Source organism: Larus michahellis, chromosome 1 (genome assembly GCF_964199755.1).
Source record: "Larus michahellis chromosome 1, bLarMic1.1, whole genome shotgun sequence".
In the NCBI taxonomy this organism is placed as follows: domain Eukaryota; kingdom Metazoa; phylum Chordata; class Aves; order Charadriiformes; family Laridae; genus Larus; species Larus michahellis.
This window is the reverse complement of record NC_133896.1, coordinates 42,064,369-42,135,796: the sequence shown is the minus strand read 5'-3', so window position 1 is coordinate 42,135,796 and position 71,428 is coordinate 42,064,369. Positions and strand designations below refer to the sequence as shown.

The 71,428-nt window shown below is 41.6% G+C and overlaps 2 protein-coding genes across 7 annotated transcripts; both read left to right on the top strand.

Annotated features, from left to right (window-relative positions):
- Positions 1-19,635: 19,635 nt before the first annotated feature.
- On the top strand, positions 19,636-52,153 carry NAP1L1 (nucleosome assembly protein 1 like 1). Of its 6 annotated transcripts, none has more exons than XM_074573574.1 (15): positions 19,636-19,754; positions 34,591-34,625; positions 35,316-35,404; positions 38,477-38,579; positions 41,752-41,893; positions 42,330-42,410; positions 42,658-42,786; positions 43,277-43,348; positions 44,000-44,139; positions 47,237-47,382; positions 47,463-47,482; positions 48,107-48,229; positions 49,210-49,242; positions 49,621-49,671; positions 51,418-52,153. In XM_074573574.1, exons 1-15 carry the CDS (start codon positions 19,731-19,733, stop codon positions 51,451-51,453), a joined length of 1,224 nt encoding a protein of 407 aa, XP_074429675.1. In that variant the 5' UTR covers positions 19,636-19,730; the 3' UTR covers positions 51,454-52,153. The 6 variants fall into 6 exon arrangements, with proteins under 6 accessions (XP_074429675.1, XP_074429696.1, XP_074429700.1 ...); XM_074573595.1 differs by lacking the exon at positions 19,636-19,754 and adding an exon at positions 19,973-20,252 and having other exon boundaries at positions 42,661-42,786; XM_074573599.1 differs by lacking the exon at positions 19,636-19,754 and adding an exon at positions 20,011-20,252.
- An 8,491-nt stretch (positions 52,154-60,644) lies between these two features.
- Positions 60,645-64,249, top strand: PHLDA1 (pleckstrin homology like domain family A member 1). Its single transcript, XM_074573565.1, has 2 exons — positions 60,645-61,691; positions 62,019-64,249. Exon 1 carries the CDS (start codon positions 61,222-61,224, stop codon positions 61,684-61,686), a length of 465 nt encoding a protein of 154 aa, XP_074429666.1. The 5' UTR covers positions 60,645-61,221; the 3' UTR covers positions 61,687-61,691; positions 62,019-64,249.
- Positions 64,250-71,428: the final 7,179 nt, after the last annotated feature.

Sequence of the window (71,428 nt, the reverse complement as noted above, 5' to 3'; positions counted from 1 at the left end):
TGTAAATAGGGCTGGTGAGGAGGAGAGCTAAATGCAAAGCTGGTATCTTTGCTTCCCATCAAAATGCTAAAATTAAATCCTTTTTAGTAAGAACTTCCATTCAAGAGTAATTTCAACTATGAGAGACAAGTACATTGTAACTATCAAAATAATTTATCTTTTTTTTTTTATCAGGGGAGAAAATAAACTGGAAAATAAATTCTAGGATAATATAAAGCCATTTAATTAATATATAGCATTCCATATAAGTTTTTGGGGTTTCTTTTCTTGTGCTTGGGATTCTTGCAGCCAAAGGTCTGGCAAGTTGTAAATAAACAGATCAAGGTACTGCATTTTTTCTCCTCTTCAAGAGTGTATATAGAAACAACAAACTAAAAGGGAACAGGGACAGAATGATCTATGCAGTTGCTGCAAGGACTGCCTGCTCAAAGTTGGAATTATGGGGGTTTTATGCGTCATCTGACCTTGGTCATTGAATGAATGAAATGAAGCAAAAAGGCAAGATACAGTTTTCTTGCTTAAAATAATTCATAATTTATAGCGACAGCATGCAATGTGTGATAGCATACTAGCAGAAGAAGAGGCATATGATGCCTGCACATGGTGAAAGGAGATGGGCTCTTACCTGGTTGCCCTCATTCTGTTGGAGCTTCCACTGAGTCTGAGCCTTGTCTGGATAAGGACCGCAGAACCAGGCTTGCATCTGCTTTGGAGTCCTCAGCTGAGATGAAGCGATTCACCTTCGTACTTCTCTCTGCCAGAGAGGGGTTTTCCAAATGATCACACAGGATCAGACCTTTGTTAGGTCTACTGAGAAACCTCAGCCATTACAATCTACATGAAGAAAAGGTGGAAGAAAGGAAACTTCATTATTCTCATTATAGAAAGAAGGAACAAAAGACCAGAAGATGCAGAGCATGCAGAATTAAAGCTCAACCTGTTGAGTCGCAGCCCATTGCTGAAGTATCTGCCCAGTCTTTCTCTCTGAAAAAGCTCCCAACTTTAGGATCCCACTTCTAAACTCTGCCAAAACCTTTGTGGGGCATCTGTGTGTGTGAACATGTGTATGCCATTGAGCAGAGAGAAGAGGAAGGGAGAAAAAGAAGAGTATGAGACAGGGAAGGAATACAGAATAAAATACTGATACCTGTCACTGTTATCAATAGTAGAGTTACAGTATCAGCACCGTGCATTACCTTTTTTCTTGTGATAAGGCAATTGAAGGAGGATATATAAACAAAAGCTGTTGAGCACTGAGCTCAAGGATGTTGGTTTCTTGTAGACTCATCGTAGCTGCAAGCACTTACTGAAGGATGTCTCAAAACTGGGCCATTGATGAGCTCTGTCTTCTACCTGGACTCTTCTGTTACCTGATAAGAGAGAGGTGATGCTTTCTGTGGTCTTGCTTATGTGCCCATGTGTCTGGTTTACAGAGCTGGCAGGAACTGTGTTACTTCTCTATTCTCCACCTCGACTTAGTTAAAATCCACCGGCAGTTTACAGTGTAGAGGGGGAGGAATGGCACAGGCAAGAGACAGACTGGTAGGCAGCCAGACAAAAAGCGTGAGCTCATAATTACGATTTCCTTCAGAGAAGCAGCTAAGATTGTCTGGATTATTTCCCTAACGTCTGAGATCCTGCATATGAAGATTTAACATAATTCACATGAATATTGCATCTAAGAAATTGCATAGCATATTTTCACACAGCCCATTTCTTCTCTCCTTAGAATCTCTCACCTGAAAATAGTGGTGCTAAATGGTACTAAGAAGGAAAAACCTTACCCAGACAAGTTGCTTGACCACTAAAAATCCATTCTACCCTCATGCCAGCTGTCAAAAGTTCAGTGTGATCTGAAACTCACATGAATCAAGGAAAACCATACTTTTCCTCCCTTCCTTCCTTGTTTCCTTACTCTCTCCCTTCCTTCCTCTCTCCCTTTCTGTCTTTCTTCCCCTCTCTTTCTCCTTCCTTCCATTCACCCATCTTCCTTCCTTCCTTCCTTCCTTTTTTTCTTTCTTCCTTCCTTTCTTTCTTCCTTCCTTTCTTCCTTCCTTCCTTCCTTCCTTCCTTTCTTTCTTTCTTTCTTTCTTTCTTTCTTTCTTTCTTTCTTTCTTTCTTTCTTTCTTTCTTTCTTTCTTTCTTTCTTTCTTTCTTTCTTTCTTTCTTTCTTTCTTTCTTTCTTTCTTTCTTTCCTTCCTTCCTTCCTTCCTTCCTTCCTTCCTTCTTTCTCTCTCTCTTTCTTTCCTTCTTTCTCTCTCTCTTTCTTTCTTTCTCTCTCTCTCTCTCTCTTTCAATTAATACATTAGAAACTATGAGGTTGAAAGGAATTAAAGGCTAAAATCTCTATTGCTTAGGGTTATTTGTTGCTTCTCCAGAAAATTATTACTAAACCAACTCACCTTGCTAAAGTTTTCTCTTATAAGGAAGGATCACTTGTACAGGCCACTTGCAATGTGGATCCCAGCACTGGAAGTGCTTTCCCATGTGGATACACAGCTGTAGAAAAAAGGAACACAAACAAAACCTGGAAGTCCAGGAAATTTCGCGGTACTTAACGTTCAGAAAACATAGTTGTGACCAATCATGCAATAGAGTTTCATTCAACTCCATTGACTGGGAATAAAAGAGAATTGAAGAAACATGAGTGAATAGCAAATGCAATGTCCTGTGAGAGTTAAGAGGAAGGACCTGCTCGGTGTGATGATATCCTGACTTTAAGGACTAAGCACCCATTTTATTTCAGCTGCTCCTGATTTTTTTCTTCCATAGCTCTATTGCAAATCCTTATTCTTTGATTGTTTTTTTTTTTCTTTAGCTCTCCTAAGCTGCCACAAGTTCAACAGTATTCCTAAAGGGATTTTGACTCCCTTATCCCTCCCATGAAAGGATGCTCCTCTGAGCAGAAGTAGGTATCATGTTTCCTTCCTACCACCCTTGTTCCTGTCATCGGCTATTTAATTCAAATCCGAGTTATTTAAGGGATTAAGGAGCTTGACTTTCTAAACCCTACTTAAATCAAATTAAATTAAAAACATTCTGAAGCGTATCTAAATTCAAAATGGGGGCAACTCATCTTCTCCTGCTCCCAAAAGGCAAAAAGCAAGTTACGTTTTTGCCTTGAGCTCAATCCTTTCACTGTCTCCCTGATGTCCCTGGGAGGGGATTCACTCCAGACTGACCCTCAGATTTCTCTGAGGCTTTGGACTGAGAGATTTTTCAGGCCACGAACATCCCCCTCCCAAAGAGCCGCGTAGCTCTGGGGAGCAGGGGGAGAGTTTTGGGATGTGAGTATCGCCCTTGAGGACCTCTGCTGTTGAGTTGGGAATGCAGATAAAACATTTCCACCCTGAGCATCCCTCCTGCACAAGATAAAATAAAGACCTTGAGTGTCTTCCCTCTCTGAGAGTACCTGCTGTAGCAAAGCCTCAAGGAGCTTCATATAAAATGTGTTTTTGTCTTAGCAACATTGCACTTAGTTTACTTTTGCAGATTAACGATGACTTTTTCAGGGCCTCTGATCAGTGGCCAGTTGTAATTTCTAAGCAGCCCAATTTGAAGCTGCTAGTGAGAGCAGCTGCGCTTTAGCTTATCGCAACGTTTTGATCAGTTGTAAGTCAGGTCGACTGGCCCACCAAAACTATAAACCGCAGGGCTCTTCGAGGGCGATTATGATTGCATGGAGAGGTTTACTTAGCAAGAGGAAAGGGAGTGTCCCCCTTCCTCCTCTTTATTTAGAATCTGTGGAAATTATTAATTCTGATAGGTTGGGGGCAGGTGTAAAAAGCAGGGTTTTTTTTAATTTTTTTGATTATTTTTTTTTCAAATTCTCACATTTATTTGCCCAGCTCTAGTTCTGCTTCATTCAGATAACACCCGCCTCCAACATCACTGCACAAATATTAGTTCTCCCCTAATCTTTGAATTGAAAATGTGACACATCTTACCCAACAACCAGAACGGATACCTCTTGGACAGACTTCTGTTCTTCTTCTAGAGGCTTCTCCGAGTTTTTAGGAGATTTTTGTCCTAGCTCCTCACACTGTTGTTAGTACTGTTATTGCTAAGCAAAAACAAACAACAGCAATAATAATAGTAATAATAATGATAATTGGTAATATTGATGTCTGACATCTTTCAGTCTAGAAAACTAGATTACAGTTTTCTCTTTTTATTTTCACTCATTTTCTATTCTGACTGCTCTTCTATTTTCTTCTCATTCGCCAGTCTAATATCCCACTCACCTTCCTTTCCTAGCACTTTCTTGCCTCATTCCACTTTGACCTTGTAACTCACACACTGGCCATTTAGTTGCTATTCCTGATCTTTGCATCTCACACCAGAAAGAACAACTCTTCTGTTCCTCTGGAACCCACCAGAGACCAATGCTCATCTCACATGCAACCATGAGTAAAAATATTGATGATAACAAAGCTGGAGTTAGTATCTTCTTGGATCTGTTGGCTTAGAGGGTACATTACCTTCCAGCAGACTTTCCCAGCTGGATAATGTGTACATTTCAACATAAAAATCAGTCACGTACTTCTAATTCTCTGTTGCACAGAGCTATTGCCCTGTGGAAGATGCAGAAAGAGCACCGACTTAGGTAGAAGTATGGAAAACAAAAAGGAAAGGCAAAAATTCTTTATGCTAAAATGCTATAAAGCATTTCAGTGCACACAGAACTACGTATTGTTCCTAGGTTTACTAGAGCTTTGGTGGGACTTTGGGAAGAAAATGTTGAACCAGATGGCAAAGATTTATTTTAAAGTATCTTGAAAAGAATAATCTGTTGCTTTCAGAATAAAATAGACTTAATTCAATATTTTGTTGAACTGATAGTGTCTGAAGTTTGACCTCTGAAGTTTCCTTCTCATCCAGCTGTGACTCTTACAGAATGTGTGAAACACTCATGAGAAAAATACGATAAAATCTGATAGCACTTCCCTATTGTTTTGTTAAGGTTTGGGGTTATTTGTCTTTATCTGCCACTCTTTTTTAGCTCCCATTGCAGAAGAATAAGAAATGTCTTCCTTATCCCATGAATTCTTATATTCTCATGAAGATGGGATCTTTTTATTTTCATTGTGTGAGGCCAGCATTGGCAAAACTGATATTGACGCTGGGTCAGCCCAGGATGCAGTCTGTGCTAGGTGTTCCTCAGTCTCCTCTCTTTCACTTTCTATGAATTAGCATGAAGAAAGAGGACCTGTTTATCTCACTCCCTCAAGGCAAACCCTCCTTATGAATTTCAGCTATAGGAAGGCCATGTTAGATCCAAAAAGACTTTCTCAACAGAAATCAATGAAATATGTATATTGCCAATAAAAAGAAAGATTTTGGAGAATTCACACTTTCCAGTGAGCAGCTGTTTCATTGGAAAATTCCTGACCAGCCACAGCATATGGAAAGACAAGGTCATCATGACTCTGTGTTGTCATCTCCTGTTCCTTGGAGGATTAATATGGATCAGTAATAACTGCAGCAGCCAGAGCCATTAATAATTGAAAAGGTGCTAATGAGAGCATTGATAAAGTCAGCAGAGTCAGAAATTTCTTACCCACAATAATTTTGTCTCTTTTTGGTCCTTTTTACACCATGGGCTAAGCGAAAAATTCAGTTTTTTCTGCTTGTGAGGCCTGACCATCCTTTAATAAACAGAATTATGTTTGATGATACTATGACTGCAAGTAGGTGCCTGGCCATTAAAATCCTGCCCGAGTTTCCCCAGTTTTCCTGCAACCCGTGCTTCTCCTTTGAAGTTCCATGAAGTTCATTAACTTAGGGACCTGAAACCATCTTTATTCTGTACATGACTTTATCCACGAAATATGCAGGTCATCAAAGAGAGGCGACTACATGTTCCCTGTACATGGCTTTCTTCTTCCTTCAGGCTGAGCAATCCTACCTGGTTAGGCCCTTTATAACGCTTGCATGGCCTCTAGTAAGATCTACCACAAACAGAGAAAAATCTTACTCTCTAGGCTCATCTGCTATCTTCATCTTTGATGTAAAGTCAGCTTGAGCTGTAATCCAGGAAATTCTTGCTAGATGCTCAGGCAGATGCCCTTTATGGTCTTCCTCTGCTGAGGGCTCTGGGCTGGGTGCTGTCTTAACGAAATGACTATGCTGCATAGGGGAGCTCCTACCTCTCAGAATGGCTCTGCCAGGAACAGACAAACCTGCACCGAGCGATCTGCTGTTGGTTAAGGGCAGGATACGGAATGATATAGCAAAAGAAGAGCAAGAACAAGTAGGTAGTTTCATTTTTACAGCTGCCTCATCAATTCCCTTTAGAAAACCCTACCAACATTACATTCTTCCTACCCAAAATGTCTTTGGGGCTTTACTGGAGGTACCTTATATTAGAGTTTGCCTTGTTGTTTATTTTTCACCACCGTACATTTCATTTATGGCACCTGCAAAATGCCACCTGCGCTTGACAGGGATTATTCTGAATGCAAAGTACAGATTAAATGCAAGGCCTGGAGCCTTGAAAAATGTTCAAAAAGCCATAATCATGACGTTAAGAAAGGGATACACAGCATGCAAACCTAAGATTTTCCCCTAAAATTACACAGTGGCCATCAGTAGCCACTGGTTGTGATGAGGAACTTCTGAAACACACCAGGCTCCCATGGAAAGGAGGAGGGAACAGAACAAGAAGCAGTGTCAAGCTCCAGTTCGCAGGGCTGCAGGCAGAAATTTCTGTTTCCAACAGGAAGAAACCAATCTGTCAAGATAAGAAATAACAGAGAGTAATATATAATGTCTCTTGGTAGACAGGAACGTTGGAGCACAGTAGTAAGTGCTATCTCTTACCCATGAAGGCAAATGCATCAAAACAGCCAATGTGGGAGAGAACTGGGAGGGACGATAAGTGTGGCTGATGACATGCTGTTACTTAGTAAGGTGCGGTGCGTTCCTGCTCCAAGTGACCCACTTAATGGTTGTATACTCACAGAAAATATAACTGATGCAGAGGAGGCAGATAAAGTACACATGCTCATACTAAGGGAGAAAAGAACTTCAATTATAGTGTTCCAGGGCAATAATCCCATTAAACAAAGGCTGCGTACAGATGTGCCACCGATGGATGCACACTAACAGAATGAAAAAAAACAAAGGATGAAGAATCAAAGCAGGGAGCGCATCTGAAAGATGCCAAGCTGTTCAGTCTGGGATCTATGCAGGAATGCTTCTAAGGACCAGAGCAATGATGTGAAACTCTATCCTTTGCTGATCCATGCCCTGCTTCCTGCCTGCCCCGAACCTCTGATAAAGCAAAGGTAAAGCTCCCTTTTAAAATTATTGGTCTCCTGTCACCTGCGCCACATGATTCCCTGGAGTGTGCAGTCACCTGTGCCAACACTTCAGCCAGTGTCCCTCCAATCCCAAAGCAACAAGTGAACACTTTACAGTCTAATAGCCAGCTTTATTGTTTTAATTGCCAAGTAATGCACCAAGAAGTTTAGGCTCCCAATCACCTATCACTGCCTGTGCTTCAATTTTTTTTTTTTCCAGAACACTCTGAAGGCAAAAAAAAAGAAAAAATATAAACAGTGATAAGTAATCTACTGAGAGTAAAGAACGTATTTATACACATAGACATTGCAAGAAGCTAATTAGCTGCAGCCAGTGAATTAAAGTTCAGGAGGCCACACACATTTTTATTTCCTGAGAAGCTGATCTCCCATCTTAGTTATGTCTAAGATGCCTTTTATTAAGGTACCAATGTTCAAATAGGAAATAGTTTTTGTTTTAATGACTTGTAAAACTTTACATCTTTCCTTACAGAACCCTCAGGTCCCTGCAGTAAGTGTTTTCCCAGCCACAACCCAGCAGATGTTTTCAGTTCATTGGTAGAGATAAGAAAACAAAAATATGGGTAACACTAATGAAGCAGTCTGATCTTACATAACAATTATCAATCACAGTTATTGATTACAGGAACTGAAGGCTAAAACTGCATTTGGAACCAGGTATAAAGTGACACACCAGACCGAAGAGCAAGGCAAGACCACGACTGGAGGCCAAGTTCCAAGCGGCAACACGTCAATATTACCCATTTTGGCTCTGGAAAAGTAGCCAGCAGGGCAGGGGTCAGACTGGTTATTTTGGAGCAGGAACGTGGGGAAAAGGAACAGAAGTGTGGCTGCTGCGCTTAGCGGCTAATGAGATCCTACGAGACTGAAAAGCATCCAGGTGGCTGGCTGCCTCCTGGGGCTTGGGAGGAATAGCTGTAGATTTAGATATTTTTGGAGTAAGCAATAGCAGACTCAATTTAATGAAGCAGGATTCCTCCAGTTCACTGAATGTCAAGAGCATATATTTGCAAAGCAGTATTTCATCAACTCATATTTTACCATTTAGAAAAAAAGTAGAGCTTTGGGCATGCTAGACATTCATAAATATTTGGAGCAGTACTTGCCTATGAATTTATATCCCATTTACAAAGGACTTAATTATTGTGTCACTATCAGTCTAATACAAATAATTCCACTTTAACGTTATAAAGTGCTCTGTAACTTGTACAGTATACTGTGATGTTCTAATGCAGATAGTAATGTCTGAAAATCTAATATGGAACAATGTAAAAAAAAGGTTTTACTGTTATGTAGCATGATAAAATGCAGTAGTTTATAGTAGTAAATGTTTATATTAGTATTTTATAGTACCTAATAAATTGATATATGAAATGCACTGCTTGGATAGCTACAGATAATTTAAAAATAATATGTTAGCTTAAGTGTAACACTGGTTAAGTAGAGAAATCACAAGAACTCTGTGGTACACTTTACTTTGCAAACAGGTTAATAGATTGAAAACTAACGAAACTTCTCTAGAACTTTATGAATTCTGAAATTTACTAAAGACTTGTCATAAAATTCATGTATGTAATCCTGAATTTATAGATGACACCTCATTTTTACAGAATTAATTTCATTATGTCTGTCCCTTCCTAAACTGAAGGTAGGAATAATTTTTAACTACATCTGTATTGCCAGTGATGGCTGGTGGTTATAAATTATTTACGTTGAAATCAAATTATTTTTTATTGTGCATTAGCAGTGAATTCATGACTGGCTGATCAGCTATTAAGAAGTAATCAGGGAATCGGTACTTGGGACACAATGGGAACGTTTCTTTCAGAATCCCCTTAGGGATTTTGCAGAAAGCCACTTTTCACCACTTCTGAGTTCCTTGTTATTTTATCCACTATTAATTATTCCTCTGATTTGAAAAAAAAATATTCCAAAGTGATGTTTTTTTCAAGAAGTTGTTTATGTAACACACACACATTTGGATTAACAAATCTGCTTTCTGTCTTTTCTCCCTTCACACATCAGATTACTTCTTCATCTGTATAGCACCTTGTTTGGATGAATCCTCCATGCTTAAATGCTGCTATATAGCCAGGTATTTCTAGCTCCCTGCAGATTTGAGCTCCCAAGGACACATACTCACTTTAGCAGCTGTAGGCTATCATCTAGACCTTTCACAGATCTTGACCATCTTTCTTGTCGCTCTGGCATTTGCAATAATACTGGGGATTGTGGCTTCCTGACACAGCAAATTCATGAGAAAAGGTATCCTGAGGACAAGGACCACATCTGCCCCAAAACAGCAGAGCCGTGCTAATGGAAAGGAGAAACATATCTGATAAGATTTGTACGTCTGCCCACACCTGGAATTTTGCAGCCGCCACCAAGTTTCAGCAAGTAATTCCAGAGCATCTGAGGAAGGAAGGACCCAGGTGGCCATTGAGGGCAGCCAGGCGACCCTGGGAGGAGATGTCACCCTTACAGCCCCACATCCCATCCAAACAACCAGACCCTATGTTTGCCGTGTGCATTTCAGATCCAGACACCACTGTGGAAAACAGAAAGGCAAAACAGCACTAAGGATGCAAAATAAATATACTGGGCAATTTGTGTTCCAGGTGCTCTGGGGCCCCACCAGCTTTGGCAGGTACAAGCTGCTCCAACTATTTCTGCTGTTTGCCTTCCTTTTCTTCACTTTAGGTGTTCAAAATAGCGCTAGAGAATTTAGGTTGATTCAGTAAAGGCACACACTTCCATTTAAGCTCATCCTCTGGGCCTTGCATTGTCAGTAGTGAGAAAGAGGCATTTCTAGGGCACAAGTCATCCCACCTCCAAGCAGACAATTAAAACACCCCAGGTTAATGACCCTGTATAAGAGCTTATCTTTCTTCACTATTAAGGCAACCCAGGAAAGTGAGATATTGAAGCTGAGAACATCTGAAGTCAGGTGAAATTAATTCCACCCCTTATTTTTGAAGGTTTCAGTTACTTCACGTAGCAAATCCCACAGCTCTCACCAAACTTACTCTCCTTTGCTCTTCTCCCATCCTTTGCAATTTCCCTTTATTTTTCTGTCTCATTGCTGCCCTTCATCCTTTTTCAGCTAATGTAGCACTACCACAGAGTTCTTAAGAATGACAAGTCTGCTTATTGCAGTGGGAGACAGAGAAAGATGAAAAGTAAAAGCATCAAAATAAAGCAACAAAACAAAATGACAAGCAAAAACTCCAAAGCAGTTTCATCAGCACCCTCAGCTTTTAAATACTGTTATATTTCATAAGAAAACTCCTTAAATTAGGCTACAGATATGATTTAAAATGCATAGAGATTATAAGCCTAAATGATGCAGAAGCAGTCTGCTCTTCTGCAGAACACTAAAATGCTATATTTATAACCAGGACACAGCGTGGCTTTATAGAAAAAGACCTAATAAATAGCAGAGACTATAGCCAACTTTCAGTTCCCCAAGTATGAAGACTTTCTTTCCCCATGCAAATCTGTCATGCAAATCATGGAGAACAACTTTGACCTGCCTTCTACATGAATACTTCGGAATGAATCAGACAGACCATGTGAGTGCTGTGTATGTTAGACATGCTGTGCTACTGTTCCAGTGGTTTTAAATTAATAGCATTACGCTGCATTTTTCATTATGAAAAATTTAGCTGAGGATTTTTTTTCACAGCTTTTCAGTCTCACATCCCTGAACATCAAATGTCAGCAAGGCTTTTACGTAAATATCACAGAATCACATAATAGTTGAGGCAGAAAGGGACCTCTGGAGATCATGTAGTCCAAACCCTGCTCAGAGCAGGAACAGCTAGAGTCAGTTGCTGAGTGCCATGTCCAATTGGGGTTTGAATATCTCCAAGGATATCTCCACAATCCTTCTAGGTAACCTGTGCCAGTGTCTCATTAACCTCATAGTGAAGCATTTTTTTCATATGTTTAAACGGAATTTCCCGTATTTCAATTTGTGCCCATTGCCCCTTGTTTTTTTCTCTCGGCACTGCTGAGGAGAGTTTGGTTCTGTCGCCTTTACTACCCCACAGAAGATGTTCATAAACATTGATAAGATTCCCTCGAGTCTTCTCTTCTCGAGACTAAACAGTCCTGGCTTTCTCAGCCTCTCCTCATACAAGAGATGTGCCAGAACCATCTTCATGGCTCTTTTCCAGACCTGATATGTATGTCCATATCTCTCTTTTACTGGGGAGCCCAGGACTGGACCCAGCACTCCAGATACATCTCCCCAGGGCAGAGCAGAGGGAAAGGATCTCCTCCCTCGATTTAATGCCATCCAGGAGTCTGTTGACCTTCTTTGCAGCAAGGGCACATTGCTGTTTCATGTTCCACTTGGTGTTCATCGGGACCCCCCGGTCCTCTTCTGCAAAGCTGCTTTCCAGCCTATCATTCCCCAGCTTGTCCTGGTGCCTGGGGGTTGTTCCTCCTCACAGGCAGGACTTTACATCTCCTGTTGTTGAATTTCATGAGGTTCCTGTCAGCCCATTTCTCCACCTTCTGGAGGTCTCTCTGAGCAGCAGTGCAACCATCTGGTACATCAGCCAGTCCTCCCAGTTTTGTATCCAGTTTTGCAAACTTGCCGAGCGTGCATGCTGTCCTACCACCCGGGTCATTAATGAAGATGTCAAACACTATTGGCCCCAGTGCTGATCCCTGGGGTACACCACGAGTGGCTGGCCTCCAGCTGGACTTTGTACTGCCGGTCACAACTCTCTGGGGCCAGTCACACAGATTTCAGTCCACCTCACTGCCCATTTATTTAGTCATCAGTTTGTCTATGAGGATGTTATGGGAGACAGTGTTGAAAGCGTGCTTTCAACATATGTAAAAGTAAACATCCACTGCTGCTTCTTCATCCTCCAAGCCAGTCATTTCATCGTAGAAGGCTATGTGAGCTATCCCACTATGTCTCTGCCACCCCAATGAGATAATAGCAATGGCACATGGAGCTCAGATTCCTCCTTTTTGTTTCCTGTGCTGCATGCGTTAGTGTACAGGCATTTCAGAGAGGCCACAGCTGTGCAGATTTCCCAGGAAAAGTGTGAGAGCTTCCCTCATAATGTTGTTCTCTTGGCATTTCCTTATTTGAGTGCATATGGTTGAGGTCTCCTTCAGTCCTATACTGCTGGTTTCAAGGTCTCTCTTGTCCACCCTGCATCTTCTGCTTGCCAGCCTGGTCTGCCACTTCCTGACTTGACTCTGGGTTGTCATTTCCCTCTCCCATCACTCCCAGTTTCAATCTCTCTTTACCAGGTTGGCCAGCCTCTTGGCAAAGATGTCTGTGTCCTGCTTAGTAAGGTGGGACGGAGTCTCTTCCCAACAGTCTTTGATCCTCACAAAGGACCCATGGTCATAACAACCAAATCCCTGTCATTGACACCAGCTGTGCAACCAGATGTTGATCCAAAGGATCCATCCACTGCTTGTCAATCCTTTCCCCCTCACCAACAGGATCAAGGGCAAAACCATTTGGGCCCTTATGCCCTTGCCTGGAGTCATGTAGTCATGCTCAATACACTCCAGGTCTCCCCTGGTAGCAGCATTGGTGTCCAGCTGGAAGAGCAGCAGGGGTTAACAGCCTGAGGGCTGGACGTGCCACATCAGCCTCTCCACAACATCCCAGATCCGAGCCCCCAGCAAGCAGCAAATCTCCTTAGACAGCAGTTCAGTCTGTCCTGGTTTGAGCGACAGGATTAATTTCTCTTTCAGTAATTTTACTTTTTAGTAAGGTCTCTTCTAATGCTTGGGAAAACTGCATTTTCAGAAGACTCTAGTATCTGAATTTGGGAAAATATTTACTTTATAGCCAGCTATGGTATGCGGGTTTCAAGGTCTCAGTGTTTTTGAGCTATCCATGTGCGGGGATGAGATGGAGCAATACCTGGGCACTTGACCCAAGCCAGCCAACAGGACTATTTCACACCATGAATGTCACATTCAATATAAATTAGAAAGTTTGCTGAAGAGTCTCTCCTCTTCTACGATAGCTGTGATACTGAGAACTTCTTGGCCTGGTGCTGGACCCCTGAGCCCTTCCTTTCTCCTGAAGCCGCAGTGCTGGCAGTGTCCAACATTTGCTGTCCCCTGCTGGGAGTGCACAGCTTCCTGCTGGTATAGCTGTCTGAGTGTAATCCTTGTATATTTTATACTGATATTGGGATCAGTATTGGTTCTTCAGTGTTATTAATGTTAATTATTTAGTATTATTCTATCAAATCTGGTTTTTTTTTCAATCCTTGGGTTTCCTTGTTCACAAGCGGGAAGGAGTCATCGGGTGACAGAACAATTGTCTGAACAACAATAAATTGTTGTGGCTTCTTCAAACCATAACAATGTTGGTAGATGGGGGCCTTCACGCCCAAGGATTGCAGCAATATTAATATCCAGCACGATCTTCTGATCAAAGGTTTGCTTTGGTTATTGCAGCAAACAGGATTTGAGCATCTTAGAATCCCATCAGTACAAACTCTTCCAGACACCCTCGGGGACAGAACGGGTGTCACAGTCCCTGACAGACTGTCCTGAGAAACTACATCTGGGAACACGCAGAGATAACGCAAGATGCTGCAGCCGTTGACTCAAACTCAAAGATCTTCAGTTGAATATCCTTCCCTTTCCTCTTTCACCCTCTCAGCTCTAGCCAAAGCTATAGAGAAAGCGGTACAGGAGTAAAGAGAGAAAATGATCATTACAGAAAAGTTTTAAATATACACCTTTTCTTACAAATTTACTTAACAGCTTGTTCATATCCCTATTTTGACATTCTTTAGACAGCTTTTGCTATGCAGCTGATCAGTCTTTGAATGCCAGCCGCTTGAAGCACTGTGTTTCGAACTATAATTTTAAGACACCAAGGTATATAAAACCTTAATTTTTTTGCTCGCTGAAGTTAGATAGCTGCAATTCTCTCCACCCGCATTCTGTACCGCTATGTGATGCCAAGGTACCTGCCTTCAGGCAAAAGTGTTGTCCATGTTGCTGAAAAAACCAAAGTTTTCGAAAAATGTATTGAGAAGAGCAAGAAGTCTATATCCATGTCTGTGCTTTTTGAAGGTTCACCATCTTCAGAGAAATCAGGCTGCAAGGGAGGAAGGAACTAGCTCTCCTGTGCCAGGTCATACTCTCGCTAGAGCTGCTGAGAACTTTTTTTTAAAGGGCAAGATCAGAGATAAAATTGGTAATTGCCAATTCACTGAAGATTAAATTGCTTGTCCGAAAGGGTTAGTCTTAGCAAATGTTTCAACTCAAAAAAAGTGCATGGGATGAAAAGTTGTCTAAATTTTTCGGGGTTTCATAATAAAATGCAAGATATGAGTTTTCTCATGATTTTAAATCGCAAAATTAGAATGAACGCTAGTAAAGACACAGCGAAGTGCTAAAAAATAAAACCAAAACAACTGCAGATGATCCAAATGGAATGTTTGGATTTGCTCCATCTGTGATTTTTTGGGGAGAAAAGAGGAGGGAGGGATTACAGTCCATGAGAACAAGTTATTGTCTTTTCCTCCCTATTTGGGATGCTGTGTTTTCATATGGCTCAGAACCATTTCCTGCCCAGTCCTGGGGCTGGATATATATCCTGTCCCTGGCAGGGGTGCTACTGTGAGCATTTTTAGCAGTAACAGGGAGTTCTGGCAGTGGCTAGTACACCCTGCTACGGTGAAAAAAAAACCCAAACCAAATCAAACTGAACTCCAAACCATTAAACCTGTGAAGGTCAAAGAACCAGAGTAGTTTAAGGGAGTGAGCTTCCTCCTCGCGTGTATAAGGTAACTACGAGAAAGCTGGGCAGCCTTTAGGCAATGTATTACTTGCATCCTTATGAGACCACAGCAAAATCCTTGGCTATAACTACCAAGTTTCATGGCATTTTATTTTATCATGTAAAGTGACTAATAATACTAGAAACAAGGACACCTCTGCATATAGTTTTACTGTCGTGTTAGATACATTAGGGCCAACCACAGGCACTACAAGAGATATAGCTTTTTCTGTTTAATGTCTTTTCCTCTTATGACTTAACTGATTTATATGCATTATAAAAAGATTTGTTCTAATATAGTAATTTAATAATTTATCAGTTTCCACATACAGCTTCTTTAAAAAGTCTATTCTACAGTGATATTTCAGTTAGCACAGCTGTTTTTTTTCCGATAGAATTATTTCCCAGTAAGTGCAATATTAAAACAACCAAAAACCTGCAGTGAGTTCTAACCCCCAGCAATGACCCTAAAAAACACCAAGTGCACTGTACTTGAGATTCTCACTTCTGTACTACCTCTAAAGCACTTGTACATCCATTCAGCACATCTGTATAATTTACATTTTATCACTCCACGCTGTATCCCTATTTTCTTCATATCTCCCCTAGGTTGTTTCTTTGGGTTTGGGTTTGTTTTTTTTTTCTTTTGTCCTGTTACTTTTGCTTTATACCTTCTCTATCTATGAACAATCTCTATAATGTAAGACAAGAGTCACGATTTAGTCCCTGGAGAGTCAAAAAAATAGAAAAATTAAAGATGTTGAAGGTTTATTATGTGAAAAAGTGTATAATCACATTTCAGCATTTCACTTTTTCCAAACCATGTTGTTTTTCTTTGCCTGTTATTACAGTATCCCAAAGGTTACACACATTGTATTTCTTTAGTTTGCTGGTACCCCTGTCTGCAGATGTGTTCCCTGAGGGAAAATTTGCTCTCATTTCACAAAAGCAGAAGCAAGTGAAAAACAGAAATCTGTGAGAGGCGTTCATTCAGCTCTACATGGGAATTTGCATGATTTGCCATGTGATAGTTCATCAGAACTTTCTATGCTGTCTGTGGCACTGTTTATAAACTATGACTTGCTTTCTAGGAGGATGTTCTTTCCTTTAGAAAACAAGTAGTTCCTCAAAAAGTAAACAATACGTGGAAGAAATAACAACAGCTCTGCAGTGTATCATTCATTGGCTAGCCACGTAATTTGGAATAATCACTCAGTACGAGTTGAAAGAATTGCTTTTTGCCACAAGAAAGCAATTCAGTCTTTTAAAAGGAATACTCTGGATTCACTGTTTTCATTATGTGCTGGTAACCCAGTACTTCCGCACAGGATTTCATCACGGTTTGAAACTGTACTGAGAAAAAGACATCTCTTTGTGGCACTTGGGGAACCTTGGGCTTTTTTACTCTGTAAATAGTTCAGTGAGGGTGTTCTTATTTTCGGTGACTGGTGATAACTTCCATGGTGATTGTAACTCTGCCAGCTTACACAGACAGAAGCAGACAAGGAGCACTCATATCATTCCTCATTGTAACTCAGTGCTCACCAGAGGAGCACTGCCAGCAGATTTCAGGAGAGGGTAACCTTGGGCAATTAGTACTCTGGAAAACAGTCAGGGGTGAGCTGACCTGAAATTAGCTATGAACAGAAAAGAACGTGTGGTCATTGCTTTTCATACATCACAGGTTTGCAGTGCTGAGCAGGACCCGAGCCCTGTAAAACTGAGCATTTGGTAGGTGCCAAGCGTGCCTAGTGCTCTGAAGGGGTGCTTAGGTGTTCCTGTAAGCAGATCCAGGTCCATACTGAGGACTTTTTGCATTTTTCTGTTAGCACAAAAGGGACCGAAAGCAGCTTAAATGTTCAATGAATCGCCTGCCACAGAGGAGTCCTTGATCCAAAGTAAGCACACCAAGCTCCACGACCTACACATTTTCCTGAGCTAAAGCACTGTCACTTTAGCTTAGCTGTAGCCTGAACGCAGCTCAAGCCCGCAGGGTGCATGCTGTGCTTAGGAAGATTGAGCCTGCGTGTGAGTGCCAAACTCATTTGTTGCAACAGGCGTTACAGAAATACTGGTTTAGCTTTCTGCAACAGCTTCAGTGCTTGACCTTCTTCAACCCCCTCCACGTACAAACCCAGGCCCGTGCTCCGGCCCTGAGTGTCCTCACGGCCTCTGCCTGGAGATAGCCCCTGCCTGAACCTCCCTCCGCCAACACGCACGTCAGTGATGCAAGCTGTGGGGGGAAGGAATCAAAAGTGATAGCTGCTAAGCCCTACACATTCAAGGGAGAGGTCATTTTCCCCGATATTTAACAGTTCCATGAGTAAGATACTCAACGAGCACGTGAGTGACCCGGTTCAAACTCATCTTCTCTGATTTGGAGCAGCAATTTGACCTCAAGTCACTGTCTCCAGGAGCCTTGCCCTAGCTTCTGTGCCACAGGGCAGTTCTCCCAGTGTCTCTTACCAAAGCTCTTCCAGCTTGGAGAAAACACCGCATCTCCGCACATTCGGTGACATCTACGCATTTCTTACATTTAAAGGCTTTTAAAAAAGCTTCAAAATGTAATATTTTGAAAAATAATACATGTTTATGAGGAAAATGTACCTGTGCCAGTATCTAATGTGTTCTCAGGTGATTTGATTCCCATTATTCAAAAAATGGTGTTAGTTTGACTTCCTGTGCAATACCAAGGCAGTACTCCAACTCTCCGGCCAGACTGAAACTAAAAGTTGCAGAGCATGCTATAAAGCATGGGAAACACACAGGAAGATAAAAATTCAAAGCAAAGAAAAATAAACGGGCCATTAAAGCTCAAATATAGGTTTAATTTCAACTCATGTCTAACTGTAAAGTTTCTTACTGTCTTGACTGCACAAGTGCTGGGGTAAGTTGAACCATTTTGACGGCAAAACAACCCAAACTAGAGCACTTGCATGTGCATACCATTCAGGTATTTTAAGGAAGAGGCTTGCCATGTGGTGCCATGTAGAAGCAGGACTGGTGTCCGTATGTCCTCCCTCTTGTCCCTCCCTACTTAGTTGTTCACAGAGACTGCTGCTTATTGAAAAATATTTCCATTGTTCTTCAAAAACTGCTAATGAGCCCTAGTATAAGGGCTTCAGTTTTATTTTGTCTCATGAGAAGGTTTTGACTTACTCAACTAATGCAAAACCCCTAGAAGACATCTGTGAATTTTGGATGAAAAGGCTTCGGTCTAGAAGTAAGTTTCCAGCTTCGACCTGCTTAGATGTGTCCCCACTCCTTGGCCCCTCCTGTTGACTAGCTTACTCTCTGCTCAGTACTGCTGGCTTCTGCACATCTCCTTTCTTCCATACATCACTCCTCTCTAGGGGTCACTGGGTCTCAGCTCAGGGTTCTGCATGTCACGAGGTGGCAGGCTGCAGAAGGACAAGCAAGGCTAGCCCGCCTGTCGCCTTGTGAATCCCTTGTTTACAGATGACTGCCACTTCAGCTGATTGAATAAAGGGAACGCCTGCAATAGCATGTAATTGGTATTGCAATGAAAGCCAATCGATTGCTCATTTTTATGAAATGCTTTCTGTACACCTCTGCTCTCTTCATACTCCCAAGCACTGGCCACCTCAGATAAATAAAAAAATTAGCAACTAGTACAATTTTAAAACCTCAGGGTTACAAGGGGACTACAGATACTTTCATTTTAGAATCACGTAACATCTCCATCCCTGTTTCTTTCTCCCTAATTCTTATCACTCAGACTATGCCGTGCGACTTTTGCCTGGATCCTTCTTTTGCCTCCTTACACTTTTGTAGTTTCTAGCTATTTTAAATTGTATGTTATAAAAAAAGCCCACCTCCCAAAATTCAGTGTGCTGCGGAATAGGGCATTCTTAAGTTCCCTGCATAAACCTCTGTCTTGCAGATGGGATTTCTTTACCACAGTTTTTTGGGGGCTGAGATTTTACTGGCGTACACTGGTACAAAACTGGTGTGGCACTGTACAGCGAAGAATAGGACCCTTTATCCTTTACTTGTTCTTAACATAGATTGTCTTGCAGATACTAGGCAGATCCACCACTTTTTTCATCTTCTTTTGTTTTCTGCTGTCATTTCTATTATTTAAATAGCTATATTTAGACAGCAGATTGCTTTGGAAAACTAGAAGCAAGAATTTAGTAAAAAGTAGAGAATACACATTAAGTATCTGGTAAGTATCCTCAATAAACAGCTCTCACGCCATCACACAGTGTGTCTGCCCATCCCACCTGCCTCTAAAAATGTTTGACATCATGGGCTCATTCCAGCCAAGAGGAGCTAAAAGTCTCAAAGACATTTATTTATGTTTCTGTAAGTCTAATGTAGATCACAGATGTCTTCTCCAAGCACGCTCCATGCAATTACTCAAGACCATGTGCATGGGGGAGAAGACCTAGGAAGGAACCAGTTGTAGGAAAGGCTTTATTCAGAGCTTGCAGTCAGGCATGAGAGACGTTTGTAGGAAACCAGGCTGCTTAGCTCCCTGGCAGGCAAGTAGGGCAAGTTAGAATGGGAGGGTTGAAGCTATTGCTGCCTCTGGCTGTCCACCCTGGCCAAGGCAGGAACAATCGAAACTCTGATGAAACAGCATTTGAACCACCATGGTTTCAGCCTGGGCTCTTCAGGTAAGCTGGTGCCGACTGTGGTTTTGTGGTACCTGTAGCCTTGATGAATAGGAGGGTTTGAGTAAGTCTGTACCTTCTTGACAAGACTGCTGCTATTTTGGCTGTGGTGCCTTCAGAAACGCTCCCAGCTCAAGTTTAGCGCAGCGCTAGAGTGGTTGGGGTAGCATTACGTCCCGACTCCCCGGCAGGTCCGTCCTCTACACCCTCCCACCGGGCGGGAGGCGCGTTCCTGCGCCATGCCGCGTCCCACCGAGCGGGGGGAACAGCTCTGTGAGGGGGGACACAGGGTTCACCCCAGGCCCGGTGGCTCTGCGGGCAGGCCGCCGCCCGGGCGCGGGACACCGGCACGCCTTTCCCCTCAGGCCACAGCTACGTGAGAGGAGGCACGTTCCGGGGCACGGACACGGCCGTCCCGTCCCGTCCCGTCCGGTCGCTGCGGGGGAGGGCCGGCCGGGGAGGCCCCAACGGTCTGGGCCAAACGGCCGGCGCGCGCCCGAGGTGGGGCGGGGCGGGCGGCGCGCGCGTTGCCAGGAGACGCGGGGCGCGCGGGGGAGGGGAAGCGGAGGGGGGCGGGGGGGGGGGGGGGGAGAAGGGAGGAGGGGTGTGTTACGTGGTGACGTTAATTCTATATGAGCGCGAGCGGCGGGAGCTCGGGTCTTTTTTACCGCTCGAGCCGCGCGGCGCCTCCTCCTCCCCGCTCCTGAGTCACCGCCGGCCCCGGCCCGCGCGCAGGTACCGGGCAGGGCGCGCGCCGCCGCCACCGGGGCCGCGGCTGTGTGTGGGGGACACACGGACGGACGCGGTGGGGGGGACGGGACAGGACGGGGGGTGCTTGGCCCGGGCGGGGAGGCCGCGGGGGCCGGGCTGGCCTAGCGGGGCCCCTCGGCCGGCGGGGCGACGGCGGCGGGGGGGGATGGTGGTGCACCGAGCCTCCCCCGCGGGGTGGCTGCGCGCCCGGCCCCGCGGCGGGGAGCGCTGCCCGCCGCCCGGTTTAACTCCCCTCCCGCCGCCGCGCCCCGCGGAGGGGCCGGGCCGGGCTAGGCCGAGCCGCGCGGCGCGGGCCGGCGCTGAGGGGAGGCGGGTTGGGCCGGCAACACGTGGGGCCGGAGCGGGGCCGGCGGGGAGGAGGGGGCGGCGAGGCCGGAAAGCCGCACGGGGAGGAGGCGGGTGCGTGTCCGTGTGTTCGTCCGTCCGCGGTGAGGGAGGCGGGAGGGGGCCGGGTGCCGGGCGGGCGGCGGTTGCGCACATGGCGGAGGGGACGGGGGGCGGCAGCGCGGCGTGGCCTTGTGTTGGCTCCCGCGCCTTGTTGCCGCTGGCGTGCGGGGAGCCACGGCCGGGGCGTGCTGTGCTGCTGGCTGCTGGCAGGGGGACCCAGAGACTCGGCCAGGGGACGGGCAACTCTTGCTTCCTGCCTTCAGGAAAGAGCTTTTTTTTTTTCCATTTTTTTTCCCCGTTTGCTGGAGTTCAACATGTCGCTTCTCAGGGGGCCTGCTGGCTGGTGTCATCCAAATGAGACCTTTGCTGTCCTCCTCATGGTAGATGGATGGGCCCAGTGTCCACAGTAGCAGATGCAGGAGGTGCATGATGTCTGTCACCAAGGAAGACTAAGAAACTACCTGAAAGATCTAGTAACTACAGCTGGAAGCACTGGCTTGTGTTTAGCGTTTGTATATATCTATCTGCATATAAAACATTCCATCTACTCCATATTGGTTATTTAGGGGACTTACACTGCCAATACTTGTGAGGCTTTCAATACTTAATACCAAACCTTCCCCACTTGCTTGCAGAAGAAAACACAAACTTTTTTTTTTTTTGCAAGTGACTGTGGTGTAGTAATGATATGGCAGCATCTTCTACAGTTTATGTCCCAGGACACTGCAGTTTCATGTGTGTCCATTTGGTGTTTGAAGCCCTATAGAGATACTTACATCTAATGTTCTAATTCCTTTGAGGAAGGTAAGGGAAGTGGACACTGAGTGTGCAATATATGACAAATCCATTGGGATTTAACTCCTGCTGGTGGACCTTAGATTAATCAGACAGTAGGTAATGCCTGATTATTTTTCATTTCAATCATGAAATAAAACTTGAAAGAAGAGCTATGGCTGAAAGCTGTGTACAGCTGTGGGTACTGTGTGACAAAATGCTGTTAGTAGCTTGTTAGTAGCTTGTTAGTAGCTTGTTAGTAGCTTGTTAGTAGCTTGTTAGTAGCTTGTTAGTAGCTTGTTAGTAGCTTGTTAGTAGCTTGTTAGTAGCTTGTTAGTAGCTTGTTAGTAGCTTGTTAGTAGCTTCTTTTAACTGAGCTTCCTGCTGTGCCCCTTTTACAATGAGGAACTCCTTAAAGGATGAGAAAGGCACTGTACTTGGATTGAAGCAAGCTGAATGGCTTCCAGTTTGTTGTAAATCCAGAAGTTATCTCAATTCTTAGGGCAAAACAGGATTTGAAATCTACATGCATTGAAATTTGAATGACTTGGATGCCTCTGTACCAGACAGAAGTTTAGAGTGCCCAGGGCTTCAGGTACCTGAAATGTTGATATAAGTGCTTAGAATAGGCTATTGATACCTGAACTTCTGTTTGTATGGCCTGCTTACTCCTGTGAGAGTGGTATATAGTAGCAATCTCCCTTCCCTACCCTTTTTCTTTGTTTTGTGGCAGGTTTTGCATATCATGTGTTCTGGTTTACGAGGACAGAAGATTGTAGAATGAGGGTCTTGTGCACAAGTTGTAGATCTGGTGTTTTTCAGAGCCTCTGGTCCTTCTCTGCCATTCACAGGACTAGGAAGTGAGTGTTGGGACTGCTGGAAGTGTGCAGAAGTAGTGTGTTGCATCCATGCAGCCAGCCCAGTGTTACAGGAAGTGCCAAAAGCGCTGTAGCTGTTGTAGCCGTGTGTGTACAGCACAGTAATGCTCCTTGTGCTTTATCACCCAACCTCACCCAAAACCTGTTCCTGGGAGTAGGCAGGGGACTTGTTATGGTGATCTTCTTACTGAGCACCCTGGAAATGGGTGGTCTGTTTTTTGTCTTAGCTTCTTGCATAACTGACAATGAACATGTGTGCACAAGTGAAACTGAAAACAAGGCATTGTGGGTATGTATGTTATGAAGCTTTGTTAACAGAGTTTTCACAACCCTGAGTTAGACCTGAGTCTTGTAGGGTGACGCAGTGTTCTTTAATACATCAAGGAAACTTTGTCTTACTGCACTGTCAGTCGCATTGGTATAAATCTGTTCATTCATTTAGCTCCTAAAAGTTGAAGTAATTGTAACATGGAGAATTTAACTCATTATGGCAGGGATTATATTCCTTCAGGGAATAAAATAGTTGAGGATTTGAATTTCAGTAACTGGAAAAATCTCAGGGGAAATAAGACAAGCATCTTCTATTTTGAATTCTTGATCAAATCCTTTGGTGAAAGTCTGTTTGTTCCAGTAGACAAATAGGTGTAATGAACATGTCTATAGTATCTATACCTTTTTGTTAATATGGTTGTAACCTGGTTCATCTTCAGGTTCTTGTGAGACAGCTACAAACATGCTGTATCTCAGACTAAAGGTCTGATTCTTATTTCTTTGGGAAACTTCAGGAATTGGACAGTTTGCAGAAAATGGAGATGCAGGTGTTCTTTAAATGTCTGTTTGTTTTTCTGCATTTGTATATACATTCAGTGGAACTTTAGCTATAGGTTTTTCCATGGACTGATAGTGCTTTGGTATTTTTGTGGTACTAGTAGGCATTTATACAGAAGATGGTTCTTTGCAGACAGAAACAAGACTTCTTAATGCTGGTTATATTTTACTAGAGCTGAGGAGTCTTCTGAGTTAGCTTCTGGTCTGGGCAACTGTATTCCATCTACCTTCTCATTAGGAAACCAGCTAGTATATAATAGAGCAGAACGGTATTGTACAAGTGGTGTTTAGTCTGAGAAACAGTTGTGATGATGGGTTTAATGCTTATAGGTCAGTTTTCATTTGTAAATTACTTTAGGCTCAAAAGTGATTATAATTAAAGTTAATTCAATCTAGCTGATCCTCACTCAGCTCAGAGGTTAGTGCAGTTCCTCATCACCTAACATTGTTAATCTGGAGAGTAGGTCTGCTGTCATAATGTATTTGTCTGGAAAACCAGACATGCCTGGAAGGCATCATAGAAGTTGCTTGGGGATTCATTTCATGACCTTCTGAAAAATTAAGCTATTTAGAAACAATGAATGAGATTTTTTGAGGGCTTCCTACACTTGACAAAGTTAATGTAAAAAGAAAAAAATCTTAATTACAGATGTGGTTTCATGTATTTAGCAATAACTTTGACCTTAACTTTTCAGGAAGACTAACTATTTTGCAGGCTAAAACTTCATCTGCGTTCAAAAAAAACCGATGACTGCTAATTTACTTTTGATATTTTATATTTAGTTTTAAAGTATGTAATTTAAGATTTGAAGCAATTTATATTCTATCTAAAGATTAATCTCTTAAATGAATTTATGTATTACCAAAACATAATCTGCATCTTAACTACTGTCAAAGGTCAGGCTGGAGGTCTTTCCTAGATGGAAAGCTGTTTAGATTTTAGTATTGGAAAATACAGGATGCATTTGGGGGCTGAATGTGTGTTTAAATATACATGTGCACAGACGTAATTTACAGTGATGATGTCTCAGTTCAGAGCTTAACTTGCAGTAATGAGTAGGCAGTTGAACATCAGCTGTTTCACCTGGTCTTTGTAGACTTTAGAGCAAAATACTACCAGTTTAGTAGCTTTTTATGATTGAAAGGGGAAAGCAACTTTTTAGATATGAAAACTTCAGTTTTTGGATGTACCTATAGCTGTGAAGTGTTCAGTTGCTGATTTGGCATTTATTCTTTTAAAAAAAATACCACCCCACCCCCCAAATCGCAACCAAACCAAACAACAAAGAAGCTCTCACCCAGAACTTGAGAGATACTAGAATTATTCGAATTTTTAAGTTTTGGAAATGCTGGTTAAGAGGCTTGATGAAGTGGGTGCCTGAAATCTGGAATGGAAGAAACTCCCAGGCTTCTAAGACCTGTGTTAGAATCATAAATGCTTGTTGTCTTTCCTGACCATCTGTAGTAAGATCAGTTCAGTCCACCACTTTATCTATAAGATTTTGATGTGTGAAGTTTCAAAGGAGGGGCAGTTCTTTCCTGTTTCATGTGGGATGACTTGCCCTTGAGCGAAAGCTTCCTTTTAGTTCTGGCTCTAGTTAAAAACCTGGCTTAAGCATTGAAATGTTAAGCTGGGGGCACACAGGAGGGAACATGAAGTCAAACAATTGTTTACATCCAAACCGATTTTTAATCAGTTCTTCTTGAGCTTCCTTTTAACTTGGGTATTTTTGTGTCACTTCTCATTGTTCATCTCTCAAATAGTAGTATTAATCTCAGATGTAAACTGCTTCTGTTCCTTAGGTATTTATGTTGCTAGGCCGTGAACTGACCTATTTCCTCTCTTCCACAATGTTCATCAGTGAATACAGTATTTTTATTGAGGATACATCACTGATGCGTATAATCTTATTTTGCATTGTGTGTTTTGGTCATCATGCATTCGTTTCGGATCTTGACTATTTCTGCACGTTGACTAGAAGTCTTCAGTGGGCTGCATGCAATTATACCAGTGTCTTTGCACAGCAATTTTTTGACCTTTCAAACTCTAAATTAGTTTGAATTGCTTCTTTTAATATATGTTACTTTAGATTTTAGTACTATTTATTTTGCCTCGTTTGGATCACCCTTTTAAGCAGCTCTTAATTCTGTGATACTCCAGTTATGGAAATTATTCGTCTTGACTTTGGATGGTTAAGTATGAGCTGGTATAAGTGCTTTATTCTGTTCCTTGCATGTGAAAGGTAGAATCAGCAGAAACATGCTTGCTCTTTTTGAACTGGTGAGATCTTCGTGACATGGCCTCTTGATTCTTTCATCATCTTCACTGTTATAGAGGTATTGGGTACTTCTGCTGGTGCCAAAAGCACGATTGAGAGAAACTCACAAGAAAATGCTTATGAAGATCTTTGTAAATAAGGCTCAAGTTCTCTACAGGTGTCATATATGTTTAAAAATGCTTTTTAAACTCTGCAGCTATATTCATTTGAAAGTGACTTACTGAAACCATAACCATGCTTATACTTTTCTTGGCTGCTACTACTGATTGTAACATCTCACCCCTAACAGCCTTCAAAATGTATCAAAGTTAGATTGTTGTGTTCTTTCTTTAGTATATGCTAGTTTGTTAGTTGAAAACTGTGTGTTTTAAGGTTTGCAGTTTAGTAATGGCTTTGTTTCCATGGAAAAAAATATTGAACTGAAGCTAATAAAAAAAGTTGCTAAGTATATTTTAGTAATTTCAGTGGCTTCTTGCAGAGCGAATGAATTTACAATATTGCATTAATCAAATGTTCCAGCAAAAAACTCTCTTTTGAAACCTGTACACATTTTTCAGTGTTTTTAACTTTCTTTTCAGATAAGCATGTTTAGATGTTTTTTAAGTCAAATTGGATAAAGAACTTTAGTGCTGCAGTGTGTGAGTCTTGCAGATAGTGGTGTAACTGGCAATATGGCTGTGTTTGTTTATGTAGCAATCTCAGTAGTCAACTGACACTCCTTTCCTTTGGTTGATGTTGTGGCATGGGCGATTTAAACTGTTAAAATGTATCCTGCTACCTGAAGTACTTTGTTAAAACAGTAGGTTTTTGTATTACTTTAACACTTTTTAACAAACTGAATACTTCTACCAACATAAACTCTGTAGAGAAATACTATTAGGAAGTTTTAAAGATCTTTTTATATATGATATGAAGATTCTGATTTCAGCCCTTCAGGATAGCTGTTGTTTTCCCATTATCAGTGATAGAAAGGAGAAGCTGCAGCAAGCTATATTGATTAGTTTGTTAAAAAAATAATAATTTAAAAATCCTTGTTTAGGTTTTTCAGATTTGATTTTAAACTTCTGGATTACTTTTCCAATAATGAAAGATTGTCCTAAATAGAAATTGGTAGGTTTTCTGCTACAGAATCTTGGCATCCAGAACAAAGGCCATATTGTGTGTTAATTACCCTATTTTTAGAACATGATCAGGGAGCTCAGATCAGTAGCAGGGACAAACATGCAGATATAATTCAGTCCTGATTTTAAGTTTTAATTCCGTAGTCCGTTTCCTTCTCCTTATGTAGATTCTTTTTTGCTACAAGAGTAAACAGGTACTACCTAAAATTCAATAAAAATGCTACAAAAATAGGAGTTCAGTAATTGTTGACTGAATCTTCATTTACTAATTTAAAAATTAAGGGAAAACTCTAAAAAGTGTTTCCACATGAATGAAAGCAAGCCCTGCAGTTACTAGTAACTAACTTGGTTATATATATTTATATATAACATCATGTAACTGGCATTTTCACGCAAGCTGTGGAGCACTTTAAAGTTGAAATGTGGAAAATCCATGTTTTCATGCCATAACGTGTATTGTTCAGGGGCCTGCAAGCACTAGTGAAATAATTGCATTGGCAAATGGCTGAAGTTGGTGTCTTAACCTCAGGAGTTATTAGGAAAAGCAAAAATTACCACTTAAAGGGGAGAGAGCAGACAGTTTCAATTAATTGTGTGGTGTTACTTGGTCCAGCGTTATCATGGTTTAGTGTCTTTATTCTCTACAACAAAATTCTGAGTTTTGCCATGTTATCACAAGGTCCGATGTCGTAGCATACAGTTTCACAGCAACTTCACAATTGCCTAACGCTATTCATGAGTTTTTATAAAAGGTACTTGCCTGTGGTGGCCTCTGTCTCTGGACCCTGCTGTTACTCGTGCAACTGCAGGTCTAGCTCTGTACAAAAGAAGTACCTAGCACTCTTTTTTTTTTTTTAACTTTACAGCTGTTCAGACATTGCTGATGAAAGGAAGGGAGTATGTGTAGCTAGGGAAGAACAACAATAAGCTTTTCCAGCAGCATTTGCCAGTTATATGCTTTAGCTGACTGGAAGATCATTCAGCAGAGAAACTTAGTGTTCCCCTTATGAACAGGTCATATCTCCCTTGTGGTGATGTGAGTGGTTCTCATCTTCGTCAACTTAGCAGTTGGACATAGTTAAAAGTTCTGAGTATGTTTTGTGAAACACCACTACTCATCTGAATTTGTTAACCTTCTCTGCTTGGTCCAGATGACCTTATATTATGCGTGCACAATAAATTGCAACAAAACAGGGCATTTTGAGTTACTGCAAGGGTCCAGGGGCAACCTTTTTACTGTATTGAGGAACCTGTATTCCTTGCTTCTGTTGACCATTAGCTCCTCAGTCTCTGAGACCTTGGTAGCCTTTATTAGTACTATCTTGTTTATTATCACATACCCTTTTTTTCTGTGCGTGTATTTGGGCAGACAACCTTAATTGTCTACTCCAGATTTGCAAATTTAATTTTGTCAATTTTTGCTCTCCTACATTAACAGTCAGAAATCTTTGTTAACAGAAGAACTTTGAGGCACTAATAAAAGGAAATTGTCTCTGGAGAATTCAGTGGCTGATAATGTCTTTCATCAAATAAATGTGGTATCTTGATGTTCTAGCATAGGACTAGCATGCTGACTTAATTGAGATTGATTTTGCTTTTTTTGACCTTCAGCTTTCCTAGCAATATATCATAATATGAAGGATATAATATTTGTAACATGCTGCTTATCTGCCATGTTAATGATATGCACAATATCACCTTGTTTGAACAATTTCTATGCTAATGATAATAGATGTTTCGTGAATTTGATCACACTAGTAAAAAGGAAACACTTGGTCTTCTGCTTGATTCTCTTTTGAAATTCAAACTCTTTTTTTTTTAATTTTATACATTATTCAATTGCTTCTTTTTGAAGAAGAGCTAAATGCTTTCCCAGTTACTACTGAACTACTTTCCCATGTAAAAATTTTCCTGCCTGGTAGTTGGTACCATAGCTTCTACTAACAGTTGTGAAATGATTGATAGGTCCTAGTACCAAAAATTCGGAAGTGTGTAACTTTATGCCATGTACTGTGCCCTTTTTAAACAGTTCACTTAGTTCTGACATTGATGTGAATGAAATTCCACTCTGCAGAGCATCTGGGCTCTTTAAAGTTACAAACCTGTCTTAGTGGTTCAAGCAAACTACCTTAAGCAATTATTTTGAACATCTACAGTCAAAGAGCATCTTTTGATGGATCTCTATACTACTCTTTTCCTTTTGGATGCTGATTATTTACAGAAAAATGTTACAAGTTGCCCTCCTGGAATGCTAGGCAAGAACATCCATTTGAAGTAACTTTCAGTGAATATATTGCTCTCTACTTTCCCAGTCCATAGTGAGTGCTGAACTTGGCTGGTATGATGTCATTTGTCTGGCACCTTTGGTTTCTGCACACGTTGCAAATAGCAGCTTACAGGACTTAATCCTGATATTTTTTTTTATACAACTAGCTGTCCTCCAGTTGGACCTTTGTTTTCTTCACTGACATCTAACTTAGTCCACTTAGTTTATTATCTTATGTTGCAGTTTCTTAATCCCACAAAGGGCTCATTTGTTTTAGGTGTTTTCTATTAATGTATTGCTTTCAGTTGCACAAGGCTTGCCAGAGACAGAAGGAGGCTGAGATGCTATTCTCTAGACAAGCTGACTTACTTGCAGTGCTCTGAATTATTCACTACTGAGGAAATTAGTTTGGGCAAAAGGGCAGATTTCTTTTAAAGATGTGAGTAAACAAGGCTTGGCTGTAGTTTGGGTCCAGTATCCTCAAAAAGCCCTTGATGACTTGAGAAATTTCTTCTACTTGTTGTTGCAAGTTAATTGTGTGAGCAATTCCTCTAGAGAAGGGGAAATTATGTTTCCTGAAAGGGAGGCAATGGATACTGTGCGTCGTACCGTATCCACAGAGATGCTGAACAGCTGAGATCTGTTTGTGGCCTGCCAGCCTTAGGGCTTGTGCAAAAAAGCGGTGGCTTTTTGTGGAGGAACTGTGTCTCAGGAATGTCTTGCCTCCTCAGCTGACTCCTAATTCACCTCACTGTGACCTGCCTTCCTGAGCCTGAGCGGATGTCAGGGTAATCTAATACTGGCATGCTTACTTTGGACACTTAAAGCTGACCTTCAAAAAGAAAAGGCTTCTCGCCAGGGTGTTTGTGTCCTAGCTGTAACGTGGCTGGTACTGCTCTGCAAACTCAGCCTGGTTTCTGTGTGAGTAGGCGGCAGACTGGGAAAGAGGAAAGACTGGGAAGGGCTGAATACTTGTACAGTTTGGATTTCTGGCCTCACTTGTGACAAATTACTTAGTGAAGAAGTAGTAACCCCTGCAAACTGAAAGCTTACTGATGGATAACTTGAGACAAACACATGGCAATGTCATTATCAGTTTCTGCATGTATAGAAATAAATTTCGTAAAGATAACAGTCTAATGAGGTAAAGTATCCTTTAAAGGTCATGAAAATAGCGAATTTTGATGCTGTTTTGGTAAGATTTACGCTTTTAAGGGTAATTTCTGGTAATTCTGCAGGATGTGCTCAAAACTATGGCTAAGTTTGTGATGGATTAGCAGTCTCCTAACCTTTTCATTTTGAAAAAGAACATATTCCTTGTGATTGCAGACAGCTGAAACTACCTGTATGAAAGAGGTTTTGAACTTCAGCCTTTGGAAAACTTGTACCATAGCTTGCTTTTCTGTGCTTTTGCTTCCTTTTTGTAGCATGAACTTCCTATGCGTTGCCTTCAAGTCCTGCAAAGATAAGATAACTATTTCTTTTCCTCTCCTTATTTTTACAGTGAGCAGCAAAACATTGTAATTGAAGCCTCTGGGCACCTCTGTCTTTGACCATAATGCAGTGCTACTGGCTGTAGCCAGTTTAAATAACAGGGAAATAAAATATTTTACAAATAAGGAGGTTATTTGCCTGCTGGCTTTTGAACAGGGGAGGAGGTTAGCCTTTATTGGCACTCATATAAGCCTTTTCTTGCTGTCAGGAGGCCTAGGTTCGAAGTAGTATTCCAGCCCAGAGCAATCACCTAGACACTGAGGCTTGAAGTAACACACCAGCTATAGCTGTAGACAGGTTTCTTATAATCCTGCACTGACAACTGGTGAACTGGTATCTCCCAGGGACTAATTCAAATAGTGAATGCCTCTTGCTGCACACATGCCAAGATACAGTTGCTGTTCGCAATCCTAAATGCACCTATGAAACAAATCAGGAATGACAGCTGTGTCTTTCTGGTGGAAAGCTGAGTGATAAAAGTAATCTATCCAAAGGTTTAGTTTTGGGGAGATACTGCAAAATAAATACTGCAGCAATGTATTTTAGTATTACTGACTGTGGTACATGTTGTATCCAAAGCTCTGGGTACTAGGCTGGGCCCTTGTATTAGGCATTGTGCAAAAATAGCGGAGGCTATTTGCTCTTAAGGAATACATTTCCTCAGTGCTTTTCTGCCTCTACAGTTGTTTTTTTTTTTTTTTTTTGCTGGTAGAACTGTGTTTGTGGAGAAGCTTATGGTTGTTTAAGTAAATGACAATAAAGTAAATGTGATGCAACTCTATACCCATGCTAGTGGGTTGCACAGATTAGTCTAAATGACTACCAATGTAGTTCTGTTGGCGTAGTGCCTTGAAGCCTTGTCACACAAGAAATGTTGTCTAGAGCTCGCAGATGACAGTGTCATGACAAACAGTAGGATCTCCTCAGTTTGCAGAACTGTTCCAACTGCAAATGTTCTGGTATTAAGTTGTGTAAAAAGTGGAGGGAAGATTAAAGGATGAGACATGAAAAAGACTGATGCAATGAGAGTTGGAAAAATGGGATGAGGCAGATAAGAACACACTGGAGGGAGGCTCTGAAGTTGACAGCTACTTGATACAGTCTATTTTCATTTCCAAAAAATCTTTGAAGAAAGTTATCCAAAGTCTGAATAAACTGGGCCATAGTTGGAAAACATACAGTGCTTGCATGGATTGTTTAAAAGCCAGGAGGCAGAGGATGAGTGACTGCATTTTGCAATGAGAAGAGAGGGGCAGATACTGGACTTCCACAGGGTTCTGCAATGAGATGAATGCATAGTCACGAGTGATGTTGGAAAAAGGGGTGAACAGTGAAAGGATGAATGTTGCTGATGACAGGTAGCTGTTCAGAATGGTGAAAACAAGGGCCCACTGAGGAATTCAAGAACACAGAGACTGCTGTTTAAAACTTCCTGTGCCACAGTATTGCCCAGTGTAGAAAAATCTGGCTTGGTTGGGATCTCTGAGCCGAATGTTGCAACTCAGAAACAGGATTTTAGTGCTTTGGTATGTGAATGATAACATCAGCTTACCTGCATCATTTCAGGGAAGATGAGGACTAGTTTATGAAATAAAAATTATTGTGGGGTTGTCAAATACCTGCACATCTTGATCCAGTGTGGTTTTTTCCAAATGTGATTGAAAGCTGGAAGAGTTTCTGGGGAAATTCTTACCATGTTATTGCTTTTTTTTCTTAGGCATCTGCTGATAGCCATAGTTGAAGATGGGATGGATGCTTCTGAAAGTTTTCAGGCATGACTTGATCATAGCCAATCCCATGTCCTCATTTAGAAAAAAAATGTGTAAATGAACTGTAGAAGCTGATCTCTTTCTGTAAATGTGTATCTAAGGTATTTCAGCTGCTGTTTCATCTAGCCCACTGGCCTGGTGAGACTACAGGGGTTGTGTTGTCACTGGTCAGGTGAAAGAACAGCCTCTAGTTTTACGGAAAGTGAAGCTGTATTTGCTGGGGAGAATGGAGAGAGGAAATGTTGGTCTCTACAAGGAGCAATAATAGTTTGTGAGTGTGATCACTCTGTCACATTTACATAGAAATGTGTGAAAGGCAGGTGAACTGTGCATCTTGTGTTCTTCTGCACACTAATACTACCAGTCTTATTGAAAAGCATCCTGCATGAAAAACAAGTTAAGAGGAAATGTGTAAGGAAAAAGTTGTATATTTTGCATGGATAAAGTCTTTTGCAAATCAGAAATAATGCTAATTGCTATGTTGCTCAAGAAATATAGAGACCTCTAAATGAGAGTTGTAACTGTAATATGATTTCAGTTTCTATAGGTCTTCAGTCCATGCTGTCTTTTGAGAATGGTATCCAAAGGACACTCTTTGGAATCGTTATATAGGCAGCTTGCATCCATATGTAAACCTTAAGTCAAAAGACAGGCAAATGTGACCTGAACTTCAAAATGAGTCAAAAATGTTAGTGGAACTCCTCAATTTCTTACTGAATTGTTAGATGTCCTCTGATTTACAGTAGTGCTGCCATTCTATTTGATAGAAAATACTGTATTATTTTTCTGAAATAGATTGGCAAGTAGTTGTTTCTCTAGTTTTTCCGCGTATTAGGGAATTAAACCCTTTTGATGATGTGCAGTTTTCTAAAGACTTTATTGGCACTGTAAAGTTGTGGTCCTAAATGAGGACGTCAGGTACTTCCTTCCGATGTAATTGTTGGGAAGTAACTATGACACCAGAAAGTATATTTTGTTTATATCTACATAGAATGTAGGTGTTAACTTCTGAAGTTCAGTTCTAAAACGTGTTTTCATATTGACTGTTAATGTCCTGATTTACTGACATTGTGCTCTTGTGTTACACACTTTGGACAGATCGAATGCAATTTTTATTTTCTCTGGAACACACACCTCCAACACTTTGACTAAAATTCTCATTGGAACATGTGAGAAGCTGAACTTTTCAGAAAGAGATTTTAATTTATTTATCTTACTGGACAGCAGCCAAAATGGGGATTCCAAAGCAGTGGTTTCCATGCTTCCTGCGCCAGTGGATTATTCTTGGTACTTGATGTCTCCTGAACCATTGGACCTAAGATGGCAGTAATGGGACAGTGTTTTCTTGTGCATAGGATTTTGTATGACTTCAAGCTACCTGAAACATCTTTTTTGGAGACTAGACTCCTAAGTACTATCTTGCTGGTAGAAAGTGTTATTCATCTTGTAAAACCTTTGAGAACATAGGTGCTTCATGGTATGCAAGATTTGCAGTAGTCTCAACATAAAATGTTTATAGTTACTGTGTCTAGAATGTGTTTGTCATGATACTGAGATACTTAAGAAAATTCTGATAATTTAGAACATGGAAATTAGTCACATTAAAGAGCTTGGTATCAGGCATCAATTTTTTAAAAGTATTGCGGTTCTCTGGGTATTCTGAGGGACTACGTGGATTGGGTTTGTAAAGTTGGGATTAAAAGTTAAATCCACAAAAAGGCATCTTTAGTATTAAAAGAAGCTGATATAAGTATCCTCTGTCTGCAGTTACATGCTGGAAATTTGTAAACAGTTACCAAAGGGGTTCTAGCACCCTTTCTGCTTCAGTTTTTCTCAGGTTATATTTCAATTTTATACTTAGACAGGACTAGTTTTCAATCTGTGATATCAGTACAGTCCTGTCCTACAAAATGCAACATGGCATTTTGCTGGTACTTAAATTTACGTGAGTAGATCGTAGAATCATTTAGGTTGGAGAAAGCCGTTAAGATCATCAAGTCAACTGTTAACCTAGCACTAGATCTAACCTAGGTCTATTGCTTCTAAACCAGATGAAAATTTTTTCAGTATTCCTGTATGCTTTAGAATGAGAACTCAAAAAGTGCATGGGAGATCTGCCACTATATTCAGACAATAATATGCATTTATCCTGTTTCTTAAAGCTGACATCATTTGTGTTTCTTTCCTTTTCAGTATTATGGCACTTGTCTGTAGACCTTGTAAGTGAAGTCTAATGCTGCTGTTCTTATATTTATTTTTGTTTTTCTTCCAGGGTTTGAAATCTAGGAGAATGGCAGACATAGACAAGTAAGTACGGAGGCTCTGTGAACTGTGCTGTACTTCAGAAGATTGTGGTCTCCAGGTATTTGTAATGACAGGGTCTAGGTAGTGATCTTGGCACTGTGGCAAGATGTGAGGTTTATAGCATGTGGGAGAAAAGCTTGAGTTACTCATGCCAAATGAGTTTGGATTCTTAATTGTAAGTAAATCTAAAACTGGCACAAGGCAGCAGTCAACTTACTGTGTTAATTGGAATTCTGGAGGGGAAAAAATGATAGTACTGCCCATTTACTATTGTATCGCTGTATGTAGTTTTTTCTGTACTTGGAATGCTTATATCTTGTGTCATTCGAAATACAGTTTAGGTGAACCTACTGTCAGTTCTCAAGGCCTGCACATCTTAACAAAGAGAATATGTAGAGTAGAAGGAGGCTTTGACTTGTTGATATGAACAGGAGCTGAAGGAATTCTTTTGTAAAAAGGAATCTTCAAAATTCTGGGAAGCTGCTAATTCTTTAAACTGTTCTGAGATTCTCAGATGTGAAACTTGAATCTAGGAAGACAAATTTGGTTTTATTTGGCTATTAAGTTTGTCATAGATCAAAACTGACATAACAGTTCGCTTCACCTACACAATCTCTAACTTGAGCTCTTTAAGCTCATTATAGTATTTTATAAAATTAACTTCTTGATCCTGTTATTGAATATTCCTAACAGCAAAGAACAGTCTGAACTTGATCAACAGGATATGGAAGATGTTGAAGAAGTAGAAGAAGAAGAAACTGGTGAAGATGCCAATAGCAAAGGTAATGTTGAAAAGAAGGGTTTCTTAAGCAGATGCATACGTGCTTTCTAATTAATGTGTTAAAAGGATTTTACTGCTTCAAATAGTAGGAAATGGTAAAACATAACTACTGATGCACAACTGTATTTAAATTCTGAGGCGAGGACTTCTTTTTTTCCAGTTGTGTGATTTTTAGTTATCTACAGTCATTCATTTTAGTCATGATTAGTGCCAGCTTAGGCAGTGTTGGATACCTGTAAGGATGTATAATTGGAAAAGAAAGGATTACTGTGGATACGTGACTAGATTCTTTCAAAACTAACAACAGTTAAAAGCTTTTAAACTGTGAAGCTTTGGGTAGAAAAAAATCAGGTGCATATATGGGTGTCTCTTATTTTTTGATCAGCTGCTTAGTAATTTGCTGCTGAGTTGTTTGATTGTGAACAGAACAAAAATCATGCTTAGTGTTACCACTCTTAAAATCATTAAATCCTCCTTTTTTCCCCTCAACAAAAACCAAACTTAACATGTATCAGAATACTTTTGTCCAAGCTGAACAGTCTTACTCATGCTTTGTAGTTGAAGACTGGGGGCGCAGATAGAATCTGAAGAGCAAGTAGCCAAAAGAGAAATAACTAATAATCTCTGCCAATAAAATGGTTTGGACTGCTCATGGTGCCACATCATGTTGATTGCTTGAACAGAATAATAACACTAAAGAAAAATAGGATAATTTTGCTCAAGGTGATGTTAGAGGCTTTGCTATATCTATTGAAAAAAGTGTTTTCAAAACTGGATTGCAAAATTCTGGGGAACACACAGTCAGATGAAGAACAGCATACAATAATTAAATGATAAGTAGTCAGGTGTCCCAAAGGAAATCTATAGATGAATAATGGGTACTTTTAGCTATTGTAGATGAGGATCTGACAGGAAATTATAGTATAGGAGTCTTGGAGGGAGATTGGCTGTTATAAATCAGAACAGTGTTTCAGTAGTAGGGAAATGTGACACAGTGTTAAGCAGTTCTTTTGCATCTGTAATTCTTTTTTGTCTAGTTTTCTAGCATTTTTTCATGCAGAATTTTTCTGTAGGTTTTACTGTTTTGCCTTTTTAAAATCTAGATAATTCCATTTTTAAATATGTCACAGGTCCTTCTGTGGACACTCCTAAAAGCACTCATGCTTTTAGGGAAAACCTTTGAAGAAATAATGTTCATGGATCCAAGAACTTGCGAAACAGAATATGTGGTTAGATTTCAGTTTAAGGGGATGTGGCTGTTGGCATTGGCATACAATGTGTACAATTTGATATTAAAGAATAACTGGCGACATACTCAAATGGCATAATTGGGTAGGTTTTTCAAATGGTATAGGAAAGACTAATGAATAGTAAGGTCAGAGAAAACTAGATACTTTGACAAGAGGCATAGTGTTGGCTAATGTGAGATAGTACCTTTAAGAAGTAATTGCAACTTCTACTGCTAAAATATAAACTGATTGCAATCAGTATGGAGAAACAACAATGTTGCTTGAGGCATACCTTTTCAGAATGTAATTTCAGTGCTAGGATGTCATCCTGGTTTCAGCTGGAATAGAGTTAATTTCCTTTGTAGTAGCTGCTATGTTTTGTATTTAGTATGAGAATAATGTTGATAACATATATTGTTTTAGTTGTTGCTGAGTAATGTTTACATTAGTCAAGGACTTTTTCAGCTTCCTGTAGAAGCTGAGAGGGGAGCATAGACAGAACAGGCTGGCCAAAGGAATATTCCATACCATAGATGTCATGCTCAGTATATAAAAGGGGTTGGCTGGGGAGCAGGAATCTGTGATCACTGCTTGGGGTGGGCTGGTCAATCAGTCCTTGGGCGGTGAGAGCAACTTGTGTTGTATCACTTTATTCTTGTATGTTATTATTGTTATTTTCCTCTTCATTTACTGTTCTATTAAACCGTTGTTATCTCAACCTGTGAGGTTTTTTTTTTTCCCTTTCCCCCTCCTTTTCTCCCTCTTCTCCCTACCCCACTGCAGGGAGGGGGTGGGGGTGGTGAGCAAGCAGCTGTGTGCTCCTAGTTGCTGGCTGGGGTTAAACCATGACAGACATAAAAGTGGAAGAGAATATTCACATGTGGTTACTGCAGTGAAGGGCATAGAAATCGAAGCTTTGTGTACCATGAAGGATTCAAAAGCTTCACTTCAATTTGAAGGTGTCAGAAAAATCCTATATAAAGCTAGTTTCTTATAAAGAATGCAAAGTACTTGTTTGCCTCTCTGTAGATGTTGAGGATAGGGGGAAGAAGGCAAAACAGCATGATAAAAACTGATCATAAATTCTTATTAAAAAACATGAAGTTGTGACATTAATTTCTGCAGGTTGAGGCGCAGAATTTGAGCAGAAATAAAAGGGTTGATGTTAATGTGGATAATGAGAACACTTAGGCTAGGAATTTGTGTATTTTTTAAATGTACTTCTGCCTTGTAGTTTGAAATGGGTTTCCCATTTGCACAAAGTACTTTCTAAAGCTGATGTGGATGATAGACTTCAAGGTCCTAGTACTGGTACTCTGTATTCAATAATGTGTCAGACTGTTCTAATGAATAATTTATTCTTTTGCAGGAGAAAAAGGTAAACATAAATTTGTAAAGTGGTTTTTAAATCCAAGTCTGAAACTGTCGTGTTTCTTTCCATTTACCTAAAAGGGAATGAAAATCCCAAATCCAGTTTTTATTCCCTTTTTAAAGTAAAAGGGCAAATTCTTCTACCTTGCATTTCCTTAATGAATTCAAAATAAAAGCAGTTAAGGCAAAACTAGTGCTTTTAGGGACGTCCTACAAAACCTTCCCTTTTAACAAAAACTTAGCTTGCTGAACAGTGGCCACTTTAATCCAGGTGCTGTTTCCGTATTCAGAATAGGATGGATTTGATATGTGCTTCCAAAATGGAGAGGTGTTGGAAACACTTCTTTGCCTATGTTTCTTTTTACAAGTGTGTATATAGTTAACTTACTGCTCTTTTGTAGTATTTAAGTAACTTTTCAAGATTAGTCCAAAAGATGCACTTTGCACTTACATAATTGTCTTTTTAAATTTAGCTCGGCAGCTGACTGTGCAGATGATGCAAAATCCTCAGATTCTTGCAGCGCTTCAGGAGAGACTTGATGGCCTGGTAGGAACATCTACAGGATATATAGAAAGGTACAGTATTTGCTCAGTATGACCAGAGTGGTATAAATGTGTCTTTTGGTTTCTGAACAGTATTGTTTGTAGCATTAATAGTCATAAACCACTGTGCTGCCCAGATAGCAGGAAGACTAATACAGTCTGTAGTGCATCTCAGTATTGAAGAGTTTTTATTTAGGCTTTTATGGAGAAAAGAATACTAAAATATTTACAGTGACTGACCCTGTCGCCTGCAGTTACAATAAGGCATACTTTTAAAAGATGCTTTCCTGCTGCTTGGAATGGCTTTTGTAACTTTGACTTAATCATGAGTTATGGTAAGTATGGACAAATACTTGAAGACCTAGTGTCTCTAATATAGTCATTTTTTGGTTTGAGTGTAATCAGGAGGTAATAAAATTAGGAATGTTGTATCAGTACTTCAGGTGATCTCCTTATGTATCAAAAATTGCAACAGTCTTTTGCTAAAATTTACTTGATCTGCATTAACAGAATTTTCTGGCTCTTATTTTCTGATTGTGTACGAACATTTCACCACATCCACAAGAATTGTAACACATACAACTGTCCTGCTGTGATAAGATCCTACATTACTATTGACTTGAACTGGGGCAGCTACTGAGTAACAGGTGCTGCTGCTGCCACTCCTACTCGCACCATTTTTCCTGTTATAGATGATAGCATGGGAGAAAAGCCCATTTAACTGACCGGCTTCCCTGATAAATACTGGCTCAAGAAAGAGCATGGAGTCAAAGTATACCCAAGTTCTTTCTCTTCGAGATACTGTACACTACAGGCTTTCTATACCAAATTTTTTTCTTCTGTTTTTCAACAGATGCTACTTAACCTCTACTAATCTTTCAGGTCCTTGATCTAAGAAGTGAACAAAAGTGGTAACATTGATTTACATGGCATCCTTCTAGTCAGCTGCTCTCTAAGATACTGTACCATTTCTTCATCAATTCCAAGTACTGTAGTGCATTCTCTATCACAAAAGCATTGTAACTTTGCCAATGTACCAAACACATACCTAACTTGCAATACAAAAATAACTGGAAAACGTGTGTAACTTGAGTCTGCACTTTCTTAACATATGCATGCTGACTTAACCATGCTTTACAGGTGCCTCTTACATGTCTTCCCAAGTATTATTTTAAGCTTATTTATCTACAGAGTCTAGACACTGAGGTGGCACGGAAGTCATAAGGAATCAGGGATCCTAAAAGCCTGTTATGAGGGCTGTCAAGGAACTAGATGCATAAGCTGGTAGGAAACTAAACAGGTTCCAGGAAAACATCTATCTGCTCAGCCTTAGAATCTGCTAATTGCTTGGCAGCTATCCAATAACTTAACTTGTCACCTGTGCCTGGCCACAATTATTTTAATGAAAATTACTTTCATAGAATAGAATTTCCCTCAGCTGCTCACAGGAGGTTGTATTCTTATGTAATCATAACATTTGCTAATGGCTCATATTTAGAGCAGCAGGTTTTACTTGTCACTGTTGTTCTTGTGCGTCCAGTTCAGATTTCTTGGTCTGCTTCTCTGTTTTGGATTTAATTTGTAAGAGCTTTCTCTGTCATGAAACTACCTTTCTTTTTTTTAAAGTACAGAGTTTATAAAGGTAGTGATGTAAAAATGGTGAAATTTGAGCTAGTTGGCATGGACTGTAATAAAATGTAGCTTTGACACATGCAAAAGATTCTAGATTCTCTAATAAAGGGGTTAAAATCTTTACTTGGACATGCTGCATGTGTGGCACTACCTCTTTGAAATTTCTTAGTGCTTTATATGCTATTGCTAGGACCAGTACTTTTAGTCTTCGTATGTGTATGTGGCATTAAGTGGGTGACTGTTGTATGACTTAATTTGTGCAGTCATATTAATTTTCTTCCTTAACACTTTTTTCTTGAACTAACTGAACTTGGTACTTAAGTTGCTGTTAGTTCTGATATTGTACTTGAAGATAAAATTGCAGCAAATGATTAACTTGACTAACTTCTGGAAAAATGTCAGAGTAACAAGAATGTTATTGACCCTTTGTGAGCACACGTGACTAAATTTAAGTGTGTTTGGTAGGTTATGTAGCAGATATATTGGAATGTTAAGAGAAATCTTGATTTAATGGTCATACGCATATTATCTTAGTTACCAGAAATAGTATATTCATGTTGAGCATAAAACTGTCTGGGAGAAAGGTTCTGCATTTTAAAGTGAGCAGGGATGTTGGAACATGTGCTTGTTCTACCTGATAGAGGCAAGATAGCTTCAGTAACTAATATCAACCTTCAGTGTTTAATTAAGCTAATGTATTCTTGCTTACTCCCTTTAACCTGGAGCTGTTCCTAACAATTAAGAGCAGGTGTTTATTACTGTGTTCTAAATAATGTGGCACAACGGCTTAAATAAAATAAATATGGGAATCTAACATAGTAATCTTCTGTAGCTAAATGCTGGGGTTTGGCCCACCTCACAAGGCAATGGAGGCTGTCAGCAGTCTACCCCATGAATCTCATGAGTAGCCTTGATATAGGTAACTTTCTGTCCTAACAGTAAGTCTGTGTTAGCATATTTTACTAAAGTGAAACTCATTAAAGAGTGGTAGCTGACAGGTATTTATAATGAAGATTGCATTAATAGCTTTCCTTTTACATATGTATCATACAGTGGCTCATCTAGCAAAACAGTTCTGGCTCGCTTTGGGAGTGACAGTTGATGTAGTAGAAGACAGTAGTACCAGCTGCTTTCCTCAGTGAAACAAAAACGTGAATTTTGAAGATTAACTTTGTGAAGAATAACTCGATTGTCTTGAACTTTCCTAAAACCAAGCCAATTAGTGATATGGCCTTTCTTAATTGTGCTCAGTTGTATGAATTTACTATGCTACTCATTGATAGTGTAAAACTTGTTTATAGTATGAAGTTTTATTGCACAAGTTTGTCTCATGATTGACTCAGATCTGGTTCTAACTGAGTTAAGCCTCAGTTTAAGAGCCTCTGCTAATGGTTTCAATCTGCATGGTACAGTGGGCCATAGTTTTGATTTGTACAGCTTTCTAAAGCTTAAAATAGAGTGTAAAATCGGTTTTGATGCAAGTTGGTTGACTTGCAAGGGGACTGCTTAAGGGAGGGGTCAATATGTGCTTAGAATGCAGTGTTAGTAACAGTTCTGTCACTGAATTTTTCAGCTTGCCTAAAGTTGTTAAAAGACGTGTGAATGCTCTCAAGAACCTTCAAGTTCAGTGTGCACAGATAGAAGCAAAATTCTATGAGGAAGTTCATGAGCTGGAAAGAAAGTATGCTGCTCTCTATCAGCCCTTATTTGACAAGGTATTTTAATGCTAACCTGATTTGTACTTAAAAGCTTTAGCTAAAACACAAGGGAATATAAACTGAAAGCTTATGCATGTTCTGAATTATTTTGGTCTCCTATGTGCACATTCAATTCAATTGACACCATTTTACTGTCCATGTGAATATCAACTAAGATTAGGGGGAAGAAAGGTTCAGTCTGTTCCATGGTTACCAAAATCACTTCAACATACCAGGCCTCATCTTGCTAATTGAGCAGATGTCAGATGGTATGGTAACCTTTTTGGAAAAGCTCGTAACTGATAAGTTGCCTTCTAGGGCCGTAAGAAAAGGTTTTGGTAAATAGTTAATGTATTACTAGTTGCGTAACTTTAGAATTAGGAATTTATTGGTTAGGGCATTGCTGGTTGTAATGACTACGAAATGTGAAAATATTCTCAATTTGATCTTCCAGCGAAGTGAAATCATCAATGCAATTTATGAACCCACAGAGGAGGAATGTGAATGGAAAGCAGATGTTGAAGAAGGAATTTCAGTGAGTATCTTAATCAATTCTCATCAATATCTCAAGTTTTAGCATGAAACAAGATTCAATACAGTAACTAAAGTTTAAAAAAAATAAATTGTGTGCATAATGATTACTTGCTTATAATAATTCTTAATGATTGCTTAAAGCCTGCAGATGAAATTCAGTCTGTACTGGTATCAACATAAAGCTGTTAATGAACCTTGTGGGTCACTCCTTTAAAATTAAGAAAAACTAACATTTTTATTCTATCAAGGAGGAAATGAAAGAGAAAGCCAAGCTTGAAGAGGAAAAAAAAGATGAAGAAAAAGAAGACCCTAAAGGAATTCCTGAGTTTTGGCTGACAGTATTCAAGAATGTGGACTTGCTCAGTGATATGGTTCAGGTAGGTGGTGGTACAGGCTTGTTTAAAGTTGCATTAGTACTTAATCCAATTGTCTTTAAGAAAGGAGTAGAATGGTACACTACTTGCTGTGTCTGTTGGAGAGCAAAAATGGAACAAGGACTTGGATGTCATCTCTGGTACTTTATTCAACTGAGAGCACAAAGCACTCTGAAGTACTTCTTACTGCATTATTTGTTGTATTACTAAGGTAAAATAAGTTCACTTTCTGTGCTTATAGGAGTGTGTGTATGAGCTGTGTATTAGATACTGCTAAAACCCGTACTTGGTGTTTGCATGAGTTTAGGTTGTATACCTATGTGTATGCAGTGGAAACCCTGTACAGCCGTTGTTGCCATCTGCTGGTCATGTTCATGAAAATGTTTCAGTAACAAGGCCCTGTAACAAGGTTCTTGTCTATGTAAAGCTCATTCTAAATGGGGCTTTTTACCTCTGCAGGGTCTTAAAATTGAATAAACTGTTTTCTTTACAGGAACATGATGAACCTATCCTGAAACACTTAAAGGATATAAAAGTGAAGTTTTCAGAAGTTGGACAGCCTATGGTTAGTTAAACAAGATTACTTTTGTGTTATCTTAAGACTTCTATTTGTCTATTAGTAGTGTGGTCGGTGATTGTTAATTGTCTTGTGGCAATCATGAGAAATATGCAGCTGTTTCTTGTCTTCTGAAAAACAGTACAAGGACTAGTACTAGTCTTGCAGTATCATATGAATGAATTTTTACTTACTTTAACCTTCAAATTCTGATGAGTTAATAACTTGGCCTTAATATCTGATGACTAAGTTTCACCTTTAAATTTTGATACCTTTGGGTACATTTGGTATAACTATTATAATTGAATATAATTTCCTTGTCAGAAACAAGATAGCTTGCTAAGTTTTAATATTTTAAATTTAGAAGTTATCTCTGTATGTTAGCACCAAGAAAGCTGTACACTGGGACATCTTGTGTCATTACTGCAAGCAATATATTAAGTAATAAGCAGAAGATCAACATAGTGAATGAAAACATTTGAAGATTTATTGTACAACTTGGGCCTGCAAATTCCAGAATAAGTTACGTATATGCACCATTTCCATATTGGTAGAGGTGGATATGTTCTGTTGCATGTATATTTTTGGGTTTGGATTTTAGGTACTTAAAGGCATGTGTTGCTAAATTGCTAAAGTTGTCCCTTTGCAATTCCTTTTAAGAGTTACACCTTAGAATTTCATTTTGAACCAAATGACTACTTCACAAATGAAGTGTTGACAAAGACGTATAGAATGAGGTCAGAGCCAGATGATTCTGATCCCTTCTCCTTTGATGGGCCGGAAATCATGGGTTGTACAGGGTAAGTGCTAATAAATAATTTTAAGGCAACGTAACAGTTTCTTCTTTAGCATTATCCAACTGTAGACTTACAGCATCTTGGAAAGATGCTGGTAAAGGTACTGCTACCTAATATCTTGTAAACAGTCTGACTTGAGTTTTTTAGTGTATTTCAGTAACTTAAATATAATATATAAAAGTATATATTTTATCACAGAATGGTTTAGGCTGGAAGGGACCTTCAAAGATCATCTAGTCCAACCCCCCTGCAATAAGCAGGGGCATCTTCCACTAGATAAGGTTGGGGCTCAGAGCCCCATCCAGCCTGACCTTGAATGTTTCCAGGGATGGGGCATCTACAGCCTCTGTAGGCAGCCTGTTCCTGTGTCTCACCATCCCTCGTCGTAAAAAATTTTTTCCTTATATCCCCTATCCTTATGCCCCTGTCTTTATTATCAGCCCACTTTAAGTATTAAAAGGCTGCAATAAAGTCTTGCCAGAGCCACCTTTTCTCCAGGCTGAACAACTCTAACTCTCTCAGCTGTCCTTCATAGGAGACGTGTTTCATCCCTCTGATCATTTTTGTGGCCCTCCTCTGGTCCTGTTCCAGCCCCCAAAGCTGGATGCAGTACTCCAAGTGTGATCTCACCAGAGTGGAGTAGAGGGGCAGAATTGCCTCCCTTGACCTGCTGGCCACATTTCTTTTGATGCAGCCTGGTATATGGCTGGTTTTCTGGGCTGCGAGCACACATTGCTGGCTCATGTCCAGATTTTCATCCCCTGGTACCCCCAAGTCCTTCTTGGGAGGGCTGCTCTCAATCCCTTCGTTTTTAGCTTGTATTGATACTGGGTGTTGCCCTGACTCATGTGCAGGACCTTGCACTTGGCCTTGTTGTTGAACCTCATGAGGTTCACATGGGCCCACTTCTTGAGTTTGTCCAGATCCCTCTGAATAGCATCCTTTGCCTCAGGTGTGTCAATCACCCCACTCAGCTGGTGTCAGCTGCAAACTTGCTGAGGGCAGGTATACTAGATCCCACTGTCTGTCATTGATGAAGATACTAAACAGTACTGGTCCCAGTACAGACCCCTGAGGAACACCGCTTGTCACAGATCTCCATCTGGACATTGAGCCATTGACCACTACCCTCTGGATGCGACCATCCAACCAGTTCCTCATCCACTGAACAGTCCACCCATCAAATCCCTATCTCTTCAATTTAGAGAGGATGCCAGTGAAGACTGAGGCAAAAAAGTTGTTGAGTAACTCAGCCTTCTCATCTGTTGTTACGAGTTGTGTTCACTGTGGGGTATACTTTTTTGACCTGTCTTTTCTGATTGACATGCCTATAGAAGCCTTTCTTATTATTCTTTGTGTCCCTTGCCAAGTTCAGCTCCAGCTGTGTCTCAGCCTTCCTGACCCCATCCCTATACAAATGGGCAATGCCTCTATAATCTTCCCAGGATACCTGTCCCTGCTTCCACTGCCTGTGCATTTCCTTCTTGCCCTTTAGTTTGTCCAGCAGGTCTTTTGCCTTCCTTTCCTGACTTTTACACATGGTGATTGAGAGCTCCTGCCCTCTATGGAAAATGTCCTTAAAAGTATATATAGTATATCTACAGTATATGCACGTAAATAAAAAAAACCCTCATCATTATTTATCTAAAACTACTGTTCTGTGATCACTAAAGCTGAATTGGAAGATGTATGGTGTTATCTTTTTGTATGCCTTGAGAGCTTTTTTCAAAACTTGTTTAATCACTTATTTTAATCCTTTTGTATTTGTGACATGCAGCATTTTGGGAAGTCTGATACAGTTTTACTTTCTATATTTTGGTTGTCCAGTTTGTTTTATAACTATTGAATGTTTGCCTCAGTGTCTTCAGTTGATCTATTTGACAAATGGAGAACAGTCATCTGCTATTAACTCTAGGTTCCTCATGATTTTAAAGATCTGTCACACTACTTTCTCTGATGTCTTTTGTTTTAAATTAGTTGTTATTCTCCAGACTAAATAATCTCTTTATTCTGTACACGTCCCTCTTCTTGTGAACAGAAGGACGAAAGAAACCTGAGTTGTACATAATTAGCCTTACGAGTACATCAGGGTTCTGTGCATCATGACCTGTTCAGTTGCTTTCGTGTTAATGTCTCTAATGTTCTGACTGCTCTTCTGAGTGATAACTAATTTAGAGCCTATCACTGCATAATCAGGGTTGGGTTTACCCATAGATTACTGTGCAGTTATGATACTGACTTTCAATTACCTTTATTTTCCAGTCACTTAATGTAATGTATTTCTGTGAATGTCCTGTAAGATTTAGTCTTAAGTGCTTGAGTAGCTTTGATCAAACTGTTTTGTCTTCTGTAGTTTAGACTGGTTTTGAAAAGCGTAAATCCTGGCAGAGGTTGCTATAAGATGATTCTCTGCTTCTGTGAAAATGATTGTTTTGTCTTTTAACTTATCCCGAAACAACTCATCTCCTTCCTTTGAGTCTTTAAAGGAATCTAATCAGAAACTTCTGTGCATGTGGATGGTCTTACTGGTGTGCTGCCTTCATTTACATGCTCCCAGAATTCTGTGTGAGTGTCAGACAAGCCTGTGATTATGATTTAGCAGGATAGGGTTAAAAAACCCCCAACCCCAAACTGCAACAAACTCACAAACATCCAAAAACCAACCACAAACTACATGCCTGCCTGATGCATTATTTTAAGGGATTATTGATTACAATGATAGGTGTGGTAAACCTTGGCATATACTAGTGTGACCAAATATGACATTACTTTATAATGGATAGGTAGCATTAACAATTATGTGAGACCATTCCTTTGATAGGAAACTAGGTAGAACTTGGTAGCAGATGAAAATTAGTATTTCAGAGACTGAGTGGGGAAGGAGAAACTTCTGGACGAAAAAACTTCAATCCTAAAACGAACCTGTTACTTTTGATCTCAAAAGTTTAAACTAATGAAAAAAATAGCAGTGAATAAATACTACCTTAATATTTTATATTCACTGTATCCCTTGCATTTGTGATAGTAGGTACCTGTAACAAGGGGAATGGTATTAAGCTGCAGCTGGTTTGTTTTTTGTTTTTTTTTCTTTCCTCTCCAGTTGCCAAATAGACTGGAAAAAAGGAAAGAATGTTACTTTGAAAACCATTAAGAAGAAGCAGAAACATAAGGGTCGTGGAACAGTTAGAACAGTGACAAAAACTATTTCCAATGACTCTTTCTTCAACTTTTTTAGTCCTCCTGAAGGTAAACTTAACATTAGTTTGTCTGCATTAATTTTAAATGTGGTATGTACCTCACTCACTTGTTTCTTCTTTTTTCTACAGTTCCTGAAAGTGGAGACCTGGTAAGTTGGCTTATTTAAAATAAGGGGATGGAGGGGAAACACCAGTAGAAGAGTTCATGCCGTTATACACAAACTGTTGGAATTGGGAGTTTGTTAAACAGCTTCAGCTTTAACTGTTTCTGTATTTAACTGAGAATACTTGTGATGAATAGTATGTGTTTGCATTTTCTTTATTAGAAGGAGTATTTTTGAGTTGGATGGTAGAATCCAAGGAAGAAATCAAAGTAGCTTGTAAAATTTTTAATTACATAAGCTCACCTGGCTAGTGTTTACTTCTTAAAGGTGTTGTGCCTATGATCTGAGAGTCTATGGGAAGTATTAAACAGTTTTTCTACTTAAAACAAAAGCAAGTTGGAGGTAGGGAAGAATAAAACTTAAACTCCAGTATTTTGTGTAATTAAGCTTACTGAAGAAGTAGCCCCCCACTGCATAATGCAGGTAGGCTGTTTCAAGTGTAAAGCTTGACTCCATAGTTCCAATTCTAAAAACCAAGTCCTGAACAAAAAAAAAGTCAGTACGTGGGATTTGTATAAATCTGACCACATCAAAAACTATGCAACTTGTGGTTTTGTGTAAGAGGTAGTTATCAGCTTTTGGTTTAGGCAATGATGTTGTTTTGTGCAGGATGATGATGCTGAGGCAATCCTTGCTGCAGACTTCGAAATAGGTCATTTCTTGCGTGAACGTATAGTCCCCCGATCAGTATTGTACTTCACAGGAGAAGCTATTGAAGATGATGATGACGATGTAAGTATAATGTTCTTTCAAAATGCTAAAATCTTTGAAATAATGTTGCTTAAAGTCTTTGGGTAATTTCTGACTTTTATAATGTTGGTATCCTTAGAATGGGATGTAGCAACGTTAGTTTCAACTGAGCATCCCGAGTGTTCAGTAAAGAGCAGCACAAAGGTAATACATCTTTGAAGTAGTGACTTCAGAGTTTTGTGGCAAAAGTAATGGTAAAAGCTGAACATTTAGAGGATGTCTAAGTTGAATTTTGTGTATAAGGCATTCCTGGGGTGGCATGCTATAATATGCTGCCAGAGAACAAATTAGTCTGTCTAGCTCTTCAGACTGTTCTTTGTGCTTACAGTGATACTGGGCTACCAAGTTCCTTGAGATTCGAGCTCAATCAAGAGGGCACTCTTCTTAAAAAATGATAGATAAGCGCATTCAAAATACTCAAAGCAAGCTCTGCAAAAAGCTTGAATTAAGTGCTTTAAAGGAGCTAAGCTTGAAAAACAAACTACAAAACCCTGGAACTTTTTATGGATAAAACACTATCTCTCCCCTGCCTCTGCACAAACAAGGACAGTTTCACGGTTTGATTTGACTAAGATAAGTCCTGCCTTAAAATTAATTTTTTAGAATGTAAAATGGTAGCCCTTGGTCCAAAGCCTTGGCTCAGGGAAGTGGAAGAGTGAAGTGACTGGCTGTACAGATTGCCTTAGGCTTTGAGACACCCTGCTGGCCAGAAATGTTATCACACCCTTAATAAGCTCTTCCAGTGTTGCACATAAGGAACTTAAGGTAGACAGTTTTCTGTGCCAGAGCGTAGCTTAAGACATTGAACTTCATGCTGATGCATAAAGCATTTTTAAATGTCAGGTATAGGAAGCTCTCTTAGAGCACAATCCAGTGTGGTCTCTAGCATCTACTTGAGTTGTACTCGAGCCATTTATGACTGCTTTTCTGACACTATCGAAACCATTTATTTTCTTTCCTAGTATGATGAAGAAGGTGAAGAGGCAGATGATGAGGTAAGTTGACAGATGGCTTTGATTTAAGTGATTTCTCTTTTGTAGTTTGTTACTTGGAATCAGAGTTCCTTTAGTTTTTGAATACTCTGGACACTAAGTTTTATTATTTATGAATAGAAGATTCAACATGTTTTGTGGATCTAGGGTGAATATTTTAAAAAAAACCCAAAAAACAAAACAAAGACAACCCTAATGTGTTGTACAAATTAAGCTGCAACTGATGTCAAAAGATGGTATGCTTTGTGGAAGGTAAACTAATACAATATGCATAACTTAAAGTGGTATTTATGAGTAGAATTTAATCTTAATTTTGAAAATGGCTCAGGAAGCCGAATGTGGATAAGCTTAGAGAAAATATAAACAAGTGTTTTCTTTCAGGAGGGGGAAGAAGAAGCAGATGAAGAAAATGATCCCGAGTATGACCCAAAAGTAAGTGTCGTGGTTTGGGATGTTTGGAGTTTGCCTACGCGTATACACACACTTCAAATTTTATGAAGGTTAAATTTTGATTTTTAGTTTAAGTATTTGATCAGTCGTTCGTATGGCTGAGGTTGTTTCAGTTCCAGTTCTGACAGACTGATATTGGTAGAGCAACTATTTTAGAGTTCTTTCTCCAAAAATCATTTTGTAAAAGTGACTTTTGGCTTCGAGCACTGGAATTAGTCAGGCTTGGGTTTCCATAAACTTGCGCTGCTAATGATGAAAATGTTCTATAACGGTTGTAAGGACATGACGAAAACTCCATAATCCAGGTTCAGTTTTTGGGAACTTGTTGCAAGCTGAGTACAACTTGTAACACAGCGGGGTATAAAACTGAGGCATTTTCAGGGTAGATAGTAGCAACTCTTTTATTGCTTGAGGTAGTGGAAGTCAAGGTTCAGGAATGCATCTACAGCCAAGTACTAAAATGTGAACAACCAAGAGCAACTGGCAGCTTTCTTATTCCATGGGAAGGGCAAATGACTAGCCAGACTCAGTTTGCTGGAAAAATTATTCTCAGTCACTCAACTTGTAGCTTTTTCCTGGGTGAGGGAAAGGCACAGCTGGCCACATGAAAGTATCTGATGGTGGTAGGTGAAAGTTGCAGTCATGAAAATGAAGCCTGTATGAGCTGAAAATGTCTGCTGCAAAATGTGTTTGCAATCTCAAATGAGGAGGCAGTGTATTTTGCAGTAGGAATGGCTTGAGCTACAATTGGAGTACCATTGAAAGAATTACATGAAGAATTACATTGTACCTAGAAAGGTGTAGGGTATAGAACTGCTAATCAAAATGTACAACCTGTTGGTGATGTTTCATCTGCTATAGTGTATTCAAATTGCTTCCTATTCAAGAAAGCTTTGGCATCAAAAATGAAACAGCTGCAAGATGGACTTATTTCCACCACTTCAGATTGCTCTTCTAGGCTGAACAGAACTGAGAAAGGACAAGACTGTATACTCAGTTTCAGAACTGCCAAAGGGCTAGAGACAGTAGTGGTACTGTAGTCTGTTGACACAAGAGTAAATAGTTGTAAGCTGATCACAGGCTTAAAGCCAGATGAGTTTCTTAAAGCACTGTGGTCCTAGAAGAGCTATCCAGACCAAGGTAATGGAGTAAAACTTGCAACTGAATTCTGGCCCCCAAAAGCCTTTTCCTTAAATTCCTATGTTACTATGAGATATTATTGGTTGTCTGCTTCAATATAAGAGAATAAATTGGAATTCATTGCAAAAGATGTTTCTAGAGTGTTAAGAACACACCATGATTTGGTGTTTCATTGCACTGCTCTGCAGTGGCATCTGGAGCAAGGATGTGCCCTTGTTACTGACCACAGAAAGTTTCTTTTGCCTCAAACTGTGTAAAAGGCCCAGATGGTGCTTCTGAGCCAGATTGTTTGTTGCTATGCATGACTCTCCTCCTTTTTCCAGTTTTGGTGTCTTTCAGAGTATCCCACCATGCTAGTTCTGTACAGATTTTTGTTCTGGATCATATCCCTAACAAAGCCAATGCAATTGCATTGTGGGTGTTGCCACATCCAAAGACAGTGGTGGTACTAATACTAGGCAATTAGTTTAAGGGAAAAGATGAAAGAAGAATCTGAATACTGGAACTTGAGAGAGTATGCTTAGCAATAGTAGTAGCTCTTCTAAAACACGGATATCTCTAAACTGATATTTCCTTTTTTCTCAACAGAAGGATCAAAACCCGGCAGAATGCAAGCAGCAGTGAAGCAGTGTGTATGTGGCCTTGAGGATTACCTGCACTGTAATAGCCTAAACACAACTATTAGTTACTTACAGCCTTATGTTTTGTATCTTGGTAGAATTAAGTAACCAATTTGTTAAAAAAAAAAAAAGAGATCAAACACATAAGAACCAGTTTAAAATGTAGGTTCAATCTACCTAGCATTTTAACAGTATAATTTTCTGCCAATATGTAGAATGCAGTAAATCCCCTAAAGCATGAATGTTAATTCATTGCTACATAGTTTGGTTCTTGTGAAGTCTTTGTCATGTAGCTATTAGACTGCAGCTGTGAAGATTATCAGAACTGTTAACTGAGACCAATATTTGTTTAGAGAAAACTCTCTCCTGAAGAACCAACCAAAGTATTTTTCAACCCAGTAGTCTGAACGGGTTTAAGTCTGCTTGCACTAGCTGTGCCTTCATTACTTTGTTATAGAAATGGCAGTGACTTGTACTAACTAGGAGATGATGATGATGATGCGTTTTGAATTTGACTACTTGAGAAGACTAGTATAACTTGTTTAATTTCCAACGAGACCACATTAAACATTCATAACTGTCAGCTTGTTTATGCTATGGGTTTTGTATTTTATGTGACATAGTGATCTACAAAAGAAACCTAGTCATCATATTAAGGTTATTGTTTACCACTGGGGTGTGAATAAAACCTAGTATTTTCAGAAGCTAGTCTTGTTTTATTATGATGTGTGTATCTGCATGTGTAAACTGGTAAGGCATATTTTTCATGCTGCAGCTCGCAGAAGTTGAGAGCTACTGAAAAGTAAATTACATAACATTTTAAAAACAAACACAGTAGTTTGGAAAGTTTGATCCATACTTTCCGCTTGCAGTGTGATACTTGTGAATCTGAGCTAGGTGTTTCAGTGACTGGTCAACACTGCCATTTTGGAGAAGACAAGTTTTTAGAAGTGGGGCTAGATCAGATAAAGGACTTCGGTATTGCTGTAGCCATCTCTAAGGCATTGGTTACTGGTATGAAATCTGGCGCCAAGAAAGGTGCTTTGGATTTCCAGTCTGTTGTTAGGTTGTCCTGGACAAAATCTGCCCTGCAGCCTAAGGGAGTGCTAGAACACTTAGCTGTTTTCGAGTTTGTACTCACTGAAGTATCTACAGAGAAGGAAACCAATCCCCAGTAATTCCTCCCTCTTCACCTAATATTCTGTTCACTGCGCTTCTGTTTGCACTTCTGGTTCATACTTTGTCCATATTAGATGTTCATTGTCAGTCAATACATGTGGGATAGAAGCTCTTTCTCATACTAACCTTGCCTCTAGCCTAGCAGTGGAGGTGTTCTTGAGATGTGGATTTGAATGCTTGAAGAGACTGTGAACTGATGTCTTACATTTGAATTAATTTCTGAGAGTACAGTCAGTTAGAAGAGACTTATCTGAAAACTCAAATTACTGGAAAGAAAATTGGTTTTGTTCTACCTCAAACCAGGACATCCAGTCAGTAAGATGCTACTGTAATCTCTGCAGTCTTGTGCTTCATGTAACTATAGAAGTTCTGATCTAAGCAAGTAACGAGACAACTTTTTTGAGGGAGGGGAAGGTCCTCATAGGGTTGGAAAGAAGTGTCCAGCCTAGCCATGCACTAGTTACTCTTTTCCTATTTCTGCACTAGTTTTTTTTTTCTTGCCACTGATATACTGTTAGCCATAAAGGGTTAAAAGTTTGAAAAGAGCAGGGCAATCAGGGGACAACAGCCATGTGAGGATGGGGCTGATGGAAGAGTTCCTCTAGCATGTCTTTTGCCTGGAGGGTAAGTAATACAGAATGAAGCTTATCCCAAGTTCCCTTCTGAATCTTCAGCTGCCCCCCCACCCCCTCCAAGAGGATGAAGATCTAGTGTGCTCTGACTAAACTGCTTTTAGTTTGGTTTTTTTATTCCTTGAAGGCTTAAAGGCTTACTGTTTCAGAATCTCTGTTAGGCTTTCATCTTTCTTCTCTTCAGATATTTATGGATTTGGGAGAAGGAATTCTGGTTATCTATAGCTGTATATAAAACAGTACTGTTGAAGCTGTGTTCTTAGAGGTGTTTTTTAGGTAATGCATAGAAAAATACGGTAATGAAAGGTTAACATCACACTCACTGTTAGCTGTGTGCTTAAGTAGATGTGGTTGTGTTCTTGTGATATAAATTCTGACAGAATATGCTTATCATTTGAGGCACTGACCCTGCTAGGTGTTTGGTTTTAGCTTGGTGTCTGCTCTGAATGTCTGCTAGGGTTAAGTTTAAACTTCAGGGCATGTGGAGACCAAACTGATGGTATGTTCTGAGCTTGAGCAGTCATTAATACAGGGCTTTGGGGCATACTTTTGGACATGAGAAGTCTCTGAAGTCCTTACTTAGATCTAGCCCATTTTTACTAACAGCATCTGGCATCTGCATCTTAAAAAGAGAAAGCACTGAATTTCAGAAGTCACTGTTCTCAAGAAATTTGGCTTGTGTTTTGATTGCTTTCTCATTAATATCTTCATATATCATACAATGGGATACAATATTTGAAAAGGGGAGTTGGTAGATGTCAAAGCTAACCTGCAGCCTGCAAGATCCACAGCCATGAATCCATCTCTGTCGGCGGATTTTGGTAAGCTTCTCTCTAGATTGACTTGCTAGTTCTAAATCGACAGTTCTTGTGGCTTCCAGACTGCAGCAAAAGGAAGGATATAATCATACAAATTGAGGTGCCAGTTCTTATGGCATCAGTTAAATAAAAACTGTTTTGGTGCTTAACATAGTTTTGTCATCAATGACACTCTTGTTTAGCAATTCTGAAAGGCAGTATGTAGCAGGAACGTTAAACTTTCAACATTGATGGAGTATTGTGACTCATTCTTTTCACTTCTCATGGATTTATACCAGCTGTAGAGATAACTGTTCATTTAGTATTTGAGGAAAAGAGTTTCCTTGTTGTTACCAAGTTCAGGCTAGGAAAATGTGTTACTGAAGTAAGATTTCTTGGTCAGTTGTTGCAGTACTGCACCAAAATTTAAATCTGTATAAGTGATGTCTTCTGTCCAGTTTTCATTGCTGTATTGGAGAGACATATCTTAGGGAAAAATGGGGGTTGGTGAGGAAAGAGGTAGGAGAATTAACTGAGACTTTGGATGAGAGGGAAGGGCGCTCAGAGCTTATGCTTGATGGAGAGGGATGCTTCTTCGTAATTTTACACTTTCAGCAAATGCTGATTTGATTAAATTAGCACTGAGAGTTTTCCTGTCTGGCATAACTTTGTTAATGGTAAAAAAAAATAATATTAAAATAATACAGTATCCTAAAATTAGCAGACGAGATTTAAAGTAAGCTTTACTAAGTTTTACTTTCTGGAAAAGCGCGATGTCAGGTGCAGTTAGAAATGTTACCTTAGGTTATTTCAACACTAGGTACAGCAACTCTTCTTACCAATGGCTCCTACAGCTAACTACCTTCATAAGCTCGGATTCTTAGTTGGATTCTTGGAACTGATATTTCCCAAGCTATATAGCAGATATTCTAATTTTGACGTGTTTTTACTTATTAAATGAAAAAAAAAAAAACAACAAACAAACCAGCAGAATATAAAAAAAACTGCAGGAATCAAATGTGTTCATCTTTGCCTTCAAGCTGGTATGTAAACTTTCCCTGTGTTTTAAGGCCCATTGTTGTAGACCTGATTTGGAAATTGATAGGGAACTTATATACAAATGGATGATTAGAATCTCTGCCAGAGATTCCCTATGTCCAAAGGTATCTGTGCAGAAGGCGTTTTTCAGATGCCTTGTGTTGGGCAGGAGGATTGTGCTGTGGCATTCTCAGTGGCTTAAGGAAAAAAAATGCTACACTTCCGTACAAAGGGGACAGTCAGATAACAAAGGCTTTTCTGTATGTAGCAGCCTTGATGGCCTGCTAGGTTGGGGCTAGAGCCGCACAGACATTGGAGTAGGCAGACTTGTCTCTACAGCACTTTCTCCTTCATTCTGTGCAGATGTAGCCTCCTCCAATCCAAGACTTTCTTGTACAGGTCAGAGAAGTTGTTGCTACCACAACTTCAGTTTCATTTCTTAGTAACCGCTTAGTTCTGTTTGAGGTGCGCTGTTTCCCTGCAAGTTTTCAAGAGGGTGTTGAAGTATTGACTTTTAATTGTTAATGTTTACCTAAAGAGAACGTAAATCCATCTACTGGAAATAGTAAGTCTTACTTCTGTACGCTATCGAGAGGAGTTTGAAGTTTGTCCACGTGGCATGTTGGACAAGGTTTGTCTCATCACTCTAAATCTTCCTGTTAGGCTTCTGCTCAGACCTAGCGGTCTTCCACGTGTGGCCTGTGTCTCAGCTTTTGTAGGAAAACTGGAGCAAGTAAAGCAGATAAGACAGAGCACACTAAGCTAAAGATAAGGGTCAGTACTGGGACCAGTGCTGTTCAACATCTTTGTCGGTGACATGGACAGTGGGATTGAGTGCACCCTCAGCAAGTTTGCTGACGACACCAAGCTGTGTGGTACAGTTCATGTGCTGGAGGGAAGGGATGCCATGCAGGGGGACCTAGACAGCCTTGAGAGGTGGGCCCATGCCAACCTCATAAAGTTCAACAAGGCCAAGTGCATGATCCTGCACCTGGGTCACAGCAATCCCAAGCACAAACACAGGCTGGGTGGAGAATGGATTTGAGAGCGGCCCTGAGGAGGACTTGGGGGTCTTGGTTGATGAAAAGCTGGATGTGAGCTGGCAATGCGCACTTGCAGCCCAGAAAGCCAATTGCATCCTGGGGCGCATCAAAAGAAGCGTGGCCAGCAGGTCGAGGGAATGATTCTACCCCTCTGTTCTGCTCTGGTGAGACCCCACCTGGAGTACTGCGTGCAGCTCTGGAACCCTCAGCACAAGAAGGACATGGACCTGTGGGAACAAGTCCAGAGGAGGGTGATGATCAGAGGGCTGGAGCACCTCTCCTATGAGGACAGGCTGAGAGAGTTGGGGTTGTTCAGCCTGGAGAAGAGAAGGCTCCAGGAGACCTTATAGTGGCCTTCCAGTACCTGAAGGGGGCCTACAGGAAAGCTGGGGAGGGACTCTTCATCATGGAGTGTAGCAACAGGATGAGGGGTGTTGGCTTCAAAATGGAAGAGGCTAGGTTTAGATTAGATATTGGTGAAAAAGATTTCACTATGAGGGTGCTAAGACACAGGAACAGGTTGCCCAGGGAAGTTGTGGATGCCCCATCCCTGGAAGTGTTTAAGGCCAGGCTGGATGGGGCTTTGAGCAGCCTGGTCTAGTGGGAGGTGTCCCTGCCCATGGCAGGGGGGTTGAAACTGGATGGTCTTTAAGGTCCCTTCCAACCTAAACCATTCCATGATAAGCTATTCCACCTTTGGATCTGCTTGGTGTATGCCAGAAGTGGGTGCACAAGGAGTGTGGGGGTTTGGCAGGAGCGCTCTTGTTTTCACAGGTGTCTAACTAAGTGTGCTGAGTTGACAGGAGAAGTTGTCTCTGCAGCTACAGAGGGGGCTTAGCTCCTGAACTTAGCTGTTGGGAGCTTTGCTTCTTATGTTCAAGTCTTGTGAGCATCTGCCCAAACTTATGTTTACTTGTATTTGCCGTGCAGTGGGTGAGAAGCAGTCAGTACATTCTGAACTCACAGCGTGTTTTACTCAGCACTAGGTCATCAACTCTAAGAAACGTCAGGTCATTTAAACCCTCTTACAGGCTGGCTTTTCTCTACAATGTGCACTTAAGTGCTTTTTAATATTAGAAGACGGCTATCTCTAAAGCACAAGGGACATGGGAAAAGCCAGGCTGGAGCAGCTGTAATTCCAATAATCTGTGCATTGGGCCCAGTTTCTTCATTTGGTACTGCCATGGGTTAGAGGGAATGCTAAGGCCTGGGAAATGTGGTTGATAGTTATCAAAGAATTGTAGGGGTTGGAGGGACCTTTGGGGATCGTCTAGTCCAGATTTATGGTAAATCTTCCATCTATCTATCTATCTATCTCACGTATTGGTGAGATGGAATTTGTCGAAGGAGAAGTCTGGCCCCCAGGTCACAGGTTCGGTGCGTCAGTGTTCGGTCAGCAGCAAGTTCCAGTGAAATTGCTGGAAGATGGCAAAGGTCAAGAAAATGCTTTAAGAAGTAGGCACTTCTTGTCTAATTGCTTTAATCACATATTGCAATGCATCTATTTGTCATCTGTTTCTCAACCCTTGACTATTTTTTTTTCCTCATTTTCCTTCTGTCTAGCAATGACCAGCTCATACTTCCTTTAGGTCTCCTTCTTCACCCCACTTCTGTTTTATCCACCTCTCAGTAATGGAAGAAATGCTTAAGGGTTGTCACTCAAGATAGGTTTAGCAGCCCTGTGAAACTAATAGTTGGTCTCAAGCTGCCTGCAGATTCATTACCCAGGAGAACACTAGTAATTGGGGGCTTTTTAGTCTTTCTTGGTGGCTTCCCAAAACGTTTAACTTGCCTCAGGGTTTAAAAAGAACACTTTAATTACTCTTACCATAATTACTCTTTAATTAAGGTTACACATACAAAACTTCAACTGCTTGAGTCTAAGTTGGGGAGCTTATGACATAGGAGAGCAGTGTATTTAACAACCAAACACTTCTGTTACCAGTATCAACTTTGTACATGGAAAAAGAAAAATTCAATAAAGAATAAATGGATCTTCGATGTAGAGACTTTCAAGGATCAGATTCAGTGTTTTTTCAGGTTGTAGTATTTCAGGTTTGACAGTAGGAGGCATCTGTACCTCAGATATTTCAGCAGGAACAGAGGCAGAACCTGCATAGTGTTTAGTGGAACTTCAATAAAAGTAGCAGACATGGAACAGTTAATGTAATTGCAGTGGTTTAAATATACATTTAAAGAAAAGTAAAGCAAAGCCTCACTGGGACATGTAGTGGGCTTAACTGTGGTGAGTGTGGTTTTTCAAAATACTAATGTAAGAAACGGTTCTGCAAGTTCAGTTTTGACTTCCATCTAGGAAAATGAAGTTTGTTATCCTTTACTGCCAAAGGCTGCACAATTAAATTGGGATAGCTTGTTTTTTTACCATTAAACTGTCAGTATTTCATCTTACCCTAGTCTCCTAGGTTTTGACTGATCTGGTATTTTTGGCAAAATGAAGTGTATTTTAAATGGCTGTTAATATTCGTTGGCTTACAGAGTACAAGTTCAAGTGGATGTTTTGCATGTTCACTTCTGATCACATGCTTGGGTGAATTTCACCAGGAATAAACAGCTGTTGTCCGTCTATACATGAGCAGATTATGTCCACCAGTGTTTAGATTTGGGTTAAAAATCTGACATTCAACACTTCCGAGTGTTTTATGCCGTGGAAGACTGAAGTAGAATGAATTTAGAGTTTAATCTATTTCTCCTGTATATTTGATGAAAATCTTTGGCCTTCCACACTAGTCTCACTTTTTTCCTTTGATTAATTACAAATTACTGTTAGCACTGAGAACAAGCAAAAAAGCTCACATTAAAATACGTATATATATATAGATTATGTGTTAACGTTCTTAAGTGTTACAGTGTAGTGTTTCAGGGGGGTGGGGGGTGAGCTCTTGAAGGCTTGTTACAGAATAACATGTGGGACTCCTAAGTCCAAGGCAAGTTTCCACACTACTGGTTGGTGCGTTTACTTGGAGGCAAAGGGATATTCACTTTCAGCAATGGAGCAGCAACCAAAACTGAACAGGTGAATTATTAGAAATGGGGCATCTGTAGGTTTAGTTCGATGTCCTATGCCTTACGTAAACTCAGTATTTTGTTTGGTATAGATGAATTACATTTCAACCAGTTCATGTTGTAGTTTGACAATTTCAAATTTAAGTCTCTGCTCATGTGAGATGCGCTTAATCAGAAGTGAAGAAGTAGATGCAAAAGACATCAGGTGAAAAGTCAGGAGTTCTCCTATCTCACTCGAGCCGTGTGTGAGGCTCCCTGTACGTGCACCAGCAGCTGGAGATGCAGGTATTTGTGCTGGGAAATTTAGGTTCAAATGGCAATGAACTCCAGATTCAAACAAAAACGGCGTTCAGATCTCTTGGAAAATAGCATGCGCCTGTTAAAATAGGCGTAAGGTGGTTGTGAGAATGAACTCTATCTTTTTGTGTATATGTTAAGCTCTGAGAAGGGACTATTCTTTTGATACATGGATGTTTAAGATGTTAATCCCCCCCTTTTTTTTTTTGTTCAGTTTGTGGCTAGCGAGTTGCCTTTGTTACTGATTTGAGCGTCTTCCAGTTACCTCAGGGAAGGTAAAACAGCTGAATAATTGTAATTACCTTTACCTTAATTGTTTACCTCTCAACAATTTATCAAAATTAACTTTGAACTTCAAGAGGAAAAGATTGTAAGAGGAAATCCTTTAAAAAACATTATCAGAGATAAACTCCATTAATGCTATCATTAATATTGATATTTTTTTTCCTAATGCGCTCCCACGGACCTGTGCTAGAGCATGACCTGCTTCCTAGCTACCAAGTTTATTGTGAGGAGGCTTTGTTTTTTTTTTTTATGGCCATGTAAAAATACATGTTTAAAAAAAACAGTGCTCTCAAACATAATATGAAGTTTTCGGCATTCAGCTGACACTGGCATTGTCAGCCAAATTCAGTTATGTGGGCTTTTGATTTGCCTCTAATACAGCAAAGGACTTTAAATGGTTTAATATTAACCGTAGGTCATTTTACTTTTCTACTCAAATAAATGATTTCAAAAGCTAAGCTTAGGGGAGAATCCAAACAAGAAGCAAATGTGTGGCAACAAATAACATGAAAAAGTGGTCCTAGCTGTCTGCCAGTTCGGCGTTTGTTTTCCTACTCTACTTGAAAATTCCTGAATACTGATGTTCCAAGTGTTTCCTTTGGGAAGTGGTAGGGAGAGTTGTTTTCTTCAGGCATTGTGTGGAGTGCTGCAGAGAGTAAAGATGTGTTGTATGTATACATTACCTGCCCATGGCAGGGGGCTTGGAACAAGATGATCTTTAAGGTGCCTTCCAACCCCAATCATTCTATGAGTCCGCGATTAGAAGCAGTGTCGAGAGCGATGCTAAAGCGTAGGGACAGAGCTGTCGTCCAGGTGGTGTGCCAGGCTCTACCCTTTGTTTAACGGAACGCTGATCGCTTAAATATCAGGGTGTTGCTGAAAATTGGCACCGGTTTTATTGGACTTGAATCAAGAACACACAGAAGGGAGCCCTTTGCTGTCGTTCCCCACGGCGGGGGAAGGTTAAGGAAATTTGTTCTAAACAAATACTGCCGGAATTACCCCGCTGAAAGCAAACATTAACCCCTGCATTAGCCTACCTTTAGCTAAACGCGGCGGGGAGACCCTTCCCGCAGCACCTCCGCCGTCTCTCTCTGGCGGGAGGGGCCGGGGAGCGCAGCCCCATCGCGGCGGCGGGGCGGGTCTGGGCCGGCCGCTCCCGCAACGCCGTGTGCTCCTGGGCTTCCCCGCTGCCCGGCGGGAGGAGCCGCCTTTTTCCGCCGGGTGTCACTGCGGGGTGGGAAAGGCGCCTTCAAAAGCCGAGGGGAGGGAAAAGCCCTCCGCCACACCGGCAGCCCCCGCTCCGCCGCCGCCCGCCACGCCGCGGTACGGGCGGCAGCCGCTCCGCTTCCTGCGGGCCGGGGCGCTCCCGGCCCTCCGCCTCGGAGCCGGCGCTGGCCGGAGAGTCATCGGCTGGTGCCGGCTGCCCCCCGACCCCAGCCCCTGCGGGCCGAGGCCGCCGGCCCATGCCAGAAGGATGCTGGAGAGCGGCTGCAAGGCGGTGAAGGAGGGCGTGCTGGAGAAGAGGAGCGACGGGCTCCTGCAGCTCTGGAAGAAGAAGCGCTGCATCCTCACCGAGGAGGGGCTGCTCCTCATCCCCCCCAAGCAGCAGCCGCCGCCGCAGCAGCAACAGCAGCAGCAGCCGCCGCTGCCGGCCGAGCCGGCGGCCAAAATCAAGGAGCTTCACTTCTCCAACATGAAGACGGTGGACTGCGTGGAGCGGAAGGGCAAGTACGTGTACTTCACGGTGGTGATGGCCGAGGGGAAGGAGATCGACTTTCGGTGCGCGCAGGAGCAGGGCTGGAACGCGGCGATCACGCTGCAGATGGTGCAGTACAAGAACCGCCAGGCCATCCTCGCCGTCCGCTCCACCCGGCAGAAGCAGCAGCACCTGGGGCAGACCCACGGGCCGCGCCTCCGCAGTGCTTCCAACTCCGCCTAGGGCAGGTAGGACCACCGGGACCCGCTCCGCTCCCACCCCGGGGCGGCCGAGCCGCGCTCCGGCCCCCGGGACCCGCACCGTTCCCATCCCCGGGGCGGCCGGGACAGGCTCCGCTCCCATCGCCGGGGCGGCCGAGCCACGCTCCGGACCCCGGGACTTTCCCCGCTGCGGTCCCCGGCGCCCGCCCCGCTCTGGCCGAATCCCAGTCCCCCCGCCCGGCGCCGGCCCCGCGGGTCCCCTCGGGGCTGGATGCGCCTCCCGGCGGGGGAGAACCTTCTGCGGGCAGGTTTGGCCTGACCGGCTGCCCTTTGTGCTGTCCTGTCTAATTGCAGGTGAAGTTAACGAAGCGCTTCGGGGGAGCGGGACTTGAGGGCGTTCGTTGGGGACGTGCTGCGGTTGATCAAAAACTGGGCGAGCGCCAGAGATGCAGGTAGACTGGAGAGAAGCGGCTCAACAACCTGAACCCCAGCTGCTGCTGCTTTGCCGCCCTCGGTGCCCAGAAGCATTTCAAATCTATTATTTATGAACCTTGGAAAGGATCCTTTGGTGTGGTGGGACTTCTAGGAGACATGACGTACTGTAACTCTATTTTAATGTATTTTATTTTATTTATTAGGGTTGTTTGTTTGGTTTTTTTTTGGTTGTTTTGTTGTTTTTTTATTTTTTAAAGGCTTGTTTGCAAGACACTTCTGAATGTAGGCCGTATCCAAAAAGGAAAGGAAAAATCAACGTGTCTGTTAGCTCCCTAAAGGAACTAAAAAGTTTGGCCGCGTGCAATTTGACAAAAGAGATTTTAATTTTTACCCAAAATACACTGTATTACACTAACATGGAAAATGTGATGTGTGGTTTGGAAAATTTGGCTGAAACCCATTCTGCATATGAAAACTCTTCTCTTTAGTGAGAATATCAATTACAGTCTGGGTTTTAAGTTATTTTCTTTTGAAATATACATGTGGCGGAAGATGATAAAAATCTCATGCGCTCTTGGTTGTTCAAAAATGTTGATTGTTATTCCAAGATTAAAACCCATTTGTTCAACGTATGAGCAGAGCGGAGTCGGACCGACTTTTTTTGCGGTGCAGGAATCGCAGCCGGATTCCTGTTACCCAGTTGGACGTGCTCGCCCCTGGGCTGGAGCTGGGCAGCGCTTACGAATGTTTCTTAGTGACCCGGCTCAGGGCTCCCTCTGTGTTGCCGGTTTGCGAGTGGTCTGGGCTCTCGACCTGCGTTGAATTTTCACGGCGGTTTTTCAATGTCTTGCATTAAAGTAGCCCCTAGTTTAAAAATCCATCTTATCCGCATCTTAGCCTGCAGATTATTTTGGTCACGGTTTTCACAAGCTGGAAGTTGCTCCCTAGCTGAGAATACGGTAGGTTAATTTTGGTGCGTAGCACTGTCAGATGTTGCGAGGGGCGTGCGATCTCGCCTCTAAAGAAACATTGACGAAGCCATGAAGTTGGAAAACAAAGGGCTAATTGCACAGCTGGTGTGTCTTCCTCTGCCTCTTAGAAGTCAGTGGGAGTTTGCCTGGCTGGCGATGCCGGTGAGAGCGGGTTGGAGCTGCTCGTCCCGGAGCAACGGAGGGAGCCGGGCATGGGCCGGTGTTTTTTCTGGGAGTGTCTTTTCTGGGACAGGGTCCTGCAGGTGATGGGTGACTTCGAGTTGTGTGCCACTACTGCCCGGCTTCCCTGGTTTCTAGTGAGTTGGGGAGGTTGTAAGCAGGGACGGAGCGATGTGGCCCGTTATCTCCGGTTCAAAGTAAAAAGTCGCAGCCTCAGAGCTATTTATTTTAACTAGCGCGGTGAGGAAAATGGCTTTTGGCCCCTTTACAAGTTACGTGAATGTAAACAAAATCCTTTAAAGCCACGCATCCAGGACTTTTTTTGTTTGTGTAACTGAGGTGTAGCTTGACTGTAGAAGCCCCACATTCTTGGTTCGAGCTGTTTCTGTAAGTGTTCGAAGCAAAAGACTGAAGTGACGCTCAAAGGAACAGCTCGGAATCGGCTGCTGCTCATGATGGTCCCTTTCTGACTTCTGCACCCTAAGCTTAAGCTTGGTCCTGTAAGGAGACGTCTCTTTTAGCCCTCATTTTTTGCTCCTTGCCCCCAGGCGTCGAAGTCACGTATCATAGAATGGCTTGGGTTGGAAGGCACCTTAAAGATCACCTAGTTCCGACCCCGCTGCCACAGGCAGGGACACCCCCCACTAGACCAGGTAGTGCAAAACATGTTCTGGTGCAGAATTAAAGCCCAGACCTCGGCCGTCCTCTGTGGCTATTCCCAAGCGCTTCTTTCCGATCCGGCCCTTGACAAGGTTGCGTGACGAGTTTGGGATGGTAGATTACAGCTGTCCTAACAAAGTTATTCCTTTGAGACTAATTGAAACCGAAGGTGCCCTGCATCTTCTAGGATTAGATTCGCTGTCTTGGCAATCATAATAGCCAATTTCCACATCTCTGTACATCTGCCATTATCATTCTGCTAATGCTTGGATGTTAGAGCTGCAAGGGGATTCTCTAATGAGCTAGTCAAAGGCTCACAAAATAGACTGTAATTTGTAATTTGGCTCCTCTCTTTAGAGTCATTAATTACAGTTTGCTGATTAACTAATCCACCTTTTCAGATGTACAGGCGTATCGCTGATATCTCACCTACTAAAATATGTTTTAGCCTACCGAAGGATAAATGTAATTGATGAAAATTAATTCCGGTGTGATTGGAGACATGTGTTTCTCTCGGAGAGGCAGGTATTCCTGTCCTCGGTGGATGCAAGCTCCTGAATGCCACAAAAGTCTATGGATCTGGTCTAAAGCTGAAATTTTACTGCTCTTCTGGAAGTATTTGGACTTTGAAAATGAAAGATGACAATTTTAGTGATATAATGGACGCTAAGGATTGAGAAAAGAGCTTTCATTTTGAATTTGCTGCTCTTTTTCCACCGGTTCAAGGTCAATCTCACACTTTCACCTCATGTTTCTTGTTTTAAGTTGGTCTGACGGTTGCACTCGAACCCATTTGGACTGATGTAGTTCACCAACAAACTTTTGCCGGTTGCCATTGCCTGCTGTGTTCCATTTTTGAGAACATTGGTGTCAGCCAGAACTCTTAGCGTGAGAGATGGTCACGTCACAAAATCCACCCCGAGCTGTTCCTGAGTTGGTGGGATGGGTGTAAGGGTCAAACCTCCCCCCGGTGCCTCCGGGCTGTCTCCTGGAAACCGAACGGGAACAAATTGGCTGGGGTCCCCTGGGGACAGTCGGGCCGTGTAGCTCAGGCCATGTCAGTATAAATAAGGCTAAATTGTCTGACGTGGACAATCCGACAACTCTCTCACGCTCTAAATTCCACGAGTTGATTTTTTTTTTTTTTTGACTGATGGTAATTTTAGCCTAAGAAATTGTTTGATGTTATGAATGAGGTAGTTCTGGGCTTTTTTTGGCTTGCCCCTCTGCTACTGTGCGATCTTCGCTGGAGCTACTTTTGGTTAAAAACTGTCTGCCACTGCCTTGTAAGCCATGGCTAGGAAAGCAGGTCCAGCAGATCATGCTCCAACTTATTGGAGCTTTGGAAATAAAGAAATCAGGTTGTCCATCCCCTTAGCAAAAAAAAAAAAAAGTAAAAAAAAAAAAAAAGGGCAACAACATGCGGCTGAAGTAAATTCATTAGAAAATAAACAAAATTGCCAATAAAATGTACACGGGCAAATGCTTGGTATAGACAGCAAAAGTGTGGACAGTCATAAAGAGGTCAAAATTACGTGTCTTAATAAAAAAAAAAAGTGATTAAGGGGCAGATTCAGCAAGAAAATTCACGCTGTGGTGACCAAGAAAATTTAGAAATTGGGGGAAGAGGAAGATCAAGTGGATGTTGTCTCTGTGACATCCTGAAGTAATTCCTCTTCTTTTAAGGTTCATGATATGCAAATGCCAGCTTCTGAATTATAGCTGCAGTGATGTACCAAATGTTTTCTAGCATATCCTATTGTGAGCAGAAATATCAGTGTCATCAAAAAAAAAAAAAAATTTGTGTGTAAATATGACTCATAAATGATTTCTGAGAGATGTGATTTATTTTTCATATTTTTCAAGATGCATTCCATTTCAAATAAAGAGGTATCTATTGAAAGAGCTCTCAATATGTTGGAGGACTGGTTGTTTGGTGGGCTATCTCGTATGATTAAAGCCTCATCTGAGCTTTTCCAATGTCTTCAACTCGATCTAAGGACCTAAGAGGAACGCTTTGAACATGTGTAGATACCTTCCGAAGGAAAGATCCACTTAGATGCTCCAATTAATCTTTATACATAGCACAATTACGAGGCTCAGGGTCCTCAGCTTTTCTTCTTGCTGTGTGTCACGTGTGAGCACCCTCACACTGAGTCCTAACAATTTCAGTAATACTCTGCCTGGCGTCGCAGTCCACGTACAACAGACCTTTGGGACACAGACTTCAGGCTCATAATCCTTACCCGTGAATGCCTCCCTCTGTGTGACATTAGGAATCTAAAACGAAGCATTAAATGTGCCTTGTTGCTCTTTTTTTTTTTTTTTTTTTTTTTAAAAATGTATCTGAAGCGCTGTGATTGAATTTCAACTAACCTGCAAGTAGTCCAGAAAGAACACTTCCACCATTTGGCGTGTGCTCCGCCCCGTTCTCTTCTAGCTTCGTGGGAAAAGAAAGGAGGTATGACAAGAAAAACGTGTTGCTTTGGGACCTCCGCAGAACTGCAACCGTTTGGACGCCTTGAACTCCCCTGAGGTGTGTTTGCGTTGCAGCAGGTCCTCATTTTTAAGCATCTTCTGGAAGCGTATTAACTTTAGTGGCACAGCGTGCACTGACCTAGACTTACTGGTGCTGTTTGCCTTCTCTGGAGAGGTGTCGGTAACCTCTTCCATAAGAAGGCTATTGATGTAACAAGTACAAGTTCTCTTTTCAATAGTAAACGTCCAAAAATGTGGGCATTTGAACTTAATATTTGATAGGCAAATGATGGCTTAAAGAGCTGACCTCTCACAAGCACTGGTGCTCGGCAGCTTTGAAAAGCCAATTAAGCATCTGTGGATTTATTGTCTATTCAAGGGCCCACCGTTGCTCACAGCTCTTAGAGATGTCCCTTATGAGCTTTTAACAATGGCGATAAGTATCTCTGTAAGGGCATAAATACAGTAGAACAAGAATTTAATAATTTGTCATTGTTTCTGCTCCTGCATCAATGGCGATATCTTTATAAAGGTGCATCGAAAACATGTTTCTCAAAGTTTTGAATAAGAGGATATGAAATAAGGCTGCTCACATATTCATGGTATGTGTGAAATAGCTGTAGAAGCTGCGCCATTATTTTCCTAGTGGGGAATATTGTCTTGATAGGGTTTTCTCAAAAGTTCTCTCTGATCCAAAGTAACATAGGAAGAAGGAGGAAACTCAGGCATCAGTGCGAGGTACAGAGGTAAATCTGTGCCCGATTCAAAATCCATTGAAATCAACAGGAATTTTTCTTGAGTAAAGACAGATCTTAACCTTTTGCAAAAGTGGTGGCTCCTTCTCTCTTTCTGTTTAGAAAAACCAGGAACAAAATCCCAGGAGCAAGACCTTTGCCTATAATCTGTGCCAGTAGTCATGGTGTGTGACTAGGATAACACTCACATTCTGGTCTTTCATCTTTTCCAATGAAATGAGGGGGAGAGAAATAAGAAGATGGAATAGTGCCTATGTTTTCTGAGCAAAATAAAATATGAAAGACCACCAATCTAAATGTCGTCTTTCCCCTCTGAAACGAAATCTAGACCGGAACAGTTTCTTGCAATTTCATTGAATTCATGACACAACGGAAATGGAACAATTTTCTTTGTAATTGAACCCAAATCAGAACTAAACCAAAGCCTTTACTTTTTTGACTGCCCGTTCCTAAGCAGGAACATCTCAGTCCTTCCTAGAAAGTGCCTAAATTACTTTCTCCACCTACTCATTTTTTATTTTTTTTAAAATCAAATGTTGGGAAGACCGTCAAGTCTTTTAAAAAAAGCTTGTTTTGAGTGTATAAATCTATGAACAGTATTATGGGTGTTTGATAATGTTCTTTCTCTCTTGCCACTGGGGGTTTTTTGATGTGTCAGGTGGGGACCCTGGAAAGGCCACAGAGCTGTTACACGCGACTCACAGCACGGCTTCGTGCCTTCTGTGCTGAAGATGGGCAGAGCAAAATACTTTGGGTCCTGCTAAGAGCTGAACACCCTCGAGGTGTCCTGGCACCTGAAGGACCTGGGAGCTGCTTGGGACCCTACGATGGGGCTCAGTTACTTGTGGGATCTTGGCCTTAGTGCTACACGCTGAGCTCACAAGGAAAGGGGCACCAGCACCTGGCTGAGGCACCGGGATATGAGGTTATATTGCTGGCTGGCACCCACCTGCAGCTCGTGCTCTGCCTCAGCAGCCTGGTTTGATTGCAGCACCTACAAGTTTTCCTTAGGAGACCTTGTAGGCAAAGCCAGAGGTGAGGCTTCTGCGCTTAAGTGCTTGGGATTTTTTGGTTTTGTTTGGGTTTTCAGACAAACATCAAAGCAGAGACGTTTGCCCCAGTGTAGACTCATCACAGACGCTTTACATCATTGGCCAATTTTACAGCCCTTCCATGTCATTCTGCTGGGTGTCCCTAGCGATGCCAGCTGCCAGTGCAGGAGAAATGGGTTTGATTTACCTTTTGTGTAAAATTGCACTATGACAACAGTGGATTTTGCATAAACAACATTTTTATTGACCCTACTTCATAACCTCTGTCTTGCAATAGTTTGTAACCAGCCATTAGTAGATTAACCAAACCAGTAAATATGTATAGAATGACTAACCATTACAATGAAGCATACAGTGCTCTGTGGTCAGCAGAATATTTTAAATGAGACAATTTACCCCACGTTTTGTAAAGCTTCCAGAGAGATGAGGAAATCACTGCTTTTGTTTTTAAGATCTTGTCAGTGTTTTGTAAATATTTCTGATATTTATGACTGTACATATGGTTTTGATTATAACCCACAGGAGGCTCAGGAACTGGGTCGTATACTGTTTAGGAGGGGATTATTTCATTAACTGTAATTTTTGTTGGGTTTTGTCGCTCAGCCTTCGGGATCTTTTGCCCCCTACTGCCCATTTACAAAGGTAAAAGCACGGCGTGTAGTAACAGCAGTGAGCCTGCAGCTGGGAGAACAAACCCAGCCTGTTCTTGGCTTGGGGGCCAGGGTCCTTTGAGGGAACGGCTCTCCTTCATACTGCTGTGTGCTTTGGACCTGGGCCTGGGGGATGATAATTCCCTGTACCAGCGATAGCACCTCTCTGCAAGGCTCTCAGCCCACTTGTATATCATATCTGGTTTGGAGAAGAGGAAACTCGGGACCGGAGAGCCCGCGCCGCCTGCCCAAGGTCGTGCCGTGGGAGAGGGAGAGCAGCATCCCCTCCATAGGCAGGGTCCCTGTCCCCCCCATGAGAAACCCTCCCTCTCGCAGCCCATTTTCCGTGCTTGGGAGGGACATTCCTTAGAGCCAACTGCAAACACAGCATCCAAGCCCTCCACCAGTCCTTGGATGGAGACCCAAATGCGTGACTGCCCTGCCCCAGGTAAGTTCCAGCCTTAAAAAAAAATAAAATATCGCGTGATGCTGCTACTTGTCTGGTGGAGATAAGAGCGAGACAAAACCCTTTACGTTTCACGTGGGATTTAGCACAGTCTTTGGATGTCTTCAGATTATTCAATCAGCTGCTGGTGGTTCCCAGCACTAGGCGTTGTGCAAACCGCAGCGTACTAGGAGCGAAGGGATCTGCGAGTTGTTACCCATTTCCGGAGCGATTAAGCTCCTCTATGTACTGTGGATTACAAGGACAAAGAGAGGTTATCAGCCCCGTAATAACTTGAAAGGACTGTATAGATACGAATCCGGCCTTAACGCAGCTTTTCCAGCCTTAACTAAATCACGTGAAAAAAAAAAAAAGAGGGGGGAATAACTTTCTTCTCCCTACTGTCCCACGATCACTTGACCGTTTCAGTCAGAAATTAGGAGTTTTGAGAGAAGTACTCTTAGCCAGGAATACTTATCCCCGTGAAATGTTTTTTTTCCTCACCAGAAAAAAATTGATTGATGCGCAAGTCTGTGGTAGCTCACAGACAACCGGCTTACCCTAACCCGCTGCTGGAGGTGTCAGTCTGTCTTTGTGGGCTTTCGCAACAGCCCCTTACACCATCTGTGGAGCTGAAAACTCCTCCGTGCCCTTTCCTGTGCCAGCAGCTACTGCAATATGCAGATGACCTTGCCAGGGGCTTTTCTTGTGCACAGGCAAGCATGAGAGAAATCACTCCATTCTTCTAAAAAGTCATCCTTGAAGTGGACAAGCTATTTCTTTATTGGCTTTCCTGGGGGGCTGTCACTACTCTTAGCCAGTCGTGAAGCCGTGCCTCCAGCCGAGTTAGGCGTGTACTGGCCGCTTTTTTCATTTTTATCACGGATTGTTAATATTTCCTGTTCCACTAAGCCACGTTTCCCTGGTACTCGTCCCTAGTGCTTGGCTCCTAAACAAAGTCACAGCTCTTGTCACAAGGCAGCGGGCTGCGTACTTATCCTCGGTGCAAGTGATGACTGAGGGCTCAGCGGTAGGGAAGTAACGCTGACAGCTCCGCTCCCGCACGGCGGATTGTCGGCATTCCTCACCGGGGCACCCAGCCCGCCTGGGAAAAGGCGACTGTTGCAGGGAGGGTGTCTCTGAAATAGACCGACTGTCCCTCCGGCGCCGAGGAAGATGGAGAGGGGTGGTCGGCCGATCTCTTTCCAAGGAGAGGTGGAGTCGGACCTATGAAGCCGCAGAGCCCAAAGTGATTGCTGTGATTCTGCAGGCACAATCTGAGAGTTCAGGTGTGAAGAGAGAGGGGTATCTGACAGCTGAGAGGGCAGTAAGACTTTATAAAATGATGATAATTATCAACAATAAGCCATTTTTTTCCCCCCATTCTCGTTCTTAGAGAAAAGACAGTAGCTTGCATAAAAGGGAGGATGATGGCTCACTGGATGGATGCGTCTGGGATGAAACTGAGATAATTTCTGCAGCTAATCCCTGGGCCCACTCCTGTGTTTAAGAATTAGCCCAGAGACGGCCGGGAGCAGCAGCTGCGAAGGAGCACTTAGCTGCTGCCCCAGGGAAGCTGCTGCCATCACTCCCAAACAATTTGGAAATTGTTCCTCCGTGTTTTCCTGAGGGCTTAAGCAGCTCACAGTCATGGCCCACAGACGTCTCGCGTTGTGAAACCGCAGCCATGGGGCGCTCAGCTCCCCATCATCCCTCCCCCCACCCTCCTGAGTCATCCGGGGGGGAGGCCAAGGAGGGGCTCCCGGGGTGACTCAGGGCAGCGGGGTGGCTCGCGGCTCCTCTCCCTCCTGCCGGTGTTGCTTACGTCTGACCGGAGAAGCCTTCCTGGGCGACTCCTGCTCTGAAGTCCTCTGTGTATGCATGAGAGGAACAAGCTTTGTTGTAAATGGTGTTGAAGGTGCTCACCAGCCCTCCAGGGATGTGCCGTGCCGCTGCCTGGCCAGTGGCTTTACCGGCACGGCCATTCCTCACCACAATTCTGTGAGTGCTAACACCAAGGACAAGCAACTGAACAAGGGCTTCTCCAGAAAGCTTAGCAGGGGTCTCCAAAACACCTTCAACCCTGCGTTCTTGCTGTGAATAACCTCAGAAACAGCTCTGCCAACTTGTCTTGAACT

Excerpts from the sequence above, each read along its gene's own strand:
- NAP1L1 (XM_074573605.1), top strand. Across the intron at positions 42,411-42,657 it reads ATGTTGAAGAAGGAATTTCA|GAGGAAATGAAAGAGAAAGC; the intron begins GTGAGTATCTTA and ends TATTCTATCAAG. Across the intron at positions 42,787-43,276 it reads TGCTCAGTGATATGGTTCAG|GAACATGATGAACCTATCCT; the intron begins GTAGGTGGTGGT and ends TTTTCTTTACAG.
- PHLDA1 (XM_074573565.1), top strand. The coding sequence starts at position 61,222 with ATGCTGGAGAGCGGCTGCAAGGCGGTGAAGGAGGGCGTGCTGGAGAAG.